This window comes from Salvelinus namaycush, unplaced genomic scaffold (genome assembly GCF_016432855.1).
Source record: "Salvelinus namaycush isolate Seneca unplaced genomic scaffold, SaNama_1.0 Scaffold130, whole genome shotgun sequence".
Taxonomy (NCBI): Eukaryota; Metazoa; Chordata; class Actinopteri; order Salmoniformes; family Salmonidae; genus Salvelinus; species Salvelinus namaycush.
In genome coordinates, this window is record NW_024058009.1 from 68275 (window position 1) to 129236 (window position 60962).

Consider the following 60962-nt stretch of genomic DNA (forward strand, 5'->3'; position numbering starts at 1 on the left):
TCACTCTCTCACTCTCTCTCACACACTCACTCACTCCCACTCTCTATCACTCTCACACACACTCACTCTCATTCACTCACACTCTCTCTCACTCCCACACTCTCACACACTCTCACTCGCTCTCACCCACTCACACTCACACTCTCTCACTCTCACTCTTACTCTCTCTCACACACTCTCACTCTCACTCCCACACTCTCACTCTCACTCACTCACACTCTCTCTCACTCACACACTCTCACTTGCCCTCACTCACTCTCACTCACTCACTCACTCACTCACTCACTCACTCACTCACTCACTCACTCACTCACTCACTCACTCACTCACTCACTCACTCACTCACTCACTCACTCTCACTCACACACTCTCACACACTCACACTCACTCACTCTCTCTCACTCTCACTCATTCACTCACACTCTCACTCTTACTCTCACTCTTACTCTTACTCTCACTCTTACTCTCACTGCCTCCATGTTTGCAGAGTTCTCACAAAATAGGTGATCTTACCTGAGGTCTGTATGTAGTGCTGAGGCTCAGATTAATTGGTGTTATATGACTGTAGAACTGTTTTCGTGTGTATGTGGGTGTTGCCAATTTCAGGTATGTTTTGCATTTTGAATAGAAGTGTTTTCCTAATGATTGCAAGAGATTTCATTCTTGAACAACGTGTCTAATGTAAGAAACAGTGTAGTGTTTTGTAAGTCTGTTGCAGAATTGCAAACAAAGTGCAAAGCAGAAAATGTGTTAGTACTTTTGGTGCCTTTGTTTAAGGCATGGTTACTAAAGTGAAGGCTTTGATGCTTTTGTCTGAGCATTCACTTTCAGTGTGCAAGCAATCAGCAAAAACTGTAATGGTTTGACTGTAGGGTGGGAATCAAATCAAATCAAGCTTTATTTATACTGCACATTTCAGACAACGCAATGTCCTTCACAGGAAAAAACGAATAAAAAAGCTGAAATATTTACTACACTACAAACATACGATAAAAAACAAGAAAAATTACTTTATATAACCAAGAAACGAGACTGGATGTGTGTGTGTGTGTATGTGTGTGTGTGTGTGTGTGTGTATGGACGTGTTTAACTATTCTTGTGGGGACCAGAAGTCCCTACAAGAATAGTAAACGAACAAAAAGTTGACCAGCTGGGGACATTTTGTTAGTCCCCACAAGGTCAAATGCTATTTCTAGGGGGTTTAGGGTTAAGGTTAGAATTAGTGTTAGGGTTAGAATTAAGTTAAATATTAAGGTTAGGAGCTAGGGTTAGTTGTAGGGTTAGGGTTAGGAGCTAGGGTTAGGTTTAGGGTTAGGATAAAGTTTAGGTTTTTGGGTTAGGGTTAGGGTTAAGGTTAGGGTTAGGGTAAGAGTACGGGTTAGGATTAGGGTTAGGTTTAGGGTTAGGGTTAGGGGTTAGGGAAAATAGGATTTTGAATGGGACTGAATTGTATGTCCCCACAAGGTTAGCTGTACAAGACTGTGTGTGTGTGTGTGTGTGTGTGTGTGTGTGTGTGTGTGTGTGTGTGTGTGTGTGTGTGTGTGTGTGTGTGTGTGTGTGTGTGTGTGTGTGTGTGCAGATGTCTAGTTGTTGCATCTCTTAAACCAGACACAGCATCCTCGGTCTCGTGAGAAGATGTTTTATTTGGTTGCTCAGTTTTAGCTCTGGCACAGACTAGTGAACACAGCCCCCGGGCCTGCGATCCAAGCCCCCTCTCTCTTTCTCTCTCACTATCTTTTGTTTCTAGCCCTCCTCTCCTGTACTTTTTTCCCATAGCAGTCATCCTCTGCTCCCCTCTGCCCCTTGTCTGGAAGACCCAGGCTAATTAAAATGCCTGCCAGCAGATTCACCGCCACGACCCAGAGAAGGGAGGGGGACCTGGGGCTATAGACCCCAGAGGAGGAAGTGGAACATAGGGCTAGAGAGACCAGAGAAGGGAGGGGAACCAGGGGCTAGAGAGACCCTCAACCCCCTGTAAGAAATGAACCCCCAACCGTCTCTGCTAATGACCAGTCCTTTGATACGGTCATCCAGCTGGTCTGGCTCTAAAGGCTGAGGTGGGTTACCATGTTAGTGACCCGCCAGGCCAATCCCACACTCAGGCCAGAGATGAGCTTAGCCTGGCTGGACCTCGGACGTCTCCGCCTGGTTCCCATACTCCTATTCATTAAAAAAATCCTGACCTGACGGGGTCAGAGTTCAACACCTAAGCAGGGGTCACAGGTGATTGAGCATTGGATTGGCTGATGGTATTGGGAGGAGTTTAGGGATGGGGGGGTCTAGATGGGGCGGTCTGTGGGGATGGAAAACCAAAGACCAGACCAGGTCAGGAGATCAACCACAAGTTTCAGTTCAGCGGTCCACCCACAGCTCAGCGGTTGGTTTGAGATGACAGTCGGTCCCAGAGTGAATGTGGGATTGAGTTGGTAGTTCTAATGCATGTTTAAAAGAGTGATGGATGACACTATGATGCAAATGGACTCATGACCCGGTCTGAGATCAGACTGTAGTATCTGTAGAGATGGACTCTGTACAGCTGAGGACTTCATGACCTGGTCTGAGATCAGACTATAGTGTCTGTAGAGATGGACTCTGTACAGCTGAGGACTTCATGACCTGGTCTGAGATCAGACTGTAGTGTCTGTAGAGATGGACTCTGTACAGCTGAGGACTTCATGACCTGGTCTGAGATCAGACTGTAGTGTCTGTAGAGATGGACTCTGTACAGCTGAGGACTTCATGACCTGGTCTGAGATCAGACTGTAGTGTCTGTAGAGATGAGAGACAGTAGAGAGGCTATCATGTTGAACGTTTTTTGAACATGGTCTTGGAAACTTCACTTGAAAACTTGAATCCCCTGACGATGACTAACGTCTGAAACATGGGAATGAGTGAGATGAAAAAGAAGAGGAAGAAAGGAGGAAGATAGCATCTGTTTGTTTTTCTCTCTTTCTTTCCCAAGCTTGTTATCGTTCCTCATTTCCTGCTGGACGACAAGTAAATAATTCACATGTTCTACATGTTCAACACTGGGATGTGTGTGTTAGTGTGTCTGTGTGTGTGTGGGTGTTAGTGTCTGTGTGTGTCTGTGTGTGTGGGTGCGTGCGTGGGTGCAAGTTTTGTGCGTGCACGCAGAACCAAATTGAACCCAACCACCCCCCTCTGTGCCTTGGTTGACTTCTGTCAGAGAAATGTCTTTATAAACTGTCCCACAAGTCATCTAGAAACCATGGAGGGAGAGAGAGTGAGAGAGAGAGAGTGAGAGAGAGGGGGAGAGACAAGGCCTCTTCTTTGAGGCAGGAAAATGAGGTCATCATTCTGAATTGTGAGATGTTCCCAATGCACCATGCTGGATTCACATGACTCTGCACATTCCTGCCCACATACAGTGCAATGTGCATGTACGCAGGGACACACACATACACCGCCCCATCCAGTCTGCCTCCAGTCCCCGGGGGAGACAGCCAAGGGATTGTCTCAGTCAGTCTTTCATTGTGACCCTGGAGCTTCTACTCTCAGAGAGGAGGATTAACAGTTTAACCATAGATCATAGCAGTGACCGTGGTCAAAAATCACCTCTTTAGGAGATGGCAGAGAAATCAAGCAGACCTGGGTTCAAATACTATTTGAAGTCATTTAAAATACTATATATGTGCTTGATAGCCTGTGACAACAAAGCCAATAGAAAAGTCCTGAAAGTGTAAACCCCCCCACCTGACATTCCAGGCAGGCTAAAGCAAACGCTCAAAGTTTTTCAAAGGTCTGAGATGGAGGGACTGTGAGTCCCTGTTGGACTGTAGTTGTCACGTCTACTCCTGCTCCTCCCCTCCGGCGTGCGACGTCGCTGGAATACCAACCACCAGTTCTGGCACTCATCATTACTCACACCTGGACCTCATTACCTCTCCTTTATAGTGTCCATTCCCTTTGTTTATTCCTCAGTTGGTATTGATCCTGTGTTCATGCTATCATGCTTCTGTTATGCTGACTTGGTTTATGTTTGTTGTTTCATTAAATGTTTCACCTGCATCTCGACTCACAGCGTCATCGTTACAGAATACCAACTCCAACAATGGAAGCAGCAGGAAAATCAGATATCTCTCAGATGGTCGACGAACAGGGTTACCTTCTGCGTCAGCACCATGACCAGCTGGCACGACTGGGGACGACTATGGAAGAGGTTCTTTGCCGTTTGCAGCGTCTCAAACATCCCCGGGAGGCGCTGCATCCTACTAGCGGAGGATACTCTAGAACCAGCCTTCCCAGTGAGCCAGCCCAACAGACCATTAAGCAACCCGCTCAGGTCAGCGATGCCCGGTTATCCCTCCCAGAGAAATATGACGGTACCCCATCCAAATGCCGTGGCTTCCTTCTTCAGTGCTCCCTTTATTTTACACACCAGATGGGAGCCCCCACCACCGAGAGGTCTAAGGTTGCCACGGTTATTTCTCTGCTGACAGGGCGGGCATTGGAATGGGCTACGGCCGTCTGGGAGAGAGGAGAGGAGGAGCTAAATTCCTATGAGGGGTTCATGACTCTGTTTAAATGTATTTTCGATCAGTCCAATCATCAGGAGAATATCCCCTTCATCAACAGTGCACCAGTTCACAAGAACATCCTCGGCCTCCCTTGGCTTCAACGCCATAAACCCACCATTTATTTCATGGTCGAGGATGAGAATCACAGACTGGTCACCTTAATTCCGGAGGACCTGCTTCCATGTTCCATGTCGGTTGAGAGTCCTTTGTTTGCCCTTCAGCCCAACATCCTGTAGGTATAACAGGATCTGAGGGAGGTATTCTCCAAGACCCAGCCACCTGTCTCCCTCCTCATCACCCCTGGGACTGTGGCATCGACCTGCTTGCTGATGCAACACCTGCACGCAGATGCATCTACCCTCTGTCTGTGGCTGCTGGTTTCATCGCTGGTTTCATCGCTCAAAGAACACAAAGGCCGATGCCTTGTCCCGCCGCTACGATTCGGGAGAGGGTCCTGTCAAGAGGGAGCCTATAATCTCATCCTCCCGAGTCGTAGCTCCTGTGGTCTGGGACGGAGATGTGGAGATCCGCCAGGTTCTGGAGAGGTAGCCCGCACCCCTGAACTGTCCTTCCGTGCGCATCTCCGTGCGCATCTCACAGGGATAAGGGATCGGCTGCTGACCTGGGCACACACAGCTGTCTCGGTACATCCAGGTATTTCTCACTCCATCGCTGAGAAGTACTGGTGGCCCACCTTGGCGCAGGATGTCAGTCGATATGTCAACTCCTGTTCCGTATGTGCCTAAACAAAGTCTCCCCGGAATGCTCCAGCAGGGAAGCTCCTACCATTTCCCATGCCTCAGCGACCCTGGTCTCATCTATCCATTGACTTTGTAACCGATCTCCCCTCCTCTGACGGGTTTCACCACCATTCTGGTGGTTTATTCTAAGTCAGGTCATTTAGTTCCTCTTCCTGGTCTCCCCACTGCTCTCCAGGTCACTGAGGCACTCGTCCAGCATTATGGCCTTCCGGAGGACATCGTCTCCGACCGTGACCACCAATTCAAATCAGTTTGAGGGCCTTCATGGAGAAGCTCGGGGTCACGGTCAGCCTCCCTTCCGGGTACCGGCCTCAGTCCAATGGGCAGGTGGAGAGGATGAACCAGGAGGTTCCTGAGGAGTCACTGTCTGGACCGGCAGGGTGAGTGGGCACGATTCCTTCCATGGGCAGAGTACACCTAGAATTCTCTGCATCACTCCACTTGGTTGACTCCCAGTGTGTTCTGTGTTTTCAGATGGCCCTGGCTCTGTGGACTCCGGGCCAGACCGAGGCTCCTGCGGTTGAGTGGTTCCGGCGCGCAGAACAAGTGTGGAGCGACGTTCACGTGAGACTCCATCGTCAAAAAGAACAGGCAGACCGCCATCGCAGTGAGACCCCTGTGTTCTACCCTGGGGATCGCATCTGGCTCTCTACCAGGAACCTCCCACTCTGCCTGCCCTGCAAGAAACTGAGGCCCCGATTTGTGGGTCCGTTCAAGGTTCTCTGGAGGGTCAACGAGGTGATGTATAGGTTACAACTGCCCAGACACTACCATATCCCACTCTCGTTTTCATGTCTCCCTTCTCAGGCCGGTGGTTCCTGGTCCCCTAGCTGATGCTGTCCTCCACAACCCCCCACCAACCCCCCTGGACATCAAGGGCAGTCTGGCGTATGCTGTCAGATCTCTGCTGGACACCCGGCGTCGTGGGGGGTCGGCTCCAGTATCTGGTGGACTGGAAGGGGTATGGTCCTGAGGAGCGGTGTTGGGACATTCTGGATCCCAACATCATCCGTGATTTCCCAGGTTCCGCGCGTCAGAGGGGGGGTTACTGTCACATCTGCTCCTCCCCTTTGGCGTGCGACGTTGCCGGAATACTAACCACTGGTCCTGGGACTCATCATTATGCACACCTGGCACTCATCATTATGCACACCTGGCACTCATCATTATGATTCACACCTGGCACTCATCATTATGATTCACACCTGGACCTCATTACTTCCCCTTATAGGTCCCTTCCTTTTGTTCATTCCTCAGTTGGTATTGATCCTGTGTTCATGCGATCTCGCTTCTGTTACACTGTCTTGTTTCATGTTTTTCATTTCATTAAACGTTTCACCTGCACTTCCTTCTCGACTCACCGCGTCATTGTTACAGTAGTGGACACAAAGGTCTGAGATGGTGTGACTATAGTGGACAGTCTCTCGGGTGTAGTGAGCTACCGATCCATAGAGAGTAGTTAAAGATGGCGTCAACAACATTCTTTCAGTGCAGCTCTCTAAATCGGCTTTTAAATTCGTTATTTTTTTTTAGAACTGACAGCCCTACTTATTCATGGTTTTATTTTCAGATATCCGGGTCATGATCCAAACCAGTCTGTCTAGCCATGTTTAAGCAGTCCTGAAAAGCCATCTGGTCAGGAACACTTTAGTGGATATAGTCCCTAGATGTTCTACTAGCTCTAGGCTATACTATACCAACTAGGCTATACGTATCTCAGTTGGTAGGGCATGGAGTTTACAGCGGCAGGATAGTGGGTTCGATTCCCAGAACCACCCGTACGCAAATATGTATGCATGCATAAGTCGCTTTGGTTAAAAGTGTTGGCTAAATGGCACATACTATATCTACATGGTCACTCATAGGGTCTAGAAATCCCTTGCCTATTGAACTGACAGCCATGAACTCTCTATGGGATAGTCCTAGCTAAGTGCAGGTGTCCTACGTCACATGACAGTGGACTGTCAGTTGGTTATCTGATTGTCAGCCCACCCCAGACATCCCCCTACCCCCTTCTTTCCCCCCTGGGAGCCCCAGGATCCCACCTGATATCCTGATCAATGCCCCTTCGGCAGCTAGTCCCGGCTCCCCCCTTTAAACCCTGGTGGAATGTGTGGATTTGAGTGAGAGCTGTAACCAGAGCAGCATTCTTCTTTCTAAGCCCATAATGGAGCAACTCTCTTCACTTCCTCTTGTTAATCAGTTTGTTTTGATTTCTTGAGGTTTTGACACTTTGAGATCTGTGGGAGAGAGGAAGAGAGAGGAAGAACGACGGAGAGGAGAGAAGGCGAGATGAGAGGAGGGGAGATTTGGGAGAAGGGAAGGAGAGAGGAGAAGAGATAAGAACCAGGACATTATTCCTACTGGTGTGTTTGTGTGTGGGGGATAGGTGGTGTTTTCCATATAACATAGCACACACACACACACACACAGAGTCCACTCTTCCCCCAGTCCCCCTACCTCATCATTACCTATATGGGACTCCCACCTCCTGCCAGCACCATTTGCACTAAATTCCAGATGAGAAGCTTGCCAGTGGAGGGGCACATAAAAAGGTAGAGGGGGTCTACCTCACCTCTCTCAGGCACGCATACCCCCCATCCCAACTAACTACCCCGTTCCCCACCTCTTTACGGCTCCAATAATAAACAACAATAAAAGAATCCAAAGCTAGTCTAATTATTTTTTTAAAGGCAGCCGTAGCCTTACAGCTTCCAGAGCAGCGAAGGCTAATGGCCGCAGGGGGGAATCACATTAAACACAGTTAATCGCTACCACGATGTGTGCGAAAACACACCGTCACGTTATGGCCCGTAAACTGTGTAGGGTGGTTCTCACTCGGGGGTAAAGTGCTTCCATGGTTTCGTCAGGTGTGGTATAGCCAGGGTTGGGGAGTAACTGATTACATAGTTTTATAACCCATCCTCTCCTCCTCTTCTCCTCCTCTACACCTCCTCACCATTCTCTCCTCCTCTTCTCCTCCCCTCCTCCTCCTCACCATCCTCTCCTCCCCTCCTACTCACATCCTCTCCTCCTCTACATCTCCTCCTCCCCTCCTCCTCCTCACCATCCTCTCCTCCCCTCCTCCTCACATCCTCTCCTCCTCTACATCTCCTCCTCACCATCCTCTCCTCCCCTCCTCCTCACATCCTCTCCTCCTCTACACCTCCTCCTCCCCTCCTCCTCCTCACCAGCCTCTCCTCCTCCTCTACTCCTCCTAATCTCCTATGCTCCTCCTCCTCACCATCCTCTCCTCCTCCTCTACTCCTCCTACTCTCCTCCCCTCCTCCTCCTCCTCACCATCCTCTCCTCCTCCTCTCCTCCTCCTCCCCACCATCCTCTCCCCCTCCCCCTCACCATCCTCTCCTCCTCATCCTCACCATCCTCTCCTCCTCCCCTCCTCCTCCTCACCATCCTCTCCTTCTCCCCTCCTCATCCTCCTCCTCCTCCTTTCCTCTCCTCCAGCAGCACAATATGTATAGTAGAGAAAGAATCTCTTCTACTTCAGGAAACAATATGGCTATGTACCACTGTGGATCAACTAGTATAGGTCACCTTTAAATCCTGTAAGGAATCAGTCCACTGAGCTTCCCCTCATCCACTCCTCCCCCTCCTCTCCTCCCCCCTCTTCGTCCTTTCCTCCCCCCTCCTCTCCTCTCTCCCCCCACCTCTCCTTCCCTTCTTTTCCTCTAATCCCCCTCTTCTCCTCTCCTCCCATCTCCTGTTCTCCACTCTCTGTGGTGCAGTCCTGTCAGTCTCTGCCTGCCTAGCAGATCTCCAGTGAGGCATGGGGAAATCCTGCCCTAATCCTCCCCAGCACACCAACACCATTAGGACTGTAGCCTGGAACTAGGGACCAGAAGGATTGGAAGGAGGAGAACAAGAAGAGAATGAAGTGAAAGCCCCACCTGGCATGCCAATTGGAGGAGTCATTATAGGCTTATAGGGACCTAATACATTTCTGAGGACAGCTGTGCCCCTCCTGTAGAGGTATCCAGGAATTATTAGCTGGGTCCCTCTCACCCTCAACCCCGAAATCTGCCACTGATTAACCTCAGTCCACAACATTGTTGCCTCCCACCCTCCTCCCTAACCACATACCTCCACAACTCATTCCAAACACTTTGTTACAAATGGATCTTAAGTTGGGTTGGATCCTCTGGGACCAGCGACACAGAACGCTCAAGAATCATTGGGTCCCGAGTAGCGCAGCGGTCTAAGGCACTGCACCTCAGTGCTTGAGGCGTCACTACAGACACCCTGGTTTGATTCCAGGCTGTATCACAACCGGCTGTGATTGGGAGTCCCATAGGGCGGCGCACAATTGTCCCTGCGTCGTCCGGGTTTGGCCGGTGTAGGCCGTCATTGTAATTAAGATTTTGTTCATAACTGACTTGCCTAGTTAAATAAAGGTTCCATTTTTCAATAGAAAAATCCAGTCTCGTCCTGTTCATAAGGGCACAACGTTTTGCAACGGTCAATGAAAACTAAAGTTTCTCTCCAACCTGCTCCCTCCCTAATCCCTCCTTGCTGCGCATAACCAACAACCATATTGTGATTCCAGTGGTGGCAGGTGGTACTTTAAATGGGGAGGACGGGTTCATGGTAATGGCTGGAACGTAATGAATGGAATGGTCTCAAACACATTAACATCTGGTTTCCATGTGTTTGATGCCATTCCATTCACTCTGTTCCATTCATTATTATGAGTCATCCTCCCCTCACCAGCCTCCTATGTGTGATTTGTGGGTTTGCAGACATCTCCATGTTCCCCCAATCACCACACCCCCGCCACTCAGCATGTGGACTCTCCCAGTGGGGGAGTTCCCATGGTTAGGGGGGTCAGACCACCACGGTGTAGAGGGGAGACCCCGAGACCCCTGTCTTCCTCTGATCCGGTTCCCAGCAGTCTCTACACAGCCACACACATGTTGAAAAGGTCAGGGCTTGATAGACAACAGAGCACCAGCCATTACACTGCTATGTCTCAAGCCCCTCTGTTTCTCTCTTGCTTCTATGCTGGAAGTCCCCCTGTTTCGTGTGACTGTGTGTTTTTTTAGCCAGCCAGTGAATAAAGAGGTAGTGTTTTAGGGTGTGAGACCCACCAAGGGGGGAACGGGGGGAACTGGGCCTTCACTTAACTGCATGTTAAGGCTTGTCCTAGGCTGAATGGCTGTATGTCTGTCTGTGTGTGTGTGTGTGTGTGTGTGTGTGTGTGTGTGTGTGTGTGTGTGTGTGTGTGTGTGTGTGTGTGTGTGTGTGTGTGTGTCTGCGTGTTGGGTTGCGCATGCCTGCGGGTGCACGTGTGTGTGTGTGTGTGAATCCCACTGCTCAGCTCTGGTCAGCTGAGGTTGGTGTCTGCTGCTTCCCAGTTCCCACCCAGTGTTGTGGTCAGCCACTGTGGTCAGCACTCGCTCCTCTGCTCCAGCAGCAGGGGTCACCAAGAGCACTGGAACACATGACTGAAACCCACACTGGAACTGGACACAACGGACTGAGGCCAAGCGCGCACACACACACACACACACACACACACACACACACACACACACACACACACACACACACACACACACACACACACACACACACACACACACACACACACACACACACACACACACACATACACACACACACACACTGGAACCGGACACAAAGGACAAAGGCCAAGCATACACACATTCCTTCCACATTTCTCTCCATTCTTTCACTGTTATTTCATTTTGTACACACAGACGTCCTTATTTCTAGCCCTTGCCGATCTCTTGCATCAGAGGGCAGTCTGTGGAAAAGTTGTGGGAGAGGCATGACAAGAGATGACAGGCTGACAGGGCTGGAGCTTTACACATCCAAGACACCATCATCACTTAGCTGGACTTAATAATGAAAGTACATGTGAAATATTTAGCAGCTGTAGAAAGGCAGCAGTGTGGCATATCGGTGAACCTGTACCTTGACCACAAACCACCAACCTTACCCTCACCCTGGCAAGGGGACTGGGGGTTCTGCTCAACAAAATAACAGGTGTTTGTGGGGAGAGGATGTGTTCTGGTGGTGTTGTTGTGTGTGTGTGTGTGTGTGTGTGTGTGTGTGTGTGTGTGTGTGTGTGTGTGTGTGTGTGTGTGTGTGTGTGTGTGTGTGTGTGTGTGTGTGTGTGTGTGTGTGTGTGTGTGTGTGTGTGTGGCACAGTAAACCACTCTAACCTGTCCCTCTCTAATGTTCCATCGCTCCTATTCAGTACAGACCAGACAGGTGAGTGAACTAATTAATGCAAGAAGAGTGATTGAGGGAGGGATGGAGGGACAAAGTGAGGAAGGGAGAGAGGGGGATGGTGTGTCTGTGTGTGTGCTGAGAGGTTAAGAAGTGCTAAGTGCATAATGATAATAAGCCAGGTACACATAGTTTCTAAGTCCATTCCTTATACAGTATAACACCTCTGTCTGGAATGTGCCTTTGCTCAGGGAAACTCTGCTGAATCATCTCCTTAGCAGTGATTATTCCCAAAGGTGTGGTCCTATGGTGTCCAATAGGACTATAGCATTATACAGTGGTGTGTTTAACAGTAAATGATACACAAAGCCGTCTTCATATGTCAAAACAATAACCACTAACGGTATCTGCTTTATCATCATAGACACAGACTGATGTGGTGGTTGGAGCTTTGGTTCAGGGTGGTTTAGCCCAGAGAGATGGAAGGAGGAGATAGAGTACTGTATATCCCACCACTCTGATCCTCTGCTCATGACTCACACAGTGAGATAATGGTAGGCAGGGAGACACCAACATTTTACAATGGAAAACAAAACAAACATTTCTTATTGGGACAACTCGAGGTTGTCCCTATACCTGTTTCAGTAATTTTGTTCCGTTTGGTGCCTAATGAACATGCCCCAGCTCCGTATGATGCTACCTCTGGTAAGATGAGGGGTGGGGGTGTGTGTCTATTTGTCAATAACAGCTGGTGCACAATGTCTAATATTAAGTCTCGAGGTATTGCTCGCCTGAGGTAGAGTACCTTATGATAAGCTGTAGACCACACTATCTACCAAGAGAGTTCTCATCTATATTATTCGTAGCCGTCTATTTACCACCACAGAGCGAAGCTGGCACTAAGACCACTCTCAACCAACTCTATAAGGCCATAAGCAAAGAAGAAAATACTCTCCCAGAAGCGGCACTCCTAGTGGCCAGGGACTTTAATGCAGGCAAACTTAAATCAATTTTACCAAATTTTTACCAGCATGTCACATGTGCAACCAGAGAAAAAAATATCCCAGACCACCTTTACTCCACACACAGAGATGCATACAAAGCTCTCCCCCGCCCTCCATTTGGCAAATCTGACCATAATCCTACACCATCATTAAGTTTGCTGATGACACAACAGTGGTAGACCTGACCACTGACAACGAGGAGATGGCCTATAGGGAGGAGGTCAGAGAACTGGCAGTGTGGTGCCAGGACAACAACCTCTCCCTCAACGTGAGCAAGACAAAGGAGCTGATTGTGGACTACAGGAAAAGACGGGCCGAACAGGCCCCCATTAACATCGATGGGGCTGTAGTGGAGCGGGTCGAGAGCTTCAAATTCCTTGGTGTACACATCACCAACAAACTATCATGGTCCAAACACACCAAGACAGTCGTAAAGAGGGCACGACAAAACCTTTTCCCCCTCAGGAGACTGAACAGATTTGGCATGGGTTCCCAGATCCTCAAAAGGTTCTACAGCTGCACCATTGAGAGCATCCTGAACGGTTGTATCACCGCCTGGTATGGCAACTGCTCGGCATCTGACTGTAAGGCGCTACAGAGGGTTGTGTGAACGGCCCAGTACATCACTGGGGCCAAGCTTCCTGCCATCCAGGACCTATATAATAGGCGGTGTCAGAGGAAAGCCCATAAAATTGTCAGAGACTCCAGTCACCCAAGTTATAGACTGTTTTCTCTGCTACCGCACGGCAAGCGGTACTGGAGCGCCAAGTCTAGGAACAAATGGCTCCTCAACAGCTTCTACCCCAAAGCCATAAGACTGCTGAACAATTAATAAAATCCCCACCGGACAATTTACATTGACCCCCCTCCCTTTTGTACACTTCTGCTACTCGCTGTTTATTATCTATGCATCACTTCACCCCCACCTACATGTACATATTACCTCAACTATCCTGTACCCTGCACACTGACTCGGGTACCGGTGCCCCCTGTATATAGCCTCGTTATTGTTATTCTTATTGTGTTACTTTTTATTATTACTATTTATTTTAGTCTACTTGGTAAATATTTTCTTAACTCTTCTTGAACTGCACTGTTGGTTAAGGGCTTGTAAGTAAGCATTTCAAGGTAAAGTGTACACCTGTTGTATTCGGCGCATGTGACAAATAAAGTTTGATTTGATATGGAATGTTTGCTCTTCTGCCTGCATTCTTCTTTGTTTAATCAGCACAATGTCTGTGTTGCTACACTGTAAAATGCCTGACATTTCTACAGAAAAGCACTGCGGATAACAGAGAATGATCTACTACATAGACCTGGATGGTTGAACTTAGTGGTATTTATACAACTGGTGTGTGGTGATGACTGTGGGGATTACGCTGGGTGTGTACATATATACATTCCTGTCCTCTATCGGTTGTGTCTTCTCTGACACGTCTATAGTGTGAGGATCTTGGGTTCACTTCCAGGTGGTTGAGAGTATTAGATGAACTGAGCTGAGAGGAAGATAGTCTTCTGGTCAAGATAGTGTGTTTGTTACAACGCCTACTGTTAAATAGACCACGGCCAAGAGGTCCATCCATCACTGACTCAGCAACACTGACTTGTCATTCTATTTGTCTGCTCTCCTCCACATCCACAGGTCGGACAGACAGAATGGACATTCCCATTCAAGTCAAGTGGTGGATGTTGTATAGTATTTATAATGCTCTTCTCCACACTCCCAGGTCAGACTCTTATCCACCACATCCACTACTTTCCGGAGCAGGAGTTCTTTCCTCCTCCCTCCTACCAGGTGGGAGCTGTGCTATGTGTGGCCCGGGGAGAAACAGGAGTCATCTCCTTACTCAGAGAACATGTCTTCTCCTCCGCCACGTCTTTATGGCCACAGCTTTACTGTGCAGCCAGCTTCCATAAAACTATTTATTGGGGTTGATGTTGTTAGGTACACAGACCTCAGTTGCCAGTAAACATGTTGTTTAATAGCCTGTGGAGGGGGAGACTGAAGGAGAGAGAGAGAGAGAGAGAGAGAGAGAGAGAGAGAGAGAGAGAGAGAGAGAGAGAGAGAGAGAGAGAGAGAGAGAGAGAGAGAGAGAGAGAGAGAGAGAGAGAGAGAGAGAGAGAGAGAGAGAGAGAGAGAGAGAGAGAGAGAGAGAGAGAGAGGGCTAGATGGAGAGAACTGCCAGCTGCCCCCCCCCCCCCCGACTTCTTTCTACTCCCCTCGTCTCCTTTCCGTTCCTATCCTCTTCTCACCATTCCACCTTATTATTGTTCTACTCCCCTCGTCTCCTTTCCGTTCCTATCCTCATCTCACCATTCCACCTTATTATTGTTCTACTCCCCTCGTCTCCTTTCCGTTCCTATCCTCATCTCACCATTCCACCTTATTATTGTTCTACTCCCCTCGTCTCCTTTCCGTTCCTATCCTCATCTCACCATTCCACCTTATTATTGTTCTACTCCCCTCGTCTCCTTTCCGTTCCTATCCTCATCTCACCATTCCACCTTATTATTGTTCTACTCCCCTCGTCTCCTTTCCGTTCCTATCCTCATCTCACCATTCCACCTTATTATTGTTCTACTCCCCTAATCTGTTCTGTGATGATCCCCCTCTCCTCCTCCTCTATCTGCTCTTATAACCTCTCAGTTTCCCTCCAATCTCCACCTCCACTCCCCACCTCTACTCCCCACCTCTGACCTGTGATGTAATAGAGATGACCGTGTATGACGTTGGCGACCACATGGGGGCTATATAAGGAACCTGCTCATCAGTCATTAGTCATATACCAGGACCCATCATCTCTCATCTCTCTGGGCCTGACTTATGCAATAGAAAGCTATGGGGGCATGAGCAACCACTGCCATGACAAATATTATGGGGGAAAGTGCTGCACACGGCAGAGAAATAACTATGTTACTGTAGTAACCTAGAGTTTAATGACTACAGGTCAAATAGTATGTATGCAGGAAGGTTGTACTCTGGAATCCAAACTGAATATTGCCCCTTTTTCTCAATTTCAATTTTTTTTCCTCTGTTTAACTTTTTCTCCATATCTCTCTGTTTTCCCTTCACTTATTCAGGTGAAATATTAGGTTGAAATATTAGGTTTATATTCCAGGCTCGGAAAGTTGCTCTGATATCAAAAGCCTTTTGCTGCGATGCAATCTATAGTGAAATTGGGGGCCACTATTTCACTTGAGTCAGTGATGTGAAACAAGAGAGATATTTAGTTTGGATTTCAGGCTGGGAAGAAGTTGTGATTGTAAGGGCCACCCTGTTTATTTAACTTGTGAAGTGAAACCATAGGGAAACTGAGTGATATTCACGTTGTATTTCAGGCTATAGGGAAGTTGTTCTCTGAAATAAGCATTGAGGCCGAGGCCACACCTGTGGCCAGTGGTGGTGTGTCCAGTCCTGTACGTCCTGGACTTTAACCTGCCCCCAAGGGCTTTTCCAACCAGGACCTCCCAAATAAACCCCTCTACTCTAGAGTTGAATGGTGACTTCCTCTGAGCACGTTTAGACCAGTCAGTCTCTTGTTAACCTGACAGTGGGTTGTGGGTTCCTCATCTTGTTTAAAAGTCCAATGCAGCCATTGTGATCCAATGCAGCCATTTTAATGAAGTACCTTATTGTGATTGTTTTCAATTAAAATGCACCCCCCCCCCCCCAAAAAAAAATCTCTTCTTAGCAAAGAACATTTTCTCAAGCAAGAATTTAGCTAGGACTGTCTGGGAGTGGTCTGAGTGGGGAGGGGAAAACTGAAAATGACCTGTTATTGGCAAAAAGGTTTGGAACTCTCTTATTGGTCTAATAACTCATTTATCACCTGGTGATGTCACAAGGCAGGCCAAAACTCCATCCCACCAATACGGTGAAATTTCATATAGCTCTTACACTAAAAGTGCATTATCATCATTTTCACAAATTCACAGTATTATTCCAACCTCATAGTGTGGAAATATATATAAAATACAGGAAATTATGTTTGTGACTGCACTGGGCCTTTACACTGATGGTCTTACTCTCAATAATGGACATTATTATTTTAATTTTATATTTCACCTTTATTTAACCAGTTAGGCCAATTGAGAACAAGTTCTCATTTACAACTGCGACCTGGCCAAGATAAAGCAAAGCAGTGCGACACAAACAACAACACAGAGTTACACATCGAATAAACAAACACACAGTCAATAACACAATAGAAAAGTCTATATACAGTGTGTGCAAATGAGGTAAGATAAGGGAGGTAAGGCAATAAATAGGCCATAGTGGCAAAATAATTACAATTTAACAATTACACACTGGAGTGATAGATGTGCAGAAGATGAATGGGCAAGTAGAGATACTGGGGTGCAAAGGAGCCCAAAAAAATAACAGGATGGGGATGAGGTAGTTGGATGGGCTATTTACAGATGCGCTATGTACAGGTGCAATGATCTGTGAGCTGCTCTGACAGCTGGTGCTTAAAGTTAGAGAGGGAGATATGAGTCTCCAGCTTCAGTGATTTTTGCAGTTCTTATTAAGCCCACACCTGTTGTTTACTAAGCATGTGAAATAACATTTGATTTGATGATTTGAGTGACACAGGCTGGATAAAAGTTAAATGGATCACTCATGCATGATACTGTTAAGAGGTGTTGTAACAGTTGGTTACTCTCTGTGTATCATAAGGAAGATTAGTGATGGTCAAAGGCATGGGCTTTATCATCTTCATCATCATTAAATATATATCTTGTTATTATGTTCAATTCTTTATTTCAGATGTAGTTTCTTAATATGTAGCTAAATCAATAGCCTATGCGTGTGTTTTTTTGTAGGTGACGTCATGGATGGGGGTTGGAGGTAGAGGAGGATATATTCTTAAATCATCCGCCAACCAACCAGCTCCCTGGCCTGGTGAATTGATGGGAGAGCACCACCGGAGCGCGAGGGGTGGCGCATCGGGCACTCGGCTCACCCAACTCCCACAGCTCGAGCTCACTATATTCAGCGGCTCCGGTGCGCTCGAGACTTTATTCACTCCAGAGTCCAACACAGAGACGGACCTGTCGAGCTCTCTATTCCCCACTGCAAGCTAAGCACTTACTGGATAGAACACACGGACAACTTTTTACACAGCTATTTCCGCCTCTCTATTTTTGGTTTTCATTACAGGACTTAAACCTGGGATTGTACCATTTAAAAAAGACGCAATTTTTGTTGTTGAAATATTTAAATGTCATGGTTTTTCATGTTCATCGTATAAATAATAATTTCTGGGTATAGAAATATTTGAGAACAAGGGAAACTGTTACACGTGTTTTCCAACCTCCGACGAAGACTGAACAAGTTATTCGTTCTTGGGGGGTCGATAACAAGTGCAATGATTGTCAAGGTCTTCTGTTGGGATTGCCTTACTGCTCAACTGGTCTAAGGAGCCAGCCATGTCCTTTTGTCTGCTCTACTTCTGTCACGGAGAGAGGGCTCGGAGTGGCGGACGCGCACGAATGTGAATTACATTGCAGTCAACTACTCTACTTCAAAGCACTTCAGATATCCGCAGAGTTTCCCAAACAAGTGTTTAGGAGTTGTACCGCGGGCGACTGAACGGGACTACTCACATGTTCCTCTCCCCAAGGGATGGTTCTTGATCATCTGCGGGCAGGAGCGACTTTGCGGCTCCTACAGCAGGAGACGTTTTCTTGTTTTGGGGGAAATCGGAATTAAAGGGAGATGAGACCCGTACTTTGCTACTTCCTGCTCTGTACATCGTACCTGCTGAATGCTGTTGCTGAGGTATGATAGACATAAGGGCTTTTCGCAACCACTTTCTACGGCTTTGAATAAGACTAGCCATGGTGGCAGGCTACAGTCAGGCACAGTGCATGCCTCTCTCTCTCGCTGTCACACTCTTGCTGGCGCCGGGGGTCGTTTTTCGGGGTTGAGGGGGTTGAGTGTGGGGGCGAATGGGTAGAGGGTAGTCTAGGGACTTCGGGGTCCCGGTGCTGTCCTTAGCGCGCATTTGTTCTGGAGAAGGGGCTTTGCTTGCCAGCAGTCGACATTGTTGCATGTTGTTTTACAAGTTGTGGGACACAACTATTTATAGATTTAACAATTGAGTAATAAGGTACTTGTTACAAAGTGCATAGGCCTAGGCTATTTTGGATACACGTTATTTTGATTTTTGCAAACATATTAGGTCTACTTTTATTTATATTTAAAATGTTGTTTCTCAATCATTTTGTGCTGACTTTGTGCATATTAAGTCATAAAAGCCTATTGGATTTGTTTGTTGTTGCTATTTAATCTGCTAAAAAACGAACAAACAAGAAGCAAACTTGTAGCCCTAAGGCGACACAAATGTTTTGCAATATCAGCACCACCCCACTTGCCATATGAATGCATTGCGTAGAACGCGTTTAGAAACAAGCATTGTAACTGCAGCAAGAAACATAGTTGACTTCTTTTTGCCGGTCGTTCCAAATCTGTTTATGCGTGAGCCAACTGTGACAACGTTATGGTTGAGCCAGCCAAACGCTTTCATGGGAACCGCACTTGGGATATATAAATAGCCTAGGCTCTGTCGCTGTGAGGCCGAACACTCCTTCCAGCTTGAGAGAGAAACCTAGTATCCGCAACAAGTCACAAGTGCAAGTGTAGCGGACGGCCTGTGAACAAGACTCTAGAGAGCCGAACATGCATGCTGTAATGGGCACACCGTTGCGTCATTTTTCCTCTCCATTAACCTGAATTAACAAGACAATAATAGATAATGACGCAATGTATGCGTTCTTTTACAGTCCATGTGTGTCTTTAATCTTCATTGTAATCGTTTCGTCTTGATTTTGTGTGTGTGTAGGAAGTCCCGCAGGAGTTGATAGAGAGACTGTCCCACAGCGAAATCCACAGCATCAGCGACCTCCAGCGGCTATTGGACTCCGAGATAGACGCCCCCGTAGGTAAATTCTGTCTCTTGATACTTTCACGCACACGAACTGTGATTCCATTCCACTGAACTTTGCTCGAACCCCAATCTGTCGCACTGGGCGATACCAGAAAGGTGTTTACTTGTATTTATAAGTCACTTAGAACGGTGTCATAAAATTGACTAGGGGAAAGAACGATGATACCGAATCTATGAAGGTCGCACAAACGCAGCAGACATTATTTGGGCATACCCGATTGGATAGTGTTACTGATTCAGCACCAGCAAATGCATGTTTGAGTTATTCTCTTGTTTCACTGAGTGGGAGTTGCTGTAGCCTGTGGTGTTCTCCGTATCAATCTTACCTTGGGATCTCAGCAGCCAGTCAGCATGCTTCTCCAACAACTGTTGCTATGAAATGAATGGACTGGTCAAGCTGCTCTCGGCGCCGAGCGCGTAAAAGGCTATGTATGTGCCCCGCTGCCCGGCCCGGAGACATTTGGCGGGGATTATATGTAGTAATTTGGGTCTTTTTAATTAGCTAATTGAAAACAGACAAACAAACAAACAAACAACAACGACACGGGAGCGTGTTTAGGCAGGGTCTCGTGGACGAAATGTTCCTGGATTTGTAGTCGAGGCCAGGGAGAAGGGAGGGAAGGCCAGGTTTTCTGGAACAGAAAGTGGTGCATCCTACTTGGGAACTGATAACGAAAACACCAGCGCGTTTTCGAGAGATAAGACACGTCCGACTCTGTAGTGTACACATGTGACATAGAAGGTGGACTTTCACCGCGGTATTTATTTTCCCGGATTCTATTTAGCAGTTGTCACCCGCAATATGCTGGCTTTATACAGCTGTGGCTGTAAACGGATGGGGACATGCGGCGCGTTGGACGGTGGCTGTAAACGGATAGGCGCATGCGGCGCACAGGGTGCAGTGAGCACAGTTTTTCTGCCGCAGTCATGTTCCTTGGAGGTGGTTGTCTCTTGTCGAGAGCAATCTAGCTGTCTGTCTCTGGCTCTTTTTGAAGGGAAGATTCGGTTACAAGGGTGCGCTGGCACAAGCTGTTTGGGTTCACATGAGCCTCTATTTACACAGGCCACCCGCCATATATCAAATCTGGGCTTTCCCCAAGTCTGTCTTGTGGATGGAAATGGATAATTATATAATTGGCTTTAAACACCTGTGTTGGTAATGGAAGGTCTACCTCAAATGCCAACTATGATTACTATTAGCCATATGATTCATGTTGGTGATTACTATTAGCCATATGATTCATGTTGGTGATTACTATTAGCCATATGATTCATGTTGGTGATTACTATTAGCCATATGATTCATGTTGGTGATTACTATTAGCCATATGATTCATGTTGGTGATTACTATTAGCCATATGATTCATGTTGGTGATTACTATTAGCCATATGATTCATGTTGGTGATTACTATTAGCCATATGATTCATGTTGGTGATTACTATTAGCCATATGATTCATGTTGGTGATTACTATTAGCCATATGATTCATGTTGGTGATTACTATTAGCCATATGATTCATGTTGGTGATTACTATTAGCCATATGATTCATGTTGGTGATTACTATTAGCCATATGATTCATGTTGGTGATTACTATTAGCCATATGATTCATGTTGGTGATTACTATTAGCCATATGATTCATGTTGGTGATTACTATTAGCCATATGATTCATGTTGGTGCTATTGCTCCAAGAAACAGTTGCTCATATTCACTAATTAAATAGCCAATGGGCTTTTCTTTGGTTTGACTTATATACAGGGTTCATTACATCTCTCACACCTATGTTGGGGTACAGATATAGGCCTATGTCATTGGTCATTTTATCATTAGACATAGTTGCATGTATGTTATTACTGATGTTGTCTGTTTGTTTTATCCACATTTCCAATTGGCAAATTTAGTTAACTTTATTGAATCACCAATGGTTAAACATGTCTTGTGTCTCCTATCAGATCAACATAGCAATAACATTTCATTAGATTATCACACCACACAAACACAGCACATGTGGAATATAGCAGGCATACATTATGAAAGGACTTTTCCTCCACAATTCAGCTCGTCATCATATCGGTTGGACTGAGTGGAGTCTGAAATAGGTCTCAGGAGGGCTGGTTCTAGCAGCTAGCCTTAGCATGAGAAAATGTGTTTATAATTGAATTGAAATGCCTCCCTTCAAACAGTGGAATGTGTTCTGTTACCTGCCTGATTATTATTACCAGTACATACATCTACCTGGAGGCCAACAGACTGCCTGATTATTACTACCAGTACATACATCTGCCTGGAGGCCAACAGACTGCCTGATTATTATTACCAGTACATACATCTGCCTGGAGGCCAACAGACTGCCTGATTATTATTACCAGTACATACATCTGCCTGGAGGCCAACAGACTGCCTGATTATTACTACCAGTACATACATCTGCCTGGAGGACAACAGACTGCCTGATTATTACTACCAGTACATACATCTGCCTGAAGACCAACAGACTGCCTGATTATTATTACCAGTACATACATCTGCCTGGAGGACAACAGACTGCCTGATTATTATTACCAGTACATACATCTGCCTGGAGGACAACAGACTGCCTGATTATTACTACCAGTACATACATCTGCCTGGAGGCCAACAGACTGCCTGATTATTATTACCAGTACATACATCTGCCTGGAGGCCAACAGACTGCCTGATTATTACTACCAGTACATACATCTGCCTGGAGGCCAACAGACTGCCTGATTATTATTACCAGTACATACATCTGCCTGGAGGCCAACAGACTGCCTGATTATTATTACCAGTACATACATCTGCCTGGAGGCCAACAGACTGCCTGATTATTACTACCAGTACATACATCTGCCTGGAGGACAACAGACTGCCTGATTATTACTACCAGTACATACATCTGCCTGGAGGCCAACAGACTGCCTGATTATTATTACCAGTACATACATCTGCCTGGAGGCCAACAGACTGCCTGATTATTACTACCAGTACATACATCTGCCTGGAGGCCAACAGACTGCCTGATTATTATTACCAGTACATACATCTGCCTGGAGGCCAACAGACTGCCTGATTATTATTACCAGTACATACATCTGCCTGGAGGCCAACAGACTGCCTGATTATTACTACCAGTACATACATCTGCCTGGAGGACAACAGACTGCCTGATTATTACTACCAGTACATACATCTGCCTGAAGACCAACAGACTGCCTGATTATTATTACCAGTACATACATCTGCCTGGAGGACAACAGACTGCCTGATTATTATTACCAGTACATACATCTGCCTGGAGGACAACAGACTGCCTGATTATTACTACCAGTACATACATCTGCCTGGAGGCCAACAGACTGCCTGATTATTATTACCAGTACATACATCTGCCTGGAGGCCAACAGACTGCCTGATTATTACTACCAGTACATACATCTGCCTGGAGGCCAACAGACTGCCTGATTATTATTACCAGTACATACATCTGCCTGGAGGCCAACAGACTGCCTGATTATTATTACCAGTACATACATCTGCCTGGAGGCCAACAGACTGCCTGATTATTACTACCAGTACATACATCTGCCTGGAGGACAACAGACTGCCTGATTATTACTACCAGTACATACATCTGCTTGAAGACCAACAGACTGCCTGATTATTATTACCAGTACATACATCTGCCTGGAGGCCAACAGACTGCCTGATTATTATTACCAGTACATACATCTGCCTGGAGGACAACAGACTGCCTGATTATTACTACCAGTACATACATCTGCCTGGAGGCCAACAGACTGCCTGATTATTATTACCAGTACATACATCTGCCTGGAGGCCAACAGACTGCCTGATTATTACTACCAGTACATACATCTGCCTGGAGGCCAACAGACTGCCTGATTATTATTACCAGTACATACATCTGCCTGGAGGCCAACAGACTGCCTGATTATTACTACCAGTACATACATCTGCCTGGAGGCCAACAGACTGCCTGATTATTACTACCAGTACATACATCTGCCTGGAGGCCAACTGAATGCCTGAGTATTACTACCAGTACATACATCTGCCTGGAGGCCAACAGACTGCCTGATTATTACTACCAGTACATACATCTGCCTGGAGGCCAACAGACTGCCTGATTATTATTACCAGTACATACATCTGCCTGGAGGCCAACAGACTGCCTGATTATTACTACCAGTACATACATCTGCCTGGAGGCCAACAGACTGCCTGATGGGCCAACAGGCTGCCAGGCAGGCCATTGAAAGACCTTAGACGCCAGCCAGCGGTGTATTTTCAGAGCTTTTGTTGTGAACGGCAGGACAGTAAAGCTAGTTACAGGGGAGAGGGACTGTACAAGGGACTGGGTCCTGCCTGTCAGAAAGTAGAGGGGGGGTGAGAGAGAGATGGAGAGAGATGGTGAGAGAGAGAGAGAGAGAGCGAGAGCTAGAGGGAGAGGGAGAGGGAGAGGGAGAGGGAGAACTGTCAGTTATCTGTGTCTGTTTGTCCCATGGCATATGTTGCATATGTTAAGGGTTTAGGGATCCTAAACCCTTAACCCCTAGCCACTTGTTCAACTCTTATACCTTGTAGACAGATAGGAGTTGTCACCCTCTTCAGCTGTGTTGAGCCCTGGGAAGAAGGCAGGGATGTGTCAGTGTCATTTAGAAGGAGACCTTCAGGGCTTATCTGGTCTTGGCGTGTGTTTTATATGGGTCTGTGCAGTGATGAGAGTCTGCAGTGATGAGAGTCTGCAGTGATGAGAGACTGCAGTGATGAGAGTCTGCAGTGTTGAGAGTCTGCAGTGATTAGAGTCTACAGTGTTGAGAGTCTGCAGTGTTGAAAGTCTGCAGTGTCGAAAGTCTGCAGTGATTAGAGTCTACAGTGTCGAGAGTCTGCAGTGTCGAGAGTTTGCAGTGTTGAGAGTCTGCAGTGTCGAAAGTCTGCAGTGATTAGAGTCTACAGTGTCGAGAGTCTGCAGTGTTGAGAGTCTGCAGTGTCGAAAGTCTGCAGTGATTAGAGTCTACAGTGTCGAGAGACTGCAGTGTTGAGAGTCTGCAGTGTCGAAAGTCTGCAGTGATTAGAGTCTACAGTGTCGAGAGACTGCAGTGTTGAGAGTCTGCAGTGTCGAAAGTCTGCAGTGATTAGAGTCTACAGTGTCGAGAGTCTGCAGTGTCGAGAGTTTGCAGTGTCGAAAGTCTGCAGTGTCGAGAGTCTGCAGTGTTGAGAGCAGCCTCAGGGGCATGTAGGAGGTCCATGGTGGATGGGAGGGTGATTGTGTGTGTGAACATGCACGTGTATGTGTTTTGGCGTGTATGTGCTTGTGTGTGTATGTCAGGGAGTCAGTGAAGAGCAGTCAGCAAGGCGATGGTCTCTTCAGACAGGGTGACAGCTTAGATGACCTGTCCCCCCTGGAGCCAGTCTCCTCTCCCCCTCCCCTCTCATCTTCCCCAGCCTCTTGGTCTGTTCTTATCTGTCTATACTGAAGGAGTGACAGGAAGGGGAACCTGACTCTTGACATGAGGCCTGAGGTGGAGAGGTGGAGCCTGTATTCCTGGCTGCACTTCACTCTACAGGGAAAGGCTGTGCAGCAACAACCTGACCCTACAGCTCTGCTCTGCCTGTTCACCTACAGTTGGCAACAGTTCAGGGCCTGTATTCTCTAAGCTTCTCAGAGTTCTGATCTAGGATCAGTCTTTGCCTTTTAATAAGATTATATGGACATGGGGGACCTGATTCTAGATCAGCATTCCTACTCTGATGCCCCAGATTCACCCACAGCCACATGCCCGTTGAGACAAAATACTCCCACTGGGGGAAACTGATTGAATCAACATTGTTTCCACTTCATTTCAAACAAAAAATGTAATGATGTTGAATCAACATGGAAATCTGGTTGGATTTCAAAAAAGACAACTCAACCCAATGTAAATTAAAACTAGACATTGAACTGACGTCTGTGCTCAGTGGGCTGATACACTCTCTCACAGGAAGAACCATTTCCATTTCTCCATGACCAGGGCCTGTATTCATAAGATGTCTCAGAGTAGGAAAGGCAACACTGATCCTAGATCAGCACTCCTGAGATACTTTATGAAAACGGGTCCAGAAGTGTTGTGTCAGCAGGTAGCATGCTGACAGTGAACGGGGGAGTCAAACATAGAATGAGGGAAGGAGGGAGAGGGAGAGAGAGAGAGAGAGAGAGAGAGAGAGAGAGAGAGAGAGAGAGAGTCTCCTAGCTAATAGAGGGAGTAATTTAGGAGTCATCAGAGGCAGTGTGATTCATGGCTGGAGACTGAGGAGGCTGCTGCAGGCAGCAGGCGTGTCATTACCTACAAGCCTTTACCTCTACCTTACCTGGAGTAGACAGGGGAGAGGAGGAGGGGGGCTACCTACAGAGGTAGCATTATATCTTTCTCTGTCTTCTTTACTGTCTTTCTCTTCCTCTCACTCTCCTTTCTTTTTTCTTTCTCTCTCTTGCTCATTCAGTCTGCTTCTGTGTCTTCATGCTTGTCTCTCTCTCTGTCTATCCATATCTCTTTCTCTCTTCTCCCCGTCTCTGTCTCCATATCTCTTTCTCTCTTCTCCCCCGTCTCTGTCTCCATATCTCTTTCTCTCTTCTCCCCCGTCTCTGTCTCCATATCTCTTTCTCTCTTCTCCTCCTCTCTGTCTCCATATCTCTTTCTCTCTTCTCCCCGTCTCTGTCTATCCATATCTCTTTCTCTCTTCTCCCCGTCTCTGTCTCCATATCTCTTTCTCTCTTCTCCCCGTCTGTCTATCCATATCTCTTTCTCTCTTCTCCCTGTCTGTCTCCATATCTCTTTCTCTCTTCTCCCCCATCTCTGTCTCCATATCTCTTTCTCTCTTCTCCCCATCTCTGTCTCCATATCTCTTTCTCTCTTCTCCCCCGTCTCTGTCTATCCTTCTCTCTCGCTCTAATCACTATGTCTATCCATCTCCCTCCCTTCCCCCTCCCTCTCTCTTTCTCTCCCAGCCTGCTTTCTTCATGTAGAAAGGAAAACAACAGAAAGGTCTTTTGTGATGCTGAAAAAGCAGTAGTCAGTCCATAAAGGACTCCTTTATATGGCGTCTCCTTTTCTCTCTCCAGCCGCTCTGACATGGCCTGTCTCCTCCCGGTGTCCATTGCCGTGACGCCCTCCCTCCCTCCCTCCCTCCCTCCCTCCCTCCCTCCCTCCCTCCCTCCCTCCCTCCCTCCCTCCCTCCCTCCCTCCCTCCCTCCCCGTCTCCTTCCCTTCCTGCCTGCCTGCCTCCCCCTCTCCTTCCCTCCTTCCTTTCCTCCCTCCCTCCCAACCTGCCTGCCTCCCCCTCTCCTTCACTCCCTACCTCCCTGCCTGCCTCCCCCTCTCCTTCACTCCCTTCCCACCTAGAGAGAGAAAGGGGAAGAATAGATAGAGAGAAATTAAGGGGGGGTTGAGAGGTAGATAGGTAGGGGGTAGAGAGATAAAAAGGAAGAGAGAGAGGGATTGAGAGAGACGGGGAAAGGTAGAGAGCGATAAAGAGAGGGAGAGCAAGAGAAAGAGGGATGGAGGAAGAGAGAAGGGTAAACGGAGAAAGGTTAAGGGGCGAGTGAGAGAGAGACAGAAAGAGAGACAGGCTGGGAGTTCTGTCAGTGACCCAAAGCATTAAAAGGTTGTTAGGTGGAGACATCAGGCAGCTGTCACAACCTGTTTCACTGACAGGAGGGCAGACAGGACAGAGTGTGTGTGTGTTAGTGTGCATGTCTGAATGCGTGCTTGCACGTCCTGCGTGTCCATGCGTGCATGTTTGTGTGTCTGACTGAGTGCATATGTGTGTGTGTGTGCATGTGTGCGTGCATGTGTGTGTGTGCGTGCATGTGTGTTTTAGCGTGCATGTTTGTGTGTCTGACTGAGTGCATATGTGTGTGTGTGTGTGTGTGCGTGCATGTGTGTTTTAGCGTGTGTGTTTGAGTGCCTTAGTGTACATGAGCCTACTTGACACAGTGATACCTATAGGTTTTGTGTTGGGCTAAACGGCAGGGAGACAGGGCTCCCAAGCAGAGCAGGTAAACACTAATAACTTCCTCTAGGGAGGGAAATCTTTTCTGGGTCCTAGCTGTCTGACTGGGACGGTAGGTACCTAGCTGTTATAAGCAAAATATAGCTGGTTCAAATCCCAGAGCCGACTAGGTGAAACAAATCTGTCGATGTCCTCTTGAGCAAGACATTTAACCCTAATTGCTCCTGTGGTTGCTCTGGATAAGAGTGTCTGCTAAATGACTGACTAGCTGACAGGGAGACGCTATGGCCTCCTCTCTCTTCCCACTGCCTGGGCAATGTTTAGGCTCGACAAGGCCTCTCTCTCTCTTCCCACTGCCTGGGCAATGTTTAGGCTCGACAAGGCCTCTCTCTCTCTTCCCACTGCCTGGGCAATGTTTAGGCTCGACAAGGCCTCTCTCTCTCTTCCCACTGCCTGGGCAATGTTTAGGCTCGACAAGGCCTCGAAATGCAGCATACAGAGGTAAATAAATACGCAAACAGAGGTTTATATAGACCTTGTAGAGGAGAAGAAAAGCCTTTCAGATGTCTCGTCTACAGCACAAAGGAGCTGGATAAGTGAAGTCCTTGTGTTTACCTGAAGGCTTTGTCTAATGGTTGACTCTGGGCTTTACGTTGTTATGAGCATAGTGAGTTGAGTTCTGATGTGTGTGTTTAGGTTTCCGTTGTGTGTGTGTGTTTGGGTGTGTGATGTGTGTGTGTGTTCAGTATATGTGAACAGGTATGGGGTTGTGTCCCTTGAACAGGTGGGCTACCAAAGAGAGGACCCACCTGATCTGTAAACAGTGTCTCAGAAAGTTTCTGTACAGTCCAGCCTCTGTTCCCTGGGAAAAGGCTGCATCCCTTTATCGTTTTACTGCTGTGTGTGTGTGTGTGTGTGTGTGTGTGTGTGTGTGTGTGTGTGTGTGTGTGTGTGTGTGTGTGTGTGTGTGTGCGTGCACGCCAACCATGAGTGTGTGTGTGTTTGCGTTCTGTACCATGAGTGTATGTTACTTTGGCACCAGATCCTGTAATAAAGTGCATACTCTGGGTGGGGACCAAAACAAGCTGGGATTATCAGATGACCATGACTGTAATAAGGTGAGCTAGCTACAGTAAACTGTTAGCATTCAGTTAGCTAACAGCCCTGCACTGTACTGTGGCACCATGACTGTAATAAGGTGAGCTAGCTACAGTAAACTGTTAGCATTCAGTTAGCTAACAGCCCTGCACTGTACTGTGGCACCATGACTGTAATAAGGTGAGCTAGCCACAGTAAACTGTTAGCATTCAGTTAGCTAACAGCGCTGCACTGTACTGTGGCACCATGACTAAACATAATTGCACTCAACGTAATTGTACACTTTCTGCCAAAAGTCAACATTTAAGCAAACATTTCCTATAAATAGTGATGTAAAACCACTAATTAGACTACTAGACTACTTGGCTGATGGGGGTTGATGACCACCTGTGAAACGACCACCTTGGTTTACATTACAAGATGGCCACCTGTGTGACTCAACTGTAGCCGCTGCATTCCTTCTGTGAAAGTCTCCCCCTCCTCCCACTGTGTTTAGTAATGGGTGAATAAGACTGAGCATGTAATTACACACTAAGAAAAGAGGGTTCCTCAAGGGTTCTTTGGGAAGGGTGATGGTTCTATGTGGAACCATAAGGACTCAATGAACCCATTGAGCCCTTCGATGGTTCTTTGCATTTCAGAAAAGGGTTTCTCTGTTAGTGATAATTAAAATGTAGGGGTGGTGGCTTATTAGAATATTTCGGGGCATGGTTTGTTAACAGCTCATTTTGTACAACCGTGAGTCAGAGTGTCATTCCAGTTGATGTAATCTGTGGTGTTATGACATTGCATTGTAAATATGACTATGGCCAGTGATGGTGCCTTGTGAAAGACTCACATATGGCCTTATGTCAATTGAGAACTGTTGTCTACCTCAGTTCTCAATTTTCCCCTCAGCGAGTCCCAGCAGTTCCAGAGCTAGCACACCTGATTCAACTACCACAATAATAACACCTATGGAATTCAAACAATATAATATGGCTAACCAAAATAACAACATTTAAGGTTCTTCAAACGGTACTACATAGAACATTTAAGATTGATGAAGGTTCTTTATAGAACCATTCTCCATAAAGGTTCTATAAAGAACCTTAAAAAGTGCTCTGTATAGCTCCAAAAAGGGTTGTAACCATAGCGGAACCCTTTTTTGGTGTTATATAGAACCTTTTATTAATGGTTCTGTATAGAACCTTAGGAAAGGGTTCTATATAGCACCAACAAGGGTAGCACCAACAAGGGATCCGCTATGGTTCTATAAAGAACCTGCATCAATCTTAAATGTTCTGTGTAGTACCGTTTGAAGAACCATTCAGGTTTTTAAGCCAAAGAACAAGCCAAAGAACCCTATTTGGCACTATTTAGAGGCATTTAGTTTTAGTCTGTACATTCAGGTCTATGGCATGGTTTAAAACATACTATCTAGATCCTGTTTGCTCCTACCTAGATCCTACTGGAGGAGGCTTGTGGTCGGCTGTTTTGCAGCCGAACAATGATGATGATGGTGATTACTGTCGAGGTATGACATCATCAACCGTCTGCCAAGCCAATAAAGGCGGTTCATTTAAGTCATTAAGCCGGTGACTAGGAATGTTTGTTGTGGAGAAGCAGGCTCCATTAAACATCAATGGAGGAAATGACGCAGTCTTTAGCTGAGGACCACACTAGCCACTTGTACCACAATGTAATTCACCTCCAATTAAGTGGGCTTGTAAAGTGTCATTAATGTAGGCTTGAGTGGTGAAACTGGGGTGAACTTGCTTGGTTGAGTAAGCTTCCTTTCTCTGTGTGTATGTGTGTGTGGGTGTGTGTGTGCGTGTGTGTATGAGTGAGTCTCTGCGACTGTGTCTGTGTGTTTGTGTGTGTGGGCGTGAGTGTCTGCGACTGTGTGTGTGTGTGTGTGTGTGTGTGTGTGTGTGTGTGTGTGTGTGTGTGTGTGTGTGTGTGTGTGTGTGTGTGTGTGTGTGTGTGTGTGTGTGTGTGTGTGTGTGTGTGTGTGTGTGTGTGTGTCGAGACATTGCATTAACACGGCTGCCTTCTGTTTTGACGAGGTGCGGAAAATGAGGTCATGGAGGAGACCAAGCCGATGCAGAAGCATCATAAGAACTACTCCCAACAACACGGCTACTCAGACCTGAAGAGCTCACAGATACACAGCCGACGCAAGAGGAGCGTTGGTGGGTCTGCAACGCCACACATCACATCACAACACAGGATTCACACATACAGGCTACTGTTGAACCAAGGCATGACAATGAATGGACATGATGTTAGGTTGTGTTTACTGAGGGACTTATAATGAAGACAAGACGTCTATCTACCAAACATTTAGCCTAGGATTCATGGGAGATTATCGCTGGTGAGGGAAGGGAGGGGTTACCGGTCTAGGGGAGCCTATGATTGACTGTGGCGTGTAGATCTAAGACACACATGTCGGGAGGAGGAAAAAGTATCCTTAAAGCCAGGAAATTCCAGGCATTCAGTGTTCATGTCTCAACTCGCCGGGCCTTGACTTATATTACCTGGGAGAGTGCCACGCGGGTAAAGGTATCCTCTCACAGAGGCCGAGAGAGGAGCCTAGTGTGTAGCTTGTAGGGATGTGTGACGGACGGGGTTCGAACCCGGGTCTTTCATACGACTGCATTAGCCCACTAAGCCAAACTCTTCAGGTACTCATCACACAAGAGGTCTCCAGGCCTTAGTTACAGCCTATAACTATGGGTTCTTCCTGGTTAGATCATGTACCATACCAAGAGGATGAGTAGTACTGCAGATGTTGTTGGCATCCAAACAAGCACTGTACTGTGTGCACGCGCACCAGCCGCGTTGTATAATGGTGGCATATTGTACTCAGTACTCTATTCTTTCTGGAGCATACCACAGGCTTCTCAGGGCATCACGTCTCAAATGAAGGGCTGGTCATGCCTTGCCTGCTGTTTGAATATATACGTGCCAGTCACAGGAGGTTGGTGGCACCTTACTTGGGGAGGACGGGCTCTTGGTAATGGCTGGAGTGGACTAAGTGGAATGTTATCAAACACATGGTTTCCATGGTGCCATTCCATCTGCTCCGTTCCAGCCATTATTATGAGCCGTCCTCCCCTCAACAGCCTCCACTGGTGCCAGCACCCTTAGAAACAGACACACGTATTATTCATGTCCTTTATCATAAGCCCTACATGCAGACATAAGGCTGTTTGGCCTAATCTAGCTGCATTAGAGCAGAACAAACAGTCTTTCTCTAGAGTCTCCACTCACTCAGTTACTACCCAAACTCCTCAGGTCATAAAACGTCTCTTTATTTGTCATCTTTTCCTTTGTGAATCGTCCTGGATCAGCCTTTAGTGCTGGTTAGGGTTTGAGTTTGAGTTTGAGTTTATTTTATTTTTACAGGGACAGTGCACATTAATCAACGTTTCAGTAAAAGTGCCGGTTTTAGCCAGCCGGCTAATTTTCAACCGTAGTCCCTGGGCAGGTTATTAAAAACAATTACAATATAGACAATAGCAACATAGAACAAGACATAGCATACAGACATAGCAACATAGGACAAGCAAGACGTAGCATACAGGCAGAGCAACATAGAACAAAAAGCAGCAAGACAAAATTCATAAAAGCAACAAAGTGTTTCCACACCTCACAAGTTACAGACAACAGACATGGAAAGCGGCAACACACAGCTAGGGACCATGTTCACAAATCTGATTTTCCTTTAGCCATGTCTTCAAGCATTTTGTGAAAGTGTGTCGTTTGACTGTGATTAGGAGCTGATCCTGAATCAGTGATCAGTGATGTAGATGACAGAGATCTCGGTGGGTAAAAGGGTAAGAATAGCATACGTTCTGAGAGTAGTGTATCGTCCAATGGTCAGAAAACCAATGTAGTGCTTCTAGCCAGTTGAATGATACAGCATCTAACAACCATTATAAACTGGGTAGAACGAGCGCTGAATGCTGATTGTCCGAAAGCCGTGGTATATTTGGTATTTTTGGTATTTTATTAGGATCCCCATTAGCTGCTACAAAAGCAGCAGCTACTCTTCCTGGGGTCCACACAAAACATGAGACTGTATACCACGGGTATGACAAAACATTTATTTTACTGTTCTAAATATGTTTGTAACCAGTTTATAATAGCAATAAGGCACCTCGGGGGTTTGTGGTATATTGCCAATATATAAGCTAAGGGCTGTATCCAAAGAACAGTCCTTAGCCGTGGTATATTGGCCATATACCGCATCCCCTCGTGCCTTATTGCTTAACTGTACTACATAGTTTCATTAAAATGCATCTGAGTGTATATCTAAGTATCTCCATCTCCCCCCCTTTCTTTCTCTCTCTCTCTCTCTCTCTCTCTCTCTCTCTCTCTCTCTCTCTCTCTCTCTCTCTCTCTCTCTCTCTCTCTCTCTCTCTCTCTCTCTCTCTCGCTCTCTCTTTCTCTTTCTCTCCCCCCTCTCGTTCTCACTCTCTCTCTCTCTCTCTCTCCCCCCTCTCGTTCTCTCTCTCTCTCTTTCTCCCTCTCTCTCTCCCTCTCTCCCCCCTCTCGTTCTCTCTCTCCCCCCCATCTCGTTCTCTCTCTCCCTCTCTCTCTCTCTCTCTCTCTCTCTCTCTCTCTCTCTCTCTCTCCCTCTCTCTCTTTCTCTTTCTTTCTCTCGTTCTCTCTCTCGTTCTCTCTCTCTCTCTCTCTCTCTCTCTCTCTCTCTCTCTCTCTCTCTCTCTCTCTCTCTCTCTCTCTCTCTCTCTCTCTCTCTCTCTCTCTCCAGAGGAGGCGGTGCCTGCGGTGTGTAAGACGCGGACGGTGATCTATGAGATCCCGCGCAGCCAGGTGGACCCCACGGCTGCCAACTTTCTGATATGGCCGCCGTGCGTGGAGGTCAAGAGGTGCACGGGATGCTGCAACACCAGCAACATGCGCTGCCACCCCTCACGCAGACACCACCGTACCGTTAAGGTGAGAGAGGAAGTTTTCACACACGCACACACACAATCACCCCAAGCACGCACGCACGCACACACGCACACGCACGCACACACGCACACACGCACACACGCACACACACACACACACACACACACACACACACACACACACACACACACACACACACACACACACACACACACACACACACACACACACACACACACACACACACTTTCATCCCATTCACTTGGGTAAGTGTACATTAAATCATGCAGGTTGATTAAGTACAAAAGAAGGGCTTAGGACATGTTGTCTCCCTCCCTCCCTCTGTCTATGTCTCCATCCCCCTTCCCCAGGCATTTGGCCTTCTCCCAAAATGTATTGTATACACTCCCTTTTAGCCCCCTCGATGCCATCTCTCCCTCCCTCGATCCCTCCATCTCTTGGTTGGTGAGGGTCCAGGGTGTCTGTGCCAGGCAGGGAGAGACGGGACTTGGGTGGGTGGGAGGGAGTAAGGGTAGAGGGATACAGCTAGGGCAGCAGCTGGAGGGTAGATCAAGGAGCACCAGCAGAGAGAGAGAGAGGGAGGGAGAGAGAACGAGTGTTGGGTGGGGGGAGTGTTCTAGCAGTATTTTACGGTAACTAACACCTCTTGTCATGTTAGTCTGAAAACCCCCTGCCTCTGTTTCTCCTCAGAGGAGACACCGCTGACTTCAGTTGGGATGTGTTCCTGGTCTATTTACACTTCAGCTTGTTACTGCTTCTGGTCCCTGTGTGTTTATCTTTCATGGAAGCAAGCAAAGTACTGTGCGGTGTAGGATGGCTGGGAACGAATAGGGGGAGCATAGGAGCACATTCTGTTCTTAAATATCTCTTGAATGTGTGTGTTTGCTGATCTTGTGTGTGTGTCATGTCAGTATGTGTGTGTGTGTCATGTCAGTATGTGTGTGTGTGTGTCATGTCAGTATGTGTGTGTGTGTGTGTGTGTGTGAGACAGTATGTGTGTGTGTGTGTCATGTCAGTATGTGTGTGTGTGTGAGACAGTATCGTTGTACTCTATCCATCGTGCTGATCTTGCCTGGTCACAGGCCGGTGAGACATGGTTATCAGCTGTCATGCAAACCTCCACTGCTGCACCATGCCAGGGCTTCAGCTTTGGAGATAGCGCCGCGATATCCGCTAGCCAGAGTAATAACAAAAACACCATCACCAGTTTCCTGGCACAGCAGCACTGGCCAGTCAGCTTTCAAAGGGATAGGCAGCCATTTTGTGTCAGGACATTGGCTATCTGGGGTGCAGTTGCAGAAGTGGTCTAGCGTTCTCCATAGAGGACTGAGTGACTGGGAGGAACAAGTGGTCCACTGTGGCTCTCAGTGGGTATGGCAGTGCTTAGTCATGATGTCTGAGTGGCCTCCACTGTAGTCTCGCCCTCACCTGGCCTGTCTGCTTGCTTGTCTGTCTGTCTCCTTGACAGCCCACTGTCCTTCTGTCTGTCCACTCCTTAAAAGAAGCCCAGCGGAAAAACACTACAATGTTAAGCTATGCTTTCAGTGAGAGTGGTAATGAGGACGGGTGTGGAGAAAGAGCGGAAGATTGACAGAGGGTTGGGTCTGGGACAGTTTCTCAGAATGCCCTCTCTTGTGGTCGCCCTCCGGTTCCCCTCCTGACACCCTCCAAAACCCCCTTGGATAAACAAGCTTTCTTCACACAACACAGGGACAGGGAGCGAGGGGGGAACCCTGGAGCCAGCCGTGGGCGGTGGTTTTGTGGGGAAGTTTTTCCGTGTTGGACCAGGGAGGGAGCTGAGAGAGAGAGGCTCTATCCCGGTAAAGGTCAACCGACGGGGGTGACTCCAGTCAGCAGACATTCAGGATATTTGGTGTGAAGAACATTGTCTCCTCCTGCCAAGTTTTTTCTTTCCCGTCTTTAGGAATAGAGCTGAATGGGATCCTCTCTCTTTAACTCTGGGTCTCGCCAGCCCAAGATGTTTTCCTTGTGCTAGACGTGAGGGATGGAGGGATGGGGGATGGAGGGATGGAGGGATGGGAATAGAACGCATTGTGTGTTTCTTTCCACCTTGTGCCGTGGTGTATTTCAGTATTGGAGCTAAATGCACTTTATTTATTTTTCCCTTTTTTCTTTTTCTTTCTCCTTCCGTTGCTCTCAGTAAAGAGCGCGTCTGTGTCGGCCCCTGCTGCTCTACAAGCCTGCTTTATTCACTGGCCAAGTCATCAAAAAGTCTAACTTTAAATAAGCTTGGCCTGAGGGGATCGTGGCAGATCTAGAGTCTCTCTCTCTCTCTCTTTCTTTCCAGTGCTTTGGTCCATTACTGATAAGCCAGGCAGTGTGTGTGTGTGACAATGAGAGGGGGAGTAGGCCTAATAGCCCTCCATGGTACTGTGTGCTATATTAGGATCTGGCTCTGGCAGTGATTGTAGAACTGCTGTAGATGCAATTCAATGGTCAGACATGTCAACAAAGGATTAAAGGAATTAGAGAGAGAGAGACAGAGGGTGAGTGGGGAATGAGAGAAGAAGAGAAACAGCGAGGGGATAATGAATGAGAAAGAGAGAGAGAGAAGAGGTGATGAGGAATAATAGAGAAAGATAGAATGAGATAAATAAAAAGACAGAGACTGTTTAAGTAGTCAGCTCCATCATCGTAGCATTACCATAACTCTCCCCTTATTTATCCTTCTCCCTCACTCCCCTCTCTGTCCCCCTCTTTCTCCCTCTCTCTCCCTCCCTCCCCTCTCCCTCCCTCTCTATCTCTCTCCCTCACTCCCCTCTCTGTCCCTCCCTCTCTCTCTCTCCCTCCCTCTCTCTCTCTCTCTCCCTCGCTCCCTCCCTCCCCTCTCCATCCCTCCCTCTCCCTCTCCCTCCCTCCCTCCCTCCCTCCCCTCTCCATCCCTCCCTCTCTCTCTCCCTCTCTCTCCCTCCCTCCCCTCTCCCTCCATTTCTCTCTCTCTCCCTCACTCCCCTCTCTGTCCCTCCCTCTCTCTCTCTCTCTCTCTCTCTATCTCTCTCTCTCCCTCCCTCCCCTCTCCGTCCCTCCACCTCCTCCCTACCTCCCTCCCCTCTCCGTCCCTCCCCCTCTCTCCCTCTGTCTCTCTCTCTCCGTCCCTCTCTCTCTCCGTCCCTCTCTCTCTCACTCCCACTCTCCATCCCTCCCTCTCTCTCTCCCTCCCTCCATCTCTCTCTCCCTACCACTCTCCATTCCTCCATCTCTCTCTCTCCCTCCCCCTCTCCCCCCCTCTCTCCCTCCCCCACTCCCTCTCTCCCTCCCCCTCTCCCTCTCTCCCTCCCCCCTCCTTTCCCCCGCTCCCTCTCTTCCTCCCCCTCTCTCCCTCACCCTCTTCTTCCCTCCCTCTCTCTCTCCCCCTCTCTCGCTCTCTCTCTATCCCCCTCTCTCTCTACCCTCTCTCTGTCTCGCTCACTCTCTCTCTCTCTTTATATCCATATCTCTCTATATCCCCTTTTCTCTCTTTCTCTAGTCTATATCACTTTCTCTCTATCTTTTTATTCCCCACCTCAGCCCCTCTCCTTTCTCTGCTCCATCTTTCCCATCTTTTTCCATCTCCTCCTGAGTGAGTGTTGTGGTGCGCTGCATTGCATTACAGGGATCTGATAGGTTTGTCAGTGCTGCTGGCCCGGGCCTGCTGGTTAGATACAGTCATCTGTAAAGCAACAGGGGGTTCTGGGAAGCAGGCCCTGCTCTGAGGACAAGAGGGTCTAGTGAGGACTGTGTGCGTGTGTGTGTTTGTGTGTTTGTGTGTTTGTGTGTTTGTGTGTTTGTGTGTTCTCCCACAGGCTAAAGCAAACAGTCAGTCAGACTGACAGAGAATAGAGCTGTCACTTCCCTCTTTTAGTTGTAGTTTGACCACTAACTAGTCTTGGATATCCCAGACATTGGAGCAACGTCAGCTAGGCAACGACACTAGGACTGGGGAGGATGTCGGCTTCTCTCTGACAGTTCAAAAGGGTGGGGGGGGATTGTTCTGGGGAGGGTCCTCTTCAGACAGATAACCCTTCCAACAAAAGAGACCACAGAGAACACTAGTGTGTGTGTGTGTGCGCATGCATTTGTGCACATGCTTGCGCCTGTGTGTCTGTGTGTGTGTGTTGCTCCTCTGTGCCGTGTGTTCTCCCCTAACGCGCTGCCTGGGACAAGACCATTAGTGTTGAGGCAGCAGCAGTAGAGAGATGAGAGTGCTACTGAGGGGAAGAGAGGCCACAGAGTAATGAAGTGTTGATGCCTGTTGGATCAAAGCTGGAGGCCACAGAGGGTCAGGAGGATATAGCTGCAGGAACCACACATCTCTACTGACCCTGACTTTAAGGAGCCTCCTCTGACCTTTTGACCTCCACACACACACACACACACACACACACACACACACACACACACACACACACACACACACACACACACACACACACACACACACACACACACACACACACACACACACACACACACTTCCTTTCCCCCAGTCAGTCAGGACGGAGGCAGTAGCTACTAGCCGGGGCCTGTCCTCGTGTGAGACCTAGTTACGGGGTGTTTCATAAATAAAGGGACGAGTTGACGGCCATACAGTCAGTGTGATTAATGTGTGTGTGAGGCGTCCCGTGGATTACGTGAGAGAGGGATGAGGGGGATGGAGGGGGGAGAGGGGAAGTGAAGGGGGTCCCTGTTTGAAGTTGGTGCAGCTGTGAAGTATTTTCACTTTGATTTGGTCCCAGATTTTCTGCTAAATGGTGAGGGTTGGAGTGTGTGTGTGTGTGTGTGTGTGTGTGTGTGTGTGTGTGTGTGTGTGTGTGTGTGTGTGTGTGTGTGTGTGTGTGTGTGTGTGTGTGTGTGTGTGTGTGTGTATCTGGGGTCACCCACTGTGTGCCAGAGACCATGAAGCTGGACAGATTCTAGAACTTGGGCCAGAACTGGACCGTCTGGAATGCATCTGCTGAAATAAGAAATGTAATTCAACATTTTTTTTACATTTCTTTTTATTCTTTCTTCATTTCCATCCCTCCCTTTTACGTCCACTCCTCGTCTCCTGTCCTCCCTTTTGAACTTCTGCTTTGACTTCATCCTCTCTCTCAGCGTTTAAAGCTGTTTCTCTCTATCAAACCTGAGTTCAAATATTATACATTTGAAATCTTTCAAATACATTGAGTGTTTGCTTTAGCCTGCCTTGAGTGCCAGGTTTGCACGTTTGGGACATTTCTATTGGTTCCATTACAAGTTCAATAAAGTACAGCTAAAGTATATAAAATGATTTCCAATAGTATTTGAACCCAGTTCTGGTCTGTTTGATGTTAGTTACCTACATGTTGCATGTGTTCTGTGACTCTTCCTGCTTTAAAGGGTGTCAAGGCCCATTCTGTTTGCTGTGCTTATCAGTGTCCCAGAGCCCAGCCCTGCTGGGGAACACTACACTACACCACTACACTCCTCGCCACTACATGTTGGATCTTCATTTGATCACCCTGTTGTTGCAGGATTTATCCTGCACTACAGGAAATGCAAACTTATAGTGTATTAGAGGTTTAAAAAGACTTCTAAAGTTTATAATTTCTACTTTAAAATTCTCAGACTTGATTTGCCTTAACTGAAAATCTATCAGCCTCTACAAAAATGTCAATTTATTATAATCCACACAATAATTCACATTTCCTGTTGCTGCAGGATAATTTTCCTGCTTTGAGAAACTGGTCAAATTAAGATCCAACATCTGTACCTACTCTCTCTATTGGAGAGACTAAACTAAAATCTGTAGCATTTTTATTCCAGTTTGCTTAAAAACCCCATCAACATTTCAGTCCACGGGACATTCATCAGAATGGTAGAAAACATGAAAAGATAAAGACAAGGTAATATGGGGTGTTTTCTCTGTCATCCCATACTTGTGCCCACAGGACCTCTACAGAGTAGTGATTACCTGTCAGACCACTGTCAGGCCCAACACTTCATATAAACACCACTCTTACCAAGCTCTAATTACCATTGATGACAAAGGAGAACATTCTCTCTTCACCTCCATCTCGTTACCTCTCTCTATTTTGTTCTTTCTCTGTCTGTCTCCATCTCCTTCCCTCCCTTCCTCTCTTTCTGTCTGCCTTTCTGTGTCTTTCTCTCTCGCTCTCTTTCTCTCGCTCTCGCTCTCGTTCTCTCTGTCGCTCTCTCTGTCGTTCTCTCTGTCGCTCTCTCTGTCGCTCTCTCTGTCGCTCTCTCTGTCGCTCTCTCTGTCGCTCTCAATTCAAAGGGCTTTATTGGCATGGGAAACATATGTTTACATTGCCAAAGCAAGTGAAATAGACAAGAAACAAAAGTGAAATAAACAATCTCTCTCTCTACCTCTATATCCTTCCCTCTACCCCTCCCCCCTCTCCCTCTACCCCTCCCCCCTCTCCCTCTACCATCTTGTTTACATTTTCTAGTCTATCATTTTTTATAATTTTCACTTCCCTTTCTGGGAGAGAGTTTTACTCTTCATTTCTGGTTTCTGGCAATGAGTGGTTTCCTATTTCCACTACTATCAGAATGAGGACTCTTAGTTTAGATTGAGTCACAGCAAAAGTAATGAAAAGCATCTTGTGCGAGGTGGTACGGTGTGTGTGTTCTGGTGTGAGGACATGGGAAGGAGCAGGAAAGGAATGAAGGAGAAATGACATCTCTTATTGGACGCTTTGATGTTGGATATTTGATGATGAGGAGGATATTTGATGATGAGAGGCAGACAGTCTGCGGTCGAGACGATCCCCACATACACATTTGGTGACACACTGGGAGCTGTGAGAGTTAGAGAGAGAGAGAGAGAGTGAGAGAGAGAGATGGAGAGAGAGAGAGAGAGTGAGAGAGAGAGAGAGAGAGAGAGAGAGAGTGAGAGAGAGAGAGAGAGAGAGAGAGAGAGAGAGAGAGAGAGAGAGAGAGAGAGAGAGAGATTGGTATGAAGAAATAAAGTGCTTTTTCTCAGCCCTCCCATTGGTTTCCATTGGCATTCCTGCCTGCGTGCCTATGATAAATGCTCTTCTTGTTTCCTTTCTTCACCCCACACCCCGAATCCCCCCTCAGCACCCCTTATAACTCCCCATCCGCCCCTAATCCCCCCTCAGCACCCCTTATAACCCCCCATCCACCCATCAATCCCCCCTCAGCACCCCTTATAACCCCCCATCTACCCATCAATCCCCCTCTTCTCAGAGTTGAAAGCGTTGGGGGATTTGCTGTCTGTCTGTCTGTCCATCATTTTCAAAGCCCTGGTCATTGAGTTCCTTATGAGCTTCACCCTTTACGGAGGAGGAGGGAATCTATTCCTTTTTCCATTAAAACCAGACTGTCAGACAGATAGATAGAGAGACAGCCCCCTCAATCTCCCTCCTGCCTTCTCTGTCCCTTTACCCGCCTTGTAGCTCACAATGAGCAGGGTTAGAAGGGGTTGCAGGTTTTCCTCTGTATGTCTGGTGTCTGTGTGTCTGGTGTCTGGTGTTGGGACTCGGCCACTTAATTTATCCTGTGACAGATGAATTGCGTATCCCCCACTCTCCCCTCCTCCTTCACCCCTCCCTTCTTACTCTCCCCCCTCCTCCCCAATCTTATTTATTTTCCTTTATTGCGATGTTGTTCCCATTCCTAACTACCCGTGGTGCACATCCACATCCAAGCCTTGTTTTCCTTGGACCGCCGAGCCCAAACTTTCCTTTCCACGCTCCGGCACTCCCATCGGGGGAAATCCCAATTAACCCAGCCAGGACAATCGGCTTCAGAGCTGGGAGAGGCTGGGATAGAGACTGGAGAGAGAGACTGGAGAGAGAGACTGGGATAGAGGTTGAGACTGGAGAGATAGACTGGAGAGAGAGACTGGGATAGAGACTGGAGAGATAGACTGGAGAGAGAGACTGGGGATATAGACTGGGATAGAGACTGGAGAGAGACTGGGAGAGAGACTGGAGAGAGAGACTGGAGAGAGAGACTGGAGAGAGAGACTGGGATAGAGACTGGAGAGATAGACTGGAGAGAGAGACTGGGGATATAGACTGGGATAGAGACTGGAGAGAGACTGGGAGAGAGACTGGAATAGAGACTGGAGAGAGACTGGGATAGAGACTGGAATAGATACCTGAGAGAGACTGGGAGAGAGACTGGGAGAGAGACTAGGAGAGAGACTGGGAGACAGGAAAGACTGGAAAAGGAGAGAGTTGAAGAAACCAGGAGAGACTGGGAGAGACTGGGAGAGAGACCAGGAAGAGACCTACCTTTTCTCTTCTATCCCAGAGCTCACTGCATAAACCCTTTAAACCCTCCGTTGCTCTGTCTCTCTGGCCGGATCGGATATCATTCCATAACCTGACCGGGATTCTTTCCCAGGCCCGGCTTTCTGACAGAGTTTAGAGGTTGATGATTTATATATAGAGTGTGTGGGGCCCCTACGGTGGCACCATGGGGTCTTCTATGGTGTGTCTAGCTGCTGCGATGGTGGGCTCTGAGACGGGACTTGAGTGGGTTCCATTTTTATTTGTATTTTTTTTACTATGAATGTCAATATTTCTGGGGAGTCAGAGAGTGTCATGACAGGACACAGACAGGCTGACATGGTGACAGGGGGACACAGACATGGTGACAGGGGGACACAAACAGACTGACATGGTGACAGGGGGACACAAACAGACTGACATGGTGACAGGGACACAGACAGGCTGACATGGTGACAGGGACACAGACAGGCTGACATGGTGACAGGGACACAGACATGCTCACATGGTGGCAGGGACACAGGCTGAAACACAGACTTGCTGACATGGTGACAGGGACACAGACATGCTCACATGGTGGCAGGGATACAGACAGGCTGACATGGTGACAGGGGGACACAGAGGGGGATGTGGAGGAGGGAGCAGGGCTGTTTGCGTGTTACCCAGTACTGAACTGAACACCCCTCCCCCCTCCTCTCCACCTCCTAATTCCAGTATCAGTCTATTGTCATACTCTGACTCTGGGAATGTGCCTTCGCTGTGTACAAGGAGACAAGGGAAGGGAGGGAGAGAATGACAAGGAGGAGATGAGAAGTGTAGAGGAAGACAGTGACTAAGCAAGAGAATGCTTGCTGTTGACAAAGTGGGAAGAGCAGAGGGAGAGTACGTAACTTCATTGGTGGAGACATGTTAAAAACCACCCACACACTCAGAGGAGGGAAGGGTTTAGGTGCTGTTCTGCTCTGTGTGTCCTTAACCCTGCTGTGTTGTGTAACAGGCCTACTGCTGACCTCTCTGTCACACATACACACCGCTTTATCCTCTTGTCGATGTGTGTTTGTTTGTGCAATTGTGTGTGTGTGTATCATTTGTCATTAGGCTCCGCCACAGTAGTAACTGTCAGGCACCGCTGACTCTCCTTGTTTCTGATTGGCCGACCCCTGACCCCCTAGACATTCTGGTAACCAACGGCAGCGGAGCCGGGCACACAGACAGCTGCAGCCCCTGTGAGCATAAAGCTCTGATTCCACTGTCACACACACTGGCTAGTGACAGGGAGTGGGTTTCCATTTGGCTTGTTTTGCTCAGGAAACACTATCGATTAATCAGGCCTATATTAGTCACTAGTGTCCTTGAGGATTAAACAGAACTAGACAGAGTTTAATAGGTTACGTATGAATGAGACTTAATGGTACCCATGATCACGTTCAGTGTGCTGTCCCCCTCCTTTAAAGACTCCCCCCTAAACACACACAACCCACCCCAAAATGACATGGTCCCCGGAATGTACACAAATCTAAAACCTCCCACCTCTGCAAACTTATGCGAAAGACACACAGGTTGAATGTATTCAGTTGTGTAACTCTCCCCCTCCACCCCCTCTTTCTCTCTTTTTCTCTCGCTCCCTCTTCTTTCTCTCACCCATTCCCTCCTCTCTTCCCACCGCTTCTCTCTTTTACCCATCTCCCCTCTCTCCCCCTCCCTCCCTCTCTCTCTCTCTCTCTCTCCACCCCTACTCAGTTTCTGCTCAGGCCCTTTCACCCTCTGCTTCAGACCGGAGATAAGAGCAAACACACACCGTAATGATCGCCGTCCAGACACCATTGTCCACTGTTTACCCACGGCATACCTCTGCTACTTAACCTCCTTTTCACTCCCTCTATCCCTGTTTTCTCTCTTTCTATCCCTCATCTTCCCCCTTTTCCTCCCTTTCTAAAAGACACTGTTTCAAAGGAAGGATGGTGAATAGTGGATGCTGTGTACACCCTACCCTCTTTCTGGCCACTCTGTGTCCTGCTCAGCCTACGTCTCTGTCTCACCCTGGGCTTATGTTTCCGAGACGTTACGTCATTGCAGGGCCCAAACATTACAAGGTTATGTAGTATCAGAATGGAATGGTGTATTATTTGGGCTGTGTGACTAATTCACTGGGTAGAGCTTGACTTGGCTGGAGGCCAGAATGGGATTGAGAAAGAACTCTCCTTCTCTCCCATCTGTGTGTGTGTGTGTGTGTCTGTGTGTGTGTGTGTGTGTGTGTGTGTGTGTGTGTGTGTGTGTGTGTGTGTGTCTGTGTCTGTGTCTGTGTCTGTGTCTGTGTCTGTGTCTGTGTCTGTGTCTGTGTCTGTGTCTGTGTCTGTGTCTGTGTCTGTGTATGTGTCTGTGTCTGTGTCTGTGTCTGTGTCTGTGTCTGTGTCTGTGTATGTGTGTGTGAGCTGTCCTGACTGCATAACAGCATTGTTCATAACACCAGAAAGCGTGAGGAGATTGCCCGTCAATATCCTGTCCCGTGCCATGACCAGGAAGAGCACAGAAGCCTGAGATATTGTTACCATGTGGCCCAGGCCCAGGGTGTGTCTGTGTACCTGCCCTGGCCTTCAGATCAGAGATCAGAGAGAGGCATCACCTAACGCCGTTTACACATCCACCCAACAGCCCAACAACACCCACTTCACAGGCCCCTTGAAGTGGCTGGGTGGTGGGGAGTCAGTGTTGGGCTTGGTGGAGTTATTGAATGGAAGTTTAGGTGGAGGTCTGTGTAAGATCTGGCTGTGTGGGATAGTGTTGGGTTAAGTGCAAGGGTTAGGCTTGGCTACAGTAAATGAGTTGAGATGAGGTAGGGGAGCAGGTCAGACACAGAGGCAGGGGGACTTCTCAAACAACTCTCCCCAGGCCTCCCGAGTGGCGCAGTGGTCTAAGGCACTGCATCGCAGTGCTAGCTGTGCCACTAGAGATCCTGGTTAGAGTCCAGGCTCTGTCACAGCCGGCCGCGACCGGGAGACCCATGGGGCAGCGCACAATTGGCCCAGCGTCGTCCGGGTTAGGGGAGGGTTTGCGACTCCTGTGGCGGGCCGGGCACAGTGCACGCTGGCACGGTTGCCAGGTGTACGGTGTTTCCTCCGACACATTGGTGTGGCCTGCTTCCGGGTTAAGTAGGCATAGTGTCAAGAAGCAGTGCGGCTTGGTTGGGTTGTGTTTCGGAGGATGCACGGCTCTTGACCTTCGCCTCTCCCGAGTCCGTACGGGAGTTGCTGGGATTTTTTATATTTTTTATATTAAATAATACTTTTTTCTAAATTAAAAATAACATCTCTCCCCAGCCAGGGTGAACCTACACTGGGCCTCATGGTGCATGTCACTCCCTCCTCCCTCCCTATCGTTTGAGCCTCTGCCCAATATTGACACACCTGATCACCAGGCCATAGAACGCTACAGCGGAACCCAATACATCAGCCCCAATGGAATGCTGCTGTCATACATCAAACAGAGAGGGAGATGATGGTGGCTGTGCCTCTTGGTGTTAGAGAAGGAGAAATGGAGGAGGGAGATGACGGTGGCTGTGTCTCTTGGCGTTAGAGAAGGAGAAATGGAGGAGGGAGATGACGGTGGCTGTGTCTCTTGGCGTTAGAGAAGGAGAAATGGAGGAGGGAGATGACGGTGGCTGTGTCTCTTGGCGTTAGAGAAGGAGAAATGGAGGAGGGAGATGACGGTGGCTGTGCCTCTTGGCGTTAGAGAAGGAGAAATGGAGGAGGGAGATGATGGTGGCTGTGTCTCTTGGCGTTAGAGAAGGAGAAATGGAGGAGGGAGATGATGGTGGCTGTGTCTCTTGGCGTTAGAGAAGGAGAAATGGAGGAGGGAGATGACGGTGGCTGTGTCTCTTGGTGTTAGAGAAGGAGAAATGGAGGAGGGAGATGACGGTGGCTGTGCCTCTTGGCGTTAGAGAAGGAGAAATGGAGGAGGGAGATGATGGTGGCTGTGTCTCTTGGCGTTAGAGAAGGAGAAATGGAGGAGGGAGATGACGGTGGCTGTGTCTCTTGGTGTTAGAGAAGGAGAAATGGAGGAGGGAGATGACGGTGGCTGTGTCTCTTGGCGTTAGAGAAGGAGAAATGGAGGAGGGAGATGACGGTGGCTGTGTCTCTTGGTGTTAGAGAAGGAGAAATGGAGGAGGGAGATGACGGTGGCTGTGCCTCTTGGTGTTAGAGAAGGAGAAATGGAGGAGGGAGATGACGGTGGCTGTGTCTCTTGGCGTTAGAGAAGGAGAAATGGAGGAGGGAGATGACGGTAGCTGTGTCTCTTGGCGTTAGAGAAGGAGAAATGGAGGAGGGAGATGACGGTAGCTGTGTCTCTTGGTGTTAGAGAAGGAGAAATGGAGGAGGGAGATGACGGTGGCTGTGTCTCTTGGTGTTAGAGAAGGAGAAATGGAGGAGGGAGATGACGGTGGCTGTGTCTCTTGGCGTTAGAGAAGGAGAAATGGAGGAGGGAGATGACGGTGGCTGTGTCTCTTGGCGTTAGAGAAGGAGAAATGGAGGAGGGAGATGACGGTGGCTGTGTCTCTTGGTGTTAGAGAAGGAGAAATGGAGGAGGGAGATGACGGTGGCTGTGTCTCTTGGTGTTAGAGAAGGAGAAATGGAGGAGGGAGATGACGGTGGCTGTGTCTCTTGGCGTTAGAGAAGGAGAAATGGAGGAGGGAGATGACGGTGGCTGTGTCTCTTGGTGTTAGAGAAGGAGAAATGGAGGAGGGAGATGACGGTGGCTGTGTCTCTTGGCGTTAGAGAAGGAGAAATGGAGGAGGGAGATGACGGTGGCTGTGTCTCTTGGTGTTAGAGAAGGAGAAATGGAGGAGGGAGATGACGGTGGCTGTGCCTCTTGGTGTTAGAGAAGGAGAAATGGAGGAGGGAGATGACGGTGGCTGTGTCTCTTGGCGTTAGAGAAGGAGAAATGGAGGAGGGAGATGACGGTGGCTGTGTCTCTTGGCGTTAGAGAAGGAGAAATGGAGGAGGGAGATGACGGTGGCTGTGTCTCTTGGCGTTAGAGAAGGAGAAATGGAGGAGGGAGATGACGGTGGCTGTGTCTCTTGGCGTTAGAGAAGGAGAAATGGAGGAGGGAGATGACGGTAGCTGTGTCTCTTGGTGTTAGAGAAGGAGAAATGGAGGAGGGAGATGACGGTAGCTGTGTCTCTTGGTGTTAGAGAAGGAGAAATGGAGGAGGGAGATGACGGTGGCTGTGTCTCTTGGTGTTAGAGAAGGAGAAATGGAGGAGGGAGATGACGGTGGCTGTGTCTCTTGGCGTTAGAGAAGGAGAAATGGAGGAGGGAGATGACGGTGGCTGTGTCTCTTGGCGTTAGAGAAGGAGAAATGGAGGAGGGAGATGACGGTAGCTGTGTCTCTTGGTGTTAGAGAAGGAGAAATGGAGGAGGGAGATGACGGTGGCTGTGTCTCTTGGTGTTAGAGAAGGAGAAATGGAGGAGGGAGATGACGGTGGCTGTGCCTCTTGGTGTTAGAGAAGGAGAAATGGAGGAGGGAGATGACGGTGGCTGTGTCTCTTGGCGTTAGAGAAGGAGAAATGGAGGAGGGAGATGACGGTGGCTGTGTCTCTTGGCGTTAGAGAAGGAGAAATGGAGGAGGGAGATGACGGTGGCTGTGTCTCTTGGCGTTAGAGAAGGAGAAATGGAGGAGGGAGATGACGGTGGCTGTGTCTCTTGGTGTTAGAGAAGGAGAAATGGAGGAGGGAGATGACGGTGGCTGTGTCTCTTGGCGTTAGAGAAGGAGAAATGGAGGAGGGAGATGACGGTGGCTGTGTCTCTTGGCGTTAGAGAAGGAGAAATGGAGGAGGGAGATGACGGTGGCTGTGTCTATTGGTGTTAGAGAAGGAGAAATGGAGGAGGGAGATGACGGTGGCTGTGTCTCTTGGCGTTAGAGAAGGAGAAATGGAGGAGGGAGATGACGGTGGCTGTGTCTCTTGGCGTTAGAGAAGGAGAAATGGAGGAGGGAGATGACGGTGGCTGTGTCTCTTGGCGTTAGAGAAGGAGAAATGGAGGAGGGAGATGACGGTGGCTGTGTCTCTTGGCGTTAGAGAAGGAGAAATGGAGGAGGGAGATGACGGTGGCTGTGTCTCTTGGTGTTAGAGAAGGAGAAATGGAGGAGGGAGATGACGGTGGCTGTGTCTCTTGGCGTTAGAGAAGGAGAAATGGAGGAGGGAGATGACGGTGGCTGTGTCTCTTGGTGTTAGAGAAGGAGAAATGGAGGAGGGAGCAGGGCTTTTTCTTTCTGTTCATTCATCCATCTCTCTTGATGTTAGCCAATGGAGAAAGAGTGAAAGGTGAATGAAGGGTACACAGGAAAAGCCTAAACGAGCCTAAATGGTGTTCTTGTGTTAGTGTTGTTAACCTCTCTCTCCCTCCCTTCTTTCAGGTGGCCAAGGTGGAGTATGTGCGCAGGAAACCCAAGCTGAAGGAGGTCTTGATCAGGTTAGAAGACCACCTGGAGTGTGTGTGCACGTCACAACATCACGTGACCGAGCACTCAGACGCAGACACAGGTAAATAATATTAAGGCCGACCGAATTTATCACAACTTTATTGGAGCGTAGATGACCTTCAGAGACTGTTTGGTTGGATGTCTGAGTATCTGAGTCCCGCCCCATTCAGTCATTCCTTCCTACGCCTGGTCTCTTTATACTGCTAGTCTGTCTGTCTGTCTGTCTGTCTGTCTGTCTGTCTGTCTGTCTGTCTGCCTGCCTGCCTGTCTGCCTGCCTGCTTGCTCTCTGGCTTGCACTGGATGACCTCTTGTATATGCCTGTTGGGAAAACAGACACTCCTGCAAGCTAGACTTCTATTGCCAAACCTGCAAGGCCCCTTGTGTGTGTCTGAGAGAAAGACAGTGTCAGTGTGTGTGAGGGTGTTTGACTGTGTGTGTGTGTGTGTGTGTGCATGCGTGTAAAGGGAGGGTGTCCAAAGGCTGCTTGGCTTGGCTTGGCCGGCAGGTAACAATCCTTTCCCCTTGATCCAAAGCCTCCGTTGGGAAGAGATAAGAGGAACGATGTGGACTGATAAGTCATCGCAACTATTTATAGTGTCATTTCAAATCCTCTTGAATTCTCTCTCTGTCATGGGGGCTTTTTATCTCCTCTGCTTTCTGCTCTTTGTGTTGTAAACCTTGCTGCTTCCCCCTCTTGCTAACCCCTGTCCTTGTCCTCCTATCCTCCCTCCCCAACTTGTGTTTTCAGGCCACCATACTAGGGCTAAAGGTAGAAAAAGGAAACCTAAAAAGCTAAAGCTCAACAAGGATTTATTGGCGACATAATAAACTTGAACACATTATTCCAAAGTCTGGCCGCCGGACCCCCCGGCTCCAACAGGTAGGAGGACTTTAGCACCAGCATGGCAATCCAACCAATTACCCACCTGCTGGTCACAAGCCCAATCAGGGCAGAGAAAGGGTTGCCAATCAGATCACAATCAACGCCACACCCAATCAGTGTGAGGAGAGGGAGGGCTGAAATGGGCCACGCTCTGTGAATGTCGCTGCATGATTTAGTGTGATTTTTATGCCTGCCTGCGCACTGCATATCCTCTTTGTGTTATGTTTTTATGCATGTATGAGTTTATGAATGAGTATTTCAACCTCACCTTGTTCACCGACCAGTGTTTGTCCTTCACTCCAGCTGTCTCTGTGTCTCTGTGTGTATCTGATTTCAAGTGGATAATGGATAATATAATACGTTTTGCTCTGAGACCAGGTTGTCCCTCTGCAGTATTCTGTGGGAAGGAGCTAGTATACACTTTTATTATTTCTAGAAAAGCTAGCTATATGAAGCAAATCTATTATTGTTATTATTAGTCATATGAATGTGTTTTGCTTTTTTTTTTCCTAAGCTGCTGAAATATATATAATTATAAAAATATATATTTTTCATATGTTTAAAAAATAAACTGTTTTAGTGTGGGTGAAAACAACCAGGTTGTATTTTGTATTGTCTCTACTTCCCATGCTCTCCTCTGTATTTGCTCTCCTATGTCCTTTATCTTTCTCTCTCATCCTCTCTGTCCATTTGTCTGTCTGTCTGTCTGTCTGTCCAATGTTCTGACTGTCTCTTCTCATCTCTGTCTGTCTGTCCAATGTTCTGACTGTCTCGTCTCATCTCTGTCTGTCTGTCCAATGTTCTGACTGTCTCGTCTCTGTCTGTCTGTCTGTCTGTCTGTCTGTCTGTCTGTCTGTCTGTCTGTCTGTCTGTCTGTCTGTCTGTCTGTCTGTCTGTCTGTCTGTCCAATGTTCTGACTGTCTCTTCTCATCTCTGTCTGTCTGTCCAATGTTCTGACTGTCTCGTCTCATCTCTGTCTGTCTGTCCAATGTTCTGACTGTCTCTTCTCATCTCTGTCTGTCTGTCCAATGTTCTGACTGTCTCTTCTCATCTCTGTCTGTCTGTCCAATGTTCTGACTGTCTCGTCTCATCTCTGTCTGTCTGTCCAATGTTCTGACTGTCTCGTCTCTGTCTGTCTGTCTGTCTGTCTGTGTCTGTCTGTCTGTCTGTCTGTCTGTCCAATGTTCTGACTGTCTCGTCTCGTCTCATCTCTGTCTGTCTGTCCAATGTTCTGACTGTCTCGTCTCTTGTCTGTCTGTCTGTCTGTCTGTCTGTCTGTCTGTCTGTCTGTCTGTCTGTCTGTCTGTCTGTCTGTCCAATGTTCTGACTGTCTCGTCTCATCTCTGTCTGTCTGTCCAATGTTCTGACTGTCTCGTCTCTGTCTGTCTGTCTGTCTGTCTGTCTGTCTGTCTGTCTGTCTGTCTGTCTGTCTGTCTGTCTGTCTGTCTGTCTGTCTGTCTGTCTGTGCAATGTTCTGACTGTCTCTTCTCATCTCTGTCTGTCTGTCCAATGTTCTGATTGTCTCGTCTCTGTCTGTCTGTCTGTCTGTCTGTCTGTCTGTGCAATGTTCTGACTGTCTCTTCTCATCTCTGTCTGTCTGTCCAATGTTCTGACTGTCTCGTCTCTGTCTGTCTGTCTGTCTGTCTGTCTGTCTGTCTGTCTGTCTGTCTGTCTGTCTGTCTGTCTGTCTGTCTGTCTGTCTGTCTGTGCAATGTTCTGACTGTCTCTTCTCATCTCTGTCTGTCTGTCCAATGTTCTGATTGTCTCGTCTCTGTCTGTCTGTCTGTCTGTCTGTCTGTCTGTCTGTCTGTCTGTCTGTCTGTCTGTCTGTCTGTCTGTCTGTCTGTCTGTCTGTCCAATGTTCTGACTCTCTCGTCTCTGCCTGTCTGTCTGTCTCCTGTCTGTCTGTCTGTCCAATGTTCTGTCTGTCTCGTCTTTGTCTGTCTGTCTGTCCACTGTTCTGTCTGTCTGTCTGTCTGTCTGTCTGTCTGTCTGTCTGTCTGTCTGTCTGTCTGTCTGTCTGTCTGTCTGTCTGTCTGTCCAATGTTCTGTCTGTCCGTCTGTCTGTCCAATGTTCTGTCTGTCTGTCCAATGTTCCGTCTGTCGTTCCATCCGTCGTTCCGTCCGTCGTTCCGTCCATCCGTCCCGTCCGTCTGTCCCTCTCTCTTTATGACACACGTTCAAATTGAACAAAATGGGGAACGAATATCACCTTTTACCTCTAACATGTTCAAATAATATGGGGATTAATGAAATGCTAATGCTAATGCTAAAGCTAATGGTAATAGTAATTATGAGGGTAATGGTAATGCTAAAGCTAATGGTAATAGAATCATCAGGCTAATGCTAATGAAATGCTAAATGTTAACATCAGCTCTCTCTCTTTTCTCCACAGTCGACATAAGGTGAGACCCCAGCAGCATTGGACTTCAGTGTGGAAGGGGCCAAAGAGAGGATGCTGCCATATTTGGACTGCTGACCTACCCCCTTCCCTGACCCCACCCCACACCACCTACCGCCTTTTAAAAACAAAGATTACTGTAAAGAGAAAAAAAGTTAATAAAATGCCAAAGGTGCTTTTTTCTATTACCGTAAAAAGTAATGCAGAAGGTCTCTGCCAAGCGCAGCAGAACCAACCAATCAAACAATGATGCGGATGAGGATGGTGAAGCCGATAAAGAGCTGGGCAGAAAAGAGAGGAGGAGGAGGACAAGATGGGTTGTCGTTTGTTGGGTAACAGGACAATTTGACGATCACAGAGAGAGATCCAGGATGGATCATTGGATTAAGCCTCGATGGGGGATCTGTTGACTGGATCCTAAAAGGACACAGAGAGGGACAATCAATGGACTCTTCGGGATGTGTGGAGGCTTGCATGTTCCTAGCCGTTGGCCTAAGTGACACTTGCCTGGACAGTCAATGACTGACAGAGAGAGAGGGAGAGAGGGAAAGAGATGTTGAGAGAAGTTGTAGAGAGGTGTAGAAGGTACTGGTCGTGTTGCTTGTTGTTCCGGAACTCTCTGTACACTGTAGTGGAACTTGTGAACATTCTGGAACTCATAAAATGGTTGCCCATTTTGTCTCTTTTGGATAGTGTTGGGAAAAGTGTTGGGAAAAGTGTTTGGAATCATCAGGACCTGTTGTTCCAAGATGGCTTCTCTGCTTCTCTCTCTTGGGTTTCCCTATCTGCTCCTATTGGGATTGTGCCAGTCGCCATATACACTACAGAACGATTCAGAAAGGAAGATTCATTCATTGCTACTAATAAACTATTTATACGTGTGAACGTTTTCATTTCTCTCTCTCTCCCTCCAAGACATTGTTATGTTTTCTGTGACATGTAAGAGTCATGTTCTGTCTGATCCTCTGGTAGTGAATCTTCATGTCCACATGTTGTTTGTAGTTGTTCATGTAGTTGTTACTCATGTTCAATGTTGCCTTATTATGTGCCAGTATATTATCTGAACAGTCTCAAGTCTAGTTGTATGGGCTGGAAATGTAAGGAAGCGTGGCGAGGAGGAGATGGGAGGACAGAGTCTGTACAAGTACAGGAAGATGCTTTATTTTTGTTAAAAAAATATATTATGCTTACTTATATTCAAGCAGGAAGTATGTTTGTTATTTCTTTGTTTGTTGTGGTTGAATGCTTTTATGTAATCCATGGAAACGATGCAGGAATGGGGGTGAGGACATGTATAAGGCCCCAGCAATGCACCCTGTTTGGTGCTGTAGGGTAGGCTTACATCAGCAGTGCTGTACTCTATTATCTAGAGAGCTGGATAGCGCTAACCTGGTCCCAGATCAGTTTGTGTTGTCCTGCAAACACATATAGTCATTGGCAAGACAGCACAAACCGATCTGAGATCAGTCTGGCTGAGGAAGACTCAATCTGGGACATCGTTGGACTGTGTCTCTTTAACTCTGTTATCTAGCCAAAAGTTACACCCAGTAACCAGAGCGTCATTATACACAACAGAACACACACGTTCAGCATGTGTGTGTGTGCACATAAATGTGTGTGTGAAACCACTTTTAACCCACATCACACTCCTTTGATAAGATGGTGCCCAGTCCGCCCTACCAGCACACAAGTTGTTCTTAACGAGTACAAAGTCCATCTTGAATGAGAGAGTTGGTGAACAAACCAACATGAATGGTTTCCTAGTTAATCAAGCAGCAGTCTTCCATTGACACGTTAACAACGGAGAAGACTGTTCCACTGTTGATGAGTGAAAGATAGAAAAAGAAGATACCACTGTTTATGGAGAGACTGACACCAAATCTCTAACAACACCCTATTTCCCGTAGAGTGCAGTGCACTACTTTAGACCAGAGCCACTGGCCAAAAGTAGTGCGCTACATAGGGAATAGGTTGTCGTTTGGCACACACTGAATCAATAGAAAGACCTGGGCACTTTCCCAAAATGTCTCAGAGTAGGAGTGCTGTTCATCTTATTCATTATGATCTAAACAGCTAAACTGATCCAAGATCAGCACTTGATGAAGTCCTGGGTGAGAGGCATGTTGAGAGAAAATAGATGACTGAAGAAGCAACAACAGTGTATCTGCAGCTGCTTGGTGTTGCGGTAACAACATGTTCATCTGCACTATACAGACTTCCAAGGTGATTCCATTGGTGCTATATGTATAAAGGAAATCAGAAGAAGTTTCACCACCATTTTGCAGTGCATTTCTTCATTCATTGTCAATAGACCAGGGACCACTGCTTACAGTAACTAAAGGAACCACAACAACACAAGCTTTTACCATGTTTTATTTGGGCCTCTATTGGATAAAAACAGCAATGATTATAATTTATATATTTATGTTTTCAATAATAAATGCATTCTGCTTATCAAACTGTACACAGAATGTTGGGTCCTGTTTTTGGTCCTAGTTGGTACAGTGTGATTTGTGCCACGTCTCTGTCTCAGTTGCTCTATAAATCAGTCCTTCCCTTGCTGAAAGAACTGACCAGGTGAAAAAGCCTACTCACTGGGCACAGACTTCAATTTAACATCTATTCCACATTGGTTCAATGTAACTTGATTGAAATGACATGGAAACAACATTGATTCAACCAGTGTGTGCCCAGTGGGTAATTATATATATATATTTTTATCATTTAACCTTTATTTAACTAGGCAACTCAGTTGAGAACAAATTCTTATTTACAATGACGGCCTACACCGGCCAAACCCGAACGACACTGGGGTAATTGTGCACCGCCCTATGGGACTCCCAATCACGGCCGGTTGTGATACAGCCTGGACAAGCACTGAGATGCAGATCGGTACGCCACTCGGGAGCCCCATGATGAAGATGGGTTTCCACCATATTGTCTTCACCTTCCAAGTCAGTGCAGATGAAGAGGAGACGAGGACAGATCAGTGCAATGAAAGACAGGAAGAGAGGATGGAAGGTTAGACAACGGAGAAAGAGCTGTTGATGAGGCGAGCAGTACCCATCTGAATCCTCATGTCCTGTAGTCCATCTGCATCATGTCCTGTAGTCCATCTGCATCCTCATGTCCTCTAGTCCATCTGCATCCTCATGTCCTCTAGTCCATCTGCATCCTCATGTCCTGTAGTCCATCTGCATCCTCATGTCCTCTAGTCCATCTGCATCCTCATGTCCTGTAGTCCATCTGCATCCTCATGTCCTGTAGTCCATCTGCATCCTCATGTCCTCTAGTCCATCTGCATCCTCATGTCCTGTAGTCCATCTGCATCCTCATGTCCTCTAGTCCATCTGCATCCTCATGTCCTGTAGTCCATCTGCATCCTCATGTCCTCTAGTCCATCTGCATCCTCATGTCCTCTAGTCCATCTGCATCCTCATGTCCTGTAGTCCATCTGCATCCTCATGTCCTGTAGTCCATCTGCATCCTCATGTCCTCTAGTCCATCTGCATCCTCATGTCCTGTAGTCCATCTGCATCCTCATGTCCTGTAGTCCATCTGCATCCTCATGTCCTGTAGTCCATCTGCATCCTCATGTCCTCTAGTCCATCTGCATCCTCATGTCCTATAGTCCATCTGCATCATCATGTCCTCTAGTCCATCTGCATCCTCCTGTCCTGTAGTCCATCTAGTAGCCGGAGGGTGTGGAGTGGACAGCCAGAAGGCGTGTGGAGTGGACAGGCAGAAGGCGTGTGGAGTTGACAGGCAGAAGGCGTGTGGAGTTGACAGCCAGAAGGCGTGTGGAGTGGACAGCCAGAAGGCGTGTGGAGTTGACAGGCAGAAGGCGTGTGGAGTGGACAGCCAGAAGGCGTGTGGAGTTGAAAGGCAGAAGGCGTGTGGAGTGGACAGGCAGAAGGCGTGTGGAGTTGACAGCCAGAAGGCGTGTGGAGTGGACAGGCAGAAGGCGTGTGGAGTGGACAGGCAGAAGGCGTGTGGAGTGGATAGGCAGAAGGCGTGTGGAGTGGACAGCCAGAAGGCGTGTGGAGTGGACAGCCAGAAGGCGTGTGGAGTTGACAGGCAGAAGGCGTGTGGAGTGGACAGCCAGAAGGCGTGTGGAGTGGACAGGCAGAAGGCGTGTGGAGTGGACAGGCAGAAGGCGTGTGGAGTGGACAGGCAGAAGGCGTGTGGAGTTGACAGGCAGAAGGCGTGTGGAGTGGACAGGCAGAAGGCGTGTGGAGTGGACAGCCAGAAGGCGTGTGGAGTTGACAGCCAGAAGGCGCGTGGAGTGGACAGGCAGAAGGCGTGTGGAGTGGACAGGCAGAAGGCGTGTGGAGTGGACAGGCAGAAGGCGTGTGGAGTTGACAGCCAGAAGGCGTGTGGAGTTGACAGCCAGAAGGCGTGTGGAGTTGACAGGCAGAAGGCGTGTGGAGTGGACAGGCAGAAGGCGTGTGGAGTTGACAGGCAGAAGGCGTGTGGAGTGGACAGGCAGAAGGCGTGTGGAGTGGACAGGCAGAAGGCGTGTGGAGTGGACAGGCAGAAGGTGTGTGGAGTGGACAGCCAGAATGCGTGTGGAGTTGACAGGCAGAAGGCGTGTGGAGTGGACAGGCAGAAGGCGTGTGGAGTTGACAGGCAGAAGGCGTGTGGAGTTGACAGCCAGAAGGCGTGTGGAGTTGACAGCCAGAAGGCGTGTGGAGTTGACAGGCAGAAGGCGTGTGGAGTGGACAGGCAGAAGGCGTGTGGAGTGGACAGGCAGAAGGCGTGTGGAGTGGACAGGCAGAAGGCGTGTGGAGTGGACAGGCAGAAGGCGTGTGGAGTTGACAGGCAGAAGGCGTGTGGAGTTGACAGCCAGAAGGCGTGTGGAGTTGACAGCCAGAAGGCGTGTGGAGTTGACAGCCAGAAGGCGTGTGGAGTTGACAGGCAGAAGGCGTGTGGAGTGGACAGCCAGAAGGCGTGTGGAGTGGACAGCCAGAAGGCGTGTGGAGTTGACAGCCAGAAGGCGTGTGGAGTTGACAGGCAGAAGGCGTGTGGAGTGGACAGCCAGAAGGCGTGTGGAGTGGACAGCCAGAAGGCGTGTGGAGTTGACAGCCAGAAGGCGTGTGGAGTTGACAGGCAGAAGGCGTGTGGAGTGGACAGGCAGAAGGCGTGTGGAGTTGACAGGCAGAAGGCGTGTGGAGTGGACAGGCAGAAGGCGTGTGGAGTTGACAGGCAGAAGGCGTGTGGAGTGGACAGGCAGAAGGCGTGTGGAGTGGACAGGCAGAAGGCGTGTGGAGTTGACAGGCAGAAGGCGTGTGGAGTTGACAGCCAGAAGGCGTGTGGAGTTGACAGCCAGAAGGCGTGTGGAGTTGACAGCCAGAAGGCGTGTGGAGTTGACAGGCAGAAGGCGTGTGGAGTGGATAGGCAGAAGGCGTGTGGAGGAAATGTGAGCTTTCCTGGGGCCTGTGGAGCGAGCTGTGACTGGCCTCGCTTCCAGGATCCTCCAGAGCCAAGGGGAGACTTTATTACTCTCTCCCTGAGATGCTCACCCTAATCCTGGGTTTAGAGGACATGAAAGTGCCGCCTACCCACCACTTCCCCCAGATACACACACCCCGTTTATTACCCCTGAGAGGAGAGAGAAAGAAGAGAACATGAAAGAGCAGATCAGAGGAGGGACACCAGCTTTGCTGCCAGCGGAACGGAGGGACATATCAAAGAAAGAGAAGAACGTGAAGATGTTATGTTTGTATTGTTTTTTATCTGACATGCTCTGGGTGTAGAGGGGTTCATTCAACAAGGGAGTGAGTGATGGAGGGAGTGAGGGATGGAGGGAGTGAGGGAAAAGGGAGGAGGGGTACACTATATATACAAAAGTATGTGGACACCCCTTCAAATGAGTGGATTTGGCTATTTCAGCCACACCCGTTGCTGACATGTGTATAAAATCGAGCACACAGCCATGCAATCTCCATAGACAAACATTGGCAGTAGAATGGCCTTAGCCGCGAAGTGGTAGACCACACAAGCTCACAGAACGGGACCGCCGAGTGCTGAAGCACATAGCACATAAAAATCCTCTGTCCTCGGTTGCAACACTCACTACCGAGTTCCAAACTGCCTCTGGAAGCAATGTCAGCATAAGAACTGTTCGTCGGGAGCTTCATGAAATGGGTTTCCATGGCCCGAGCAGCTGCTCACAAGCCCAAGATCACCATGTGCAATGCCAAGCGTCGGCTGGAGTGGTTTAAAGCTCGCCGCCATTGGACTCTGGAGCAGTGGAAACGCGTTCACGCTTCACCATCTGGCAGTCCAATGGACGAATCTGTGTTTGACAGATGCCAGGAGAACACTACCTGCCCTAATGCATAGTGCCAACTGTAAAGTTTGGTGGAGGAGGAATAATGGTCTGGGGCTGTTTTTCATGGTTCGGGCCCCTTAGTTCCAGTGAAGGGAAATCTTAATGCTACAGCATTGAGGAAGGCCCGTTCCTGTTCAGCATGACAATGCCCCTGTGCACAAAGCGAGATCCATACAGAAATGGTTTGTGGAGATCGGTGTTGAAGAACTTGACTGGCCTGCACAGAGCCCTGACCTCAACCCCAGTGAACACGTTTGGGATGAATTGGAACGCTGACTGCGAGCCAGACCTAATCGCCCAACATCAGAGCCCGACCTCACTAATTATCTTGTGGCTGAATGGAAGCAAGTCCCCGCAGCAATGTTCCAACATCTACAGACACACACATACACACGCACAAATACACACGCACAAATACACACACACACACACACACACACACACACACACACACACACACACACACACACACACACACACACACACACACACACACACACACACACACACACACACACACACACACACACACACACACAAATAGATACGGGAGAAAGGAGAAAGGCCTAAAGTGGACTCAGGATGTTGGTGCATGGTGCAGTATTTGGAGGGATGGAACCAGACTGTAGAGGACCATTAAGTGGAGATGGTTTCATAAACAATGCCAGAATGGGGCTGGGAGCTGACAAGGTGTGAAGAGGGGTGATGATGGGTGTGTAGTGTATGTGTGCGCTTGTCACTGTGTGTGTCTGTGTGTCTGTGTGTGTGTGTGTGTATGGGTTTTTGTGGTGATCAACAATACCAAGGAGGTCTCCCTCCCAGTGTGAACACGGACCGTTGGAATGTCTGCCTCTTGTGGAACGCAAGCTGTCATCTGACTGGCCGACAATGGATGGGTCAGGGTTCATGGGTCAGAGGTCAGGGGAGGGGGGAGGGGTTGAGACAAAGTGGAAGTTGTTGAATGCATTGTAAATAATTTGTTATCCCTTCTCCCTCCCCCCCCTCTCTCTCCCCCTCTCTCTCTCTCTCTCTCTCTCTCCCCCTCTATCTCCCCCTTCTCTCTTTCTCTCCCCCCTATCTCCCCCTTCTCTCTCTCTCCCACTCTTTCCCTCTCTCTCTCCCCCCCGCTCTATCCCCCCCTCTCTCTCTCTCTCTCTCTCTCCCCCTTCTCTCTCTCTCTCTCTCTCTTTCTATCTCCCCCCCTCTCTCTCTATGTCCACCTTCTCTCTCTCACTCTCCCTCTCTATCTCCCCCTTCTCTCTCTCTCTCTCCCCCTCTATCTCCCCCTTCTCTCTCTCTCTCTCTCTATCTCTCTCTCAATTCAATTCAAGGGGCTTTATTGGCAGGGGAAACATGTGTTAACATTGCCAAAGCAAGTGACGTAGATAATATACAAAAGTGAAATAAACAATAAAAATTAACAGTAAACATTACACATACAGAAGTTTCAAAACAATAAAGACATTACAAATGTCATATTATATATATACAGTGTTGTAACAATGTACAAATGGTTAAAGTACACAAGGGAAAATAAATAAGCATAAATATGGGTTGTATTTACAATGGTGTTTGTTCTTCACTGGTTGCCCTTTTCTCGTGGCAACAGGTCACAAATCTTGCTGCTGTGATGAAAAAAAAATAAATAATTGGATTTGTTTTCGAATTCTTTGTGGATCTGTGTGATCTGAGGGAAATATGTCTCTCTAATATGGTCATACATTGGGCAGGAGGTTAGGAAGTGCAGCTCAGTTTCCACCTCGTTTTGTGGGCAGTGAGCACACCTCTCCACCTTCTCTCTCTCTCTCTCTCTCTCTTCCTCTCTATCTCCCCCTTCTCTCTCTCTCTCTCTCTCTCTCTCTCTCTCTCTCTCTCTCTCTCTCTCTATCTCCACCTTCTCTCTCTCTCTTCCTCTCTCTCTCTCTCTCTCTCTCTCTCTCTCTCTCTCTCTCTCTCTCTCTCTCTCTCTCTCTCTCTCTCTCTCTCTCTGAGTTCGGTAGAATGCAGCCTCTCTTTCAAAGACCTACATTGATTGAAGCACTGGGCATGGTTGTAAGATGTCCCTCTTGCTCATGGCCTGTATTCAAAAAGTACTGTATCTCAGAGTAGGAGTGCTGATCTAGGATCAGGTACCCTGCTGACCATATAATCTTATTCATTATGATCTTTAAGGCAAACCTCACCATTCCTACTTTGAGATTTGTTGTGAATACAGACCCTTGTATTACAGTTGACCAGTGTGGTCTTATATAGCGATATGATAATTGTTTGACTGATATCAAGGCCGTATTCATAAATTGTATCACAGTAGGAGTGCTGATCTAGGATCATATGGACATGGGGGACCTGGTTCTAGATCAGCCCTCCTACTCTGAGACACTTGATACAGAAGGTCCCTGATGGATGGAAATAAAGAGAGTCATGAGGTTTAGATGCTCACTGGTGGCAGCGGTGGGATTTGACTGACAACCACAGTTAGCTCTCAGCCCGACCCCTCTAGTTGGCCTTGACAATTTCCTTCCCCAAATTACGGACCCTATAACTAACCTCCCTTTCCCTCCCTCCCTTCATCCATCCATCCCCTGCTCTCTCTTTCTTTTTTAAGTTGTTCAAACCTGCGGCCTCTGGTTTTGAGGAAACACAGGCAGAGGTTCCTCTGTGAAGATGGCGGTGGCCAGTTTGTCGGGGCCACGGACATGAATGTGCGTCTTTGTCCTCCCACCCCCCTACTGCTCTCCTGCCTCCCTCCCGGCCCCCTCATGCTGACATGCTCGGTCTCTTTCGGGGGGCCCACTGAAATGACCCTGCTAATTATGTATTTAAGGTATTTGGCTCCTGTGAAAACAGCTTTGGGTAGAGCAGTGTGTGTGTGTGTGTGTGTGTGTGTGTGTGTGTGTGTGTGTGTGTGTGTGTGTGTGTGTGTGTGTGTGTGTGTGTGTGTGTGTGTGTGTGTGTGTGTGTTGTCCCTGCTTCACAGCTATCATTACAGGACAACGTTTATGTATACAGTGGATTAGTGACCCTGCCTGATTGGGGACTGAGGGGTACAGGGGGGTAGAGGGGGGTCGAGGGAGGTGAGAGGGGGATAGAGGGAGTAGAG

At 48.0% G+C, this 60962-nt stretch overlaps 1 protein-coding gene across 7 annotated transcripts; it reads left to right on the top strand.

The window, feature by feature from the left end:
* The first annotated feature begins 17420 nt into the window (after window positions 1-17420).
* Window positions 17421-53992, top strand: LOC120036319 (platelet-derived growth factor subunit A-like). 7 transcript variants are annotated; one of them, XR_005474465.1, is made up of 7 exons: window positions 17421-18298; window positions 19362-19461; window positions 30650-30775; window positions 33361-33548; window positions 48178-48304; window positions 48993-49124; window positions 51523-53992. XR_005474465.1 is itself a non-coding variant. In XM_038982796.1 (6 exons), exons 1-6 carry the CDS (start codon window positions 18236-18238, stop codon window positions 51534-51536), a joined length of 618 nt encoding a protein of 205 aa, XP_038838724.1. In that variant the 5' UTR covers window positions 17421-18235; the 3' UTR covers window positions 51537-53992. The 7 variants fall into 7 exon arrangements, 6 of the variants coding, with proteins under 6 accessions (XP_038838724.1, XP_038838720.1, XP_038838725.1 ...); XM_038982796.1 differs by lacking the exon at window positions 48993-49124; XM_038982792.1 differs by lacking the exon at window positions 51523-53992 and having other exon boundaries at window positions 48993-49824.
* The last annotated feature ends 6970 nt before the right edge of the window (window positions 53993-60962 follow it).

What these genes read in the sequence shown, in the direction of transcription:
- LOC120036319 (XM_038982792.1), top strand. Translation starts at nt 18,236, where the DNA reads ATGAGACCCGTACTTTGCTACTTCCTGCTCTGTACATCGTACCTGCTG. An exon ending in TGCTGAATGCTGTTGCTGAG is followed by an intron (nt 18,299 to 19,361) that starts GTATGATAGACA and finishes GTGTGTGTGTAG; the next exon opens with GAAGTCCCGCAGGAGTTGAT. An exon ending in CCGACGCAAGAGGAGCGTTG is followed by an intron (nt 30,776 to 33,360) that starts GTGGGTCTGCAA and finishes CTCTCTCTCCAG; the next exon opens with AGGAGGCGGTGCCTGCGGTG.